Source organism: Spodoptera frugiperda, chromosome 29 (genome assembly GCF_023101765.2).
Source record: "Spodoptera frugiperda isolate SF20-4 chromosome 29, AGI-APGP_CSIRO_Sfru_2.0, whole genome shotgun sequence".
Taxonomy (NCBI): domain Eukaryota; kingdom Metazoa; phylum Arthropoda; class Insecta; order Lepidoptera; family Noctuidae; genus Spodoptera; species Spodoptera frugiperda.
The window spans coordinates 5,401,529-5,462,476 of NC_064240.1; the positions used below are offsets into that span (position 1 = coordinate 5,401,529).

General features: G+C 36.1%; 2 protein-coding genes across 2 annotated transcripts; both read right to left on the minus strand.

The window, feature by feature from the left end:
• Window positions 1-33,949: 33,949 nt before the first annotated feature.
• Window positions 33,950-44,147, minus strand: LOC118268451 (ras-related and estrogen-regulated growth inhibitor-like protein). The gene is made up of 6 exons (XM_035582955.2): window positions 43,803-44,147; window positions 37,280-37,336; window positions 36,770-36,846; window positions 35,108-35,289; window positions 34,707-34,893; window positions 33,950-34,414 (listed from the first exon to the last, which is right to left on the minus strand). Exons 1-6 carry the CDS (start codon window positions 43,864-43,866, stop codon window positions 34,346-34,348), a joined length of 636 nt encoding a protein of 211 aa, XP_035438848.1. The 5' UTR covers window positions 43,867-44,147; the 3' UTR covers window positions 33,950-34,345.
• A 10,996-nt stretch (window positions 44,148-55,143) lies between these two features.
• LOC118268612 (tRNA-specific adenosine deaminase 1) lies at window positions 55,144-57,264 on the minus strand. Its single transcript, XM_035583159.2, has 2 exons — window positions 56,137-57,264; window positions 55,144-55,507 (listed from the first exon to the last, which is right to left on the minus strand). The coding sequence occupies exons 1-2, from the start codon at window positions 57,066-57,068 to the stop codon at window positions 55,204-55,206; spliced, it is 1,236 nt and encodes a 411-aa protein (XP_035439052.2). The 5' UTR covers window positions 57,069-57,264; the 3' UTR covers window positions 55,144-55,203.
• Window positions 57,265-60,948: the final 3,684 nt, after the last annotated feature.

Consider the following 60,948-nt stretch of genomic DNA (forward strand, 5'->3'; position numbering starts at 1 on the left):
CGTGCATGATCAATACGAGATTCGATTCCGGCACTTACACCGACAAGACCATCAATTTCGGGACACCTTCGGACTTCGCAGAACTTTCGCCAGAAGCACGAACCGATCTGATATGTATCGGTAACGTGGTCATTAATATGGTGCAGCTGTCGCACTAGGACGTTGCAACATGTTACGTAGCAAGCAAGCTTATGATATTTTTGTCTTGTTCAATTAGCTAAGACAGACTGATGTGGTCATTGTCTGCTGAAACCGATACCGGTCAGCTGTTACTTATCTAGTAATTGTGTAACGTTTATTATGCTGAGATTTATTTCAACGAGTGTTCCTAAGTGCGATAAATTGCTGATGGGAACTTGCGCTGTGTGGCGCATAAAGTCATGCCTATTAGACACGACAGGTTAACTAGAAACTATAATTAGCGCTAGCATTGCATGGACTTTATATCTGTTATTCTGATGATAAAATAACGTTTCAGTTGGTTATTCGTCATAGTACTAATTGTTGCTTGTTTTGTTCTTTTTATTCGATAGTGTCAAAATTACTAATTAAAAACGTGTTTAATGTAAAGATTATAAATTAGTATGTTCACACGATAATTTAGAATTCTATAGCGTCTTCAATGACACGCCATATCAACAAATTAATTATAGCGGAACGGCAAATCCCTTTTCCACACGATAAGCATTTTGACAGAGCCATCACCCAATTGCTACAAAAATATATGAGGAAAAGATCGTAAGAGACTTTCTAAGGACTTTCTTCTCCTTAAACGTACGGAAAGGTCTATAGTATCTACATTTATGGAAGAAACACCATCAATCAGCCAAAATAAACATAATACCAGTTTTGAATACAAAATATTACTTTCTTAACCAATTTTTGCTGACAGCTGGTGTAATTAAGAGCAGAGTTTCGATTATAAATGACTTATTCCATCCGGATCAGCGTGATTAGATTTTTATGAAAGCGGTTGCTTAAAACATAATAACTTCCGAGCAAAAAAAAATCGCAAACTAACTTTTTTTTACAAATGGCATCTCTCCAATTTCCTTATATACGGGTGCTCATATCTTATTGACTAGATAGTTTAATATTATGTATTCTGTTTATAGGCTTGAGAATATAGCGAATAAGATATCCATACAATGTTGTAGGATAAATAAATAATAGATAAAAATATGAACGAGCAACATGAACAGCTTCTTGGAAGCTATTATAATAAATTATGTTAAACAAAAAGTGCTTCAGTGAGTGTTTGAACGCGTATTCCTCTAGATTGGTCTCGGCGGCGCAGGCGCCCTGCTGCGCCGGCTTCAAGTATATCGGCATCATTGCGCCATTACTGTCTTCCTTCAGCTACTGTAGATCAAACTCGTGCCCAGCCCGTCACATCCATACTTGTAACGGTCCCTGCAACTCTATACAATTTGAATAATGAGATAATAAAGGGACTACTCTAATAATATCACGCCTTTTGTTACCCGAATGAGTTTATTTAAACTTTAATTATACAACAACATCAACGTCACACACCATTTGTCCCCGAAGGGGTAGGCAGAGGTGTACATTATACAATGTACACAAATTTTTCACTATTTGTGTTACAATTCCCAGTAATAGGGAGTGAGCCTTATACTATTGCCATTTAATTAAACACATGCCCAATAATTGTGTCGTAAGGCTCATGTTGTCTGAAATCGATTTTAATTACATTAACACTGAAATATGTCCGAAATAGAAAAGTTCATTGAATCTTTACTCAACTCAGACTAAAAAAAGCAGTCAGTAACATCATCTAAAATTTAAATTATGAAACATTTGAGAATTTGAGAACTAGTGTCCGTTATCTTCTCTGTAAATTAGTTTCTGTTTTGATAATCGGATGCTCGGTGAACTTGAGTGACATATACATAAAATACGAACGTAAATGTATGCCACCAACTCATATTTTTCTCACATTTTTCATTACACATGAATCTTGACTGACAGTTGTCCCACATAACCTTGTGATTATCTCAAAATTACTCACAATTTTCCTTAAAAATTGGAATGAAATGAATGATTACCTCCCTTGAAACGCATCATGTTATTAAAAACTAGCTTATACTCTTTAATTTCCCATTAAAGGAACTGCTTTCTCTTAGGTATATGATAAATACTAAAAAAATAGGTTGATATATAAAGCGTATAAAGATGACAAACTTAACTCAAATTCAATTTTTTTTTTATTGCTTTCCTTAATGTGATTTGGTTGTAATACGATATATGGGTAATAATTAAGGACCTTGTCGGGCACGCAACTCAAGGACTAATGACTACTTAATAATAAATATTATTGTTAATTAGTGGAAGAAGGCCATGCAGTGGGACGATTATGGCTGAAATCTAATCTAATCTAATTAGTACATACTTATTTTCATAATCAAGACATATTTCTATTACAAACATTAACATTATTATTTTTACTTTTGCATTTATAACATTAGTTGGGATTACAGGTCATGCTGTTTAGAATTAAGATTACCTAATACCTTTTTTAACCCATTAATCTTTTCATCAAACAGGGTCAGCAAAAGTCAATTTAGCAAGCAACCTCGAAAATATCATTGTTCCATTAGGACATTTAGAGGTTATCTTTTGATAATTTGCATAAAAGGGTGAAATTTAATACGAATTGTTACTAGTAGTTTAATGGTATAGCCTTTTGTGAAATTTCGAGGCCACCGGTCATTACCATGTGTCTGTTTAGAGTAATAAAACCTCTGATTGACAGTTAGAGGTCGCTCTCATCAACTGAGTAAAAGTATAAGAATCAGGTTAAACGATACAAAAAAAAATTGGCAAATCATTTGTGTTGTGGTAGCCACCGACTCGCGACTGGTAGATCCATTAGTATTTGTAATTAAGCAAAATTTGCATTGTGTGCCCGTCACTGTACCTAGGTTCCTACTTTTAATTTCTACTTCTAATGAGCAGATATTTATTACGGATAGAAGTTTATTCCGCTTTGTATTTTGTGGAGTGTAATGTTATTAATTGATCTATAATGAAATGCAAAATTAATAATTAATTTTCTGCCTCTACTATGTAGGCTAAGCGCGACAGTTTGACAAGTTATCAAAATCAAGACCAAATGGATAACATTTCGATTAATATTGTACCAAATTCAAAATATTGTACAGGATTACTCATTGTAGGTATCTAAGCCTTTGTTTTACAAATATTTTGGTATTTGGACCATTATGTAAATACAATAAGTATTATTACTTAAAATTCTATCGTCATCGTGTTCTCTTTATCATCTTACCCAAGACACATAAAAGAATCTTTAAAACCGTTATATTCCACTCGTTTCAGATTATTCCAGAATTCGGTGACTTTACATAACCAATGCAAAAACAAAGAAGCACTTCAGTAAACTGTTTTCACACAAAAGGCGTCAAAATCATAATTTTTAACGTCCGCGTTTACACATCTCGATAGCAACTGAAACATAAAAAAACGTTCATGTTATTCAATATGAGCGTTCGCACCGGCCATTTTGTTATGTAGGTAACTGACATAAATTGTTAAATGTGTGATATTGACACGAAATATTAACTTTAGTCATGCTGCAAGTGATTTTGAGAATAATCACACACACGAAACACAGATTTGTTCATAAATTGTTACACCGTTAACTTAATACCTTGTGTTCGGTTAAAAGGCGAGAAATTTGTAATTTTTTTTTCGTTCGCTGCCAGTTACATCCATCATCTGTTGTTTTGGAGACCGTTAACGGGCCGTCGCAGCTTCAGCCTGAAGGTAAGGTCGAGAGTTAATAGATTTCATACTTCAAGTACGGCCCTTACTGTGACATCCTTCAAGTACTTAAGTATACGGTAGAAGCCAGAATTTGTGCCATAAGTGGGGCATTGAGATCGTTTGCATGTAAGCAAAAAAACGAAGACAGCTACAGTCGACCGGCAAACCGAGTGAAAGACGACTCAGTATAAAAATAATAAAATATTACCCAAATTGATTAATTATAGTCTAAGTAAAATTAATAACTTATTTTAATTTTGAATACTAAACAATTAAGAACGGAAGTAATCACTCTTGAAGAAATAATTATCGAATGAAAAGACTGTGACCGAATGCTTAGATTTATACGTATTTGAAACGCTGCGCTGTTTAGTTTGATGAAGCTAATCCTGTTACTGTATTTGTTAGAAGCTTTATTGGACAAAAGCAATCAACTAACCTATCACAATGGGAGCCAATATGTAGTTTACGAAAATAGACAGTGCAGATGAATGGAAACAGCCTTAATCACGCGCTAAATTATGTTTGGCTATTTGGCTCCTCATTGTTCGTCTGAGTAACATCTCAACAATGCATGCAAACTACAGATCTACGTAAACACAGTAAAACTGTAGCATAAACCCTGTTGGAACTAAGAAAGGAACATAAAATAGTTGTTGCTCGTATTATGCACGCCCCTACGATGATTCGCGAGGCAATAAATTTAATGCAGTGGACAGCAAAATTGTTGTTTTGACCGCACGACTTTGCAATGCTTTTATAAAAACTTTATGCTTTAATTTAATGGCCTATTGACAGAAAACGTTTTGTTTGTGTCATCATTAAAATTATGACTTGTTTTATATGGTGCTAATTGGTGCGTGGTTTTTATTCCTACAACCTTTTCCCTGGTACGTTTCGCTCTCACTGCTGAGTTTACGGTCACTGACAGTATTATAGCTCGTAGTCGACGGTGATGCAATAAATATCGTAATGTGGAGCGGCAATCCCACACTCGCGTCTTCTTTCCTAACACGGGCATCGCTGGGAGCAAAATAAAGCGGTCCCTGACGTTCGACGGGATGTCGTTTTACCAAAACGGGTAGCACTACTACATAAGGCGTTCACTCTTGTATTTTTTGCCTTACTACTTTCTTAAGATTTGTGCAGTGTAAAATCGATTCGGAGAAAAACTCGCATAGAAATAAACTTGACGGTTAGTAACAGTAGTAGTGCGTACAATGTTGCACTTTCTCGGTTTGTGATACTGCAGTGATAAAATCGCACAGTATAGGAATGTATGTCTCGCTGTATACAAATTTATCATTATGGAGCTAAGAATAGAGCTAAGAATCTCATGCATGATTTCATGGTGCATAGCGCAAAATTCTTCAGTGAAATTCCTAAAATGCAAACTTATCTTTTCGGCATTCCGTAGTTCCTTTACGGTACGAACATTTGTCAGGTAGGGTCGCGTCGAGACGCCATAAAAGACAACCGGTAGAATGTTCGCGAGTGTCTGTGCAAGCCGCAGCCGCAAGCCACCATGCACACCGTGTACCGCGGTACATGTACCACCGTCGTACTCAACAAACGCATTTATTATTCCGAGATAGACATGATATTCACTATCTCTACATACGAAGAAAAGCGAAACAAGTTTTGCCACTTATTTTCGTCTTTATTCTCTTCGTGCATCTATGCATCCGTGCATCTTTAAATTACCCAACAGCCTTCAAAATAGAAAGGAACGCCTTAACATTTACATATAACATGACCCCAGACTGCGGTTATTAAAACCTAGTTCAGTTCAATCCGATCCGAAGACCCCAAATCGTACAGTTAAATGGTTAACCGTTCAACTTAATGAGAGTTCAAATGTTTTATCTCAATAAAAGATTGAAGTAATAAAATGCAAAGAAACATTGGAAAAATTAAAGTGAATAGCTAATGTCTTAACGTACGGTACCATATTTGCATGTATTTATGACTTAATCGTATTTATATGCAATTCCAACTAATGGCGTTGGCGTCACACATCACGCGACATTTCTTTATTTACTTCTGCATTATAGAAAATAGTGTGTCTTTTGGAAACCGCTTCAATTTCCTTCAAGAAACTGATGACAGAAAATAAACATATTTTCTTCCTAAGATTACAACTACTGCACTGTCCATAGTTTCTTAGCTTTTCTCAACTTCTTGTACAATTTCATTTTCAAGACAGGTGGAGCGATGCAATGTAGGGCATCGTCAACAGGGACCTGACGCGGACAGGATCTTGGGAGCCAACAAGTGGGTGTCTTGATACAACTCGTGGGAGGCCATGATAACTTATTACTGACATTTCTCTATACATTAATGAGAAATGTTTCTACAACTTCTATAACAGGTACGGTTGTAATCAAAAAAAGATAAATCACATCACCTCGCCGAGACAAGTGACATAATTAGCAAAACAAACAATTTGCATTCCATTAAAAAAATCAGGCCGTGGCCGCACTAATATTTACACATCTGTTTCCTTTCAAATTTCGTAACGAGTGACGTAATAGGGAATTCCTTGAGTGGGTGTGACGTATGCGAGGCGACGAACCGAAGTCCGGCAACACTCCTGCGCTGCGCCAGCGCCCTGCAAATGTCAAGAGTGGAATTACGTAAACGGCCCAGTTACCTCTCTATACGACCTTTGCCGACACCTTTGAAAATTGACTCGTGTTTTAAGGAAATCTTGACACCCGTTACAGTTTGCTTCTTATTGGATGTCAGAGTTCACTATTGTTCTTGTAATAGAACAAGAATACATTCCGTTTCGTTTGTAGGTATTGCAACGTAACCGTCGACGTAATCCCTAAGTGAATTTGAACAAGCAGAAATTATGGCGAGCAAATAACTTGGCAGAAACAACAAGATTTTAGGCCAAAGGTTATTTAAAAGTGTAGTACGATTTAAGGTGGTTTTGGAATCGGAGCAAAAAGGAAGATGATGATATAAATTCTGGTATTTCGCAGTTAATTTTAGGCAAACTTCAATCTCAACCAAGTCAATATCCGGGTTCCGTTCTACCAATAATTAGGAAGTTGTTGAATGTCAGAGATTCAATAACACCGTATTTACCCAGGACCTCGTCCTTAATAATCAGTCAACATTGCGTACTTGGAAACGGTCACTAGATGTTTGTCGCAAAATTCTCTGCTCACCTCCGTCACGGTAAACGTCAAACACCTGCCAAACGTACATTCTCTTACACCAATCCAATTACTATTCATATAAAAATCGCAACGAAATAAATTAAACATGACGTTTTAATAAAACAAATCTAGTGATAGCAAACATACGGAGTTGGGGCGTGTCTAATGTTTACATAAAATAAATTAGAATGAACCGGTTTTATTAATTGGAGCGTAAGAACATTACCGTGTGTGAGTCTAATTTGTGCAGGGGTTACGTCACTGACAAGTGTAACTTTTGTAACCTGAGACCAGCTGTCCACTAACATTAGCTGTACGGACTTATCAATACAACATGGACATGTTCACACTTTTGCAACATGTGTTTTGACCTTTTTAATTGACAGACTGAAAAAAACGGAGCGACTCGTGCGCCGACTGATTGTGCGTTATGCAAGGAGGAAGTAATAAGGAAATGAACGGGAGTTGAACGGTCGAAACAATGGGAAAGTAAGAGGAATATGGGTTCTATTAATAAGTGCGTGTTTATGGGTGATGTTGAACTTAACATAAAGTTATAACTGCATACATAACATTATATTTTATTTATCTTTCATTCGTTGGAAGGATAACAAACATTATTAGGTACCAAGTATTGTTTAAATGAGATAATCGCGTCACAACCTCCAATAACCGCTGCAACTCCTGTAAGCCAGAATCTACAGTAGATACAACCATGAAAACACCGGAACACTGAAGTCTGGTACTAAGTATGTATTGTAAATAAATTCCTAATTTGACCCTTTATCGTACAAAAGATCCAGACTGCATTTTCCTACTAGAAGTAGTAACAAAATAACACTTTTCTCGGCCCCGAAACATTCAACAATTTGAAATTTTACTTATGTACCTATTCCTATCTACTTATACATGAAACGTATACTTCCTTGCATCCCTAACTCACTGAGTCATACAGGATATAACACTCGTAAACTTTGCCTCATTTAATCTTCACAAAGCTGAATAATAAATCAACCCAACTCAACGAAGATTTAAACCTTACATAGCTACAAGTTCTTTAGAATAAATGTAAGCAACATAACAATTGGTAAAACGGCTAACTAGCTTTACCCTGTGGTTTCACTCTCTAAAAGAGGCACTGCAAAAGTGTGAACATGTACCTAAACTTTTTTTTTTCACAGTATCCCAGCGAGATTACTATAAATACTGCCACGGCTTTATTATTGATTATAAGTTTTTTTTTTTCATACAAAAAATCTACGTAAGTATGTGTTTGTTATGAAAGAGCTATCTCTTTCATTGTCTCTGTCGCTTCGTTAATGAAAACAATTGATATCAATCATTTTCATCGACGAAGTGACGCATCGTGCGTTTTTGTGAACCACTTTATGCAGAGTAGAGTCAATGTTTATTATATTTCTTTACGTTGTCATATTGAATTAACTGGTCCGGGGTACCAAATATCTTCAATATTGTAATCTTCAAATATAACACTACCTCCCATTAAAGCCGTGGCAGATACATTTAGAACACCTTATATATGCAAAAGGTATTTTGACAAAAAGTTTCAAAAGAATTATAACTTAAACCATTATACACCAAAATCGTAAATCGAGTTAGTTACATCCATTTAAAAATAAAACTCGAGAACTAAATGATCAGATTTTCACGATATTTGCTTTGCTGGATTCGATACAGCTCCGATTAACAGAACTAAATTTAACATTAAAAGTATTTTCCCATACACTTTTACAAGTGTAACTTGAGGTCTAGAGTTCTAGAATTAATATACCTACTAGTATTATAAAAACAAATGTTTGTCTGTTTGTTTGCATTGAACTCTACAAAAGCTATTTAAACAATTCTTTTACCCTGCCATTTTTAAATGTTATTTTTCAGGAGTAACATAGGATACTTTTTTATCTGGATAATCCTATAAGTAATCGCAGACGACGTGATTAAAGTCGCAACCAGCCTATCTGGAACTCATTGGGGAAGCCTATGTTCAGCAATAGTCATCTTATAGCTGATATGATGATGATGATGAATCCTTCAGGGTTGAAGGCTAATCTAGAAAAATGTTTTACACCCTGGCGAAAACCTAGTTTTCGTATACTATTAGTGCAAATATGTAGGTGTAGGATACACCCACTTGTTCCTGCGTATGTTTTGTTCTATAAAAGGAACATGCCTTTACAGGACACTAGTCTAGACTGTTGTCATGTTTAAATATCTTTATTTATTTTAACTTATACGTAAACGACACTGGTTACCAGTTTCTGTCGAAATACATTATATCTTTATCGATAAGTTGATTGTGTTTCGCCGTGTAAGTGAGGTTACTAGAGACCCAATTTCTCTCCCTCTCTTCCCAAAACTCCTAATTCACAAATCTCTAAACTCCAAAAAACTGGCAATGATCTTGTTACTAGTCTGATGCTGTAGATGTCCATTGGCAGCGCTGATTGCTCAACACTAGGGAATCTTTACTCTTAGTACGAGTTTACTTTACGTTGAACGAAAACGAAACGGAGACGCGTTCGGCGTTCTGATTGGTTGGATTATTCGCGCTGGCCAATCAAAGCCCGAACGTGCTCTTAAACTAAGGATATTGTATACTTGTTTGCCACCATGGGATGGCCATAAAAAATAATTACTACAAATTATACTTATACAACATTCCTATGTATAGATTAACAAACTATGTACTGCTTACAATTTACAAACAATAACAGGTACAAAGTTATGTAGAACAATAAAACAATTCATCTAAACGAAACAATACAGCATTTCTAATTAAATAAAGTACAGTTAAAACAATTAATTGTATTATGTGAAACGTATTTACAATGTAAAGTGTTAATTGTTACTCGAGACTACTGTTATACTCGATTATTTCGATTATGTACAATTTATACTCGGATTAACTCTTTACGATTAATTTCTTATTGAACTGTACCGTTTGAAAGGCGTGAAAATATTTCGTTGTTTTATTTTGAGATAATTTTATGATGCACTCATTAAGAACCTGTTGATTATCGATATTTAAAAAAAATGGTTTATTTAATAGGGAGTATAGAATATGTACATAGGTAGGTGGTAAAATTGTATTGTAACACCTAACATCACTTGACTGCATGTGAAGTAAAGAATTGAAATAAATTATTTGGTTTGATTTTTTTATGGTAGAGGCCGGTAAACAAGACGGCGGATCACCTGATGGTAAGTAATCACCACCACCCATGGACAGCCGAAACACCAGAGGCGTTACATTACAAGTGCGTTGCTGGCGTTTTGGGAGTTAAGAATTTAAGGGTGGTTGAGAAATTCGGGATTGGAAAGATTAAGTAATGTTGAGGTGATTAATAGGTTAGGTACCTATTAATTTGCCAGAATTATAAGCATGTGATTACTTATAACAATTGTTATACCAGATGAAACTATTTGAGTAGGGCATTATGTAACTAAATTATTTTACCCTAATATCTATTTATCGGTTACCGAGATTATTACAACAAAATAATAGGCTAACGTAACGCGGTAAAAGTACACACCAACCAGCGAGCGAACAGCTTACTAACAGACAGATAAAATCGCCACACTTTTTATCATTAGACCTAGAAAATAGAGATTTCTACAAAACGAGGCAATGGCGCCAATAATCTATCAGTAAATAGGGGTGGTCGGCGCACCGGCGCGGGCGCAGCGCACTAAATCACGCGCTAATAACTACCAACAGTGATACGATCGAAGCTTTCAATAATAAACTTACCCAATTGTGCTTACCGCCTTTCATAGAAAGCTCTATGAAGTTCTTTACCGGTTCAGCAACAATGATATTTCCATTAGCTACTATTCTAAATTAAAATTATCTGGATCAAGATCATACGGTCAGATAGGAATGCATTTACAAACGTTAGTTCAGAAATTAGTTCGGCTGTTCAGGACATTTGTGGTGTACTAATTGTCTGATAATCTTTTAGTTTTTGGCGATATAGCAGTTTAATATTCTTTAATGTTTTTACAAAAATGGAAAGCGTGGGCGATAGATGGTGGATTAAAATGTTGCACGCCTTATTTGGTGATCGTAAATCTTTTGTTGCTGTAATGTAACGGATTATTTTGTCTGGTATGCATAAGGTTCGATTCGTGTTATATGTGATACAAGTAATGTAATGCGAATGAAACAATCAATTAGCCCAATTACAACCCCTTCCAATCCCCGATTCCCCGACCACCCTTAAATTCTTAACCCCCAAAAGCCGGTAACACGCTTGTAATGCCTCTGATGCGATGACGCCACGTCCATTGGTGGCGGCGATTGCTTACCATCAGGTGACCCATATGCTCGTTTACCGGCTTGTAACATTAAAAAACCAGAGCGCCGAACACGTTCTTGTTTAGATTTCGTTCAATGTAAAGCAAATTCGTACTAAGGGTAGTTTTTGAGTAAGTATCTTAGTATTGTCAGATATCATCTCAATCACAAACCTCATTTTCTCTTATATCTATCAAACTTTTCTTGGAATAAACTAGGTAATATAATATTTATCATAAATATCGATAATTTATTATTCTATTCCTATAGTAATTTGTAGGTGTATTACATTGTAAGTTGATCTAAAACAGAGATACGGTAACACAGTAACACTATGATAAAAACAGGCCAAGTGCGAACCGGACTGCGCTGCACGAATTATTCTGTACACGTTTGTTGTATAGAAAACCCATTTAAATTATTTAAATAACCTACTTAAAAAAAGGTGTCTCAGTTTGATCGGTATTTATGTAATGTATGTTTGTGTGCGATTATCTCGCGTTTGACTAAACCAAATTTGACGCGGTTTTCAACATAAGTAGTATGTTTCAGACTAAGAAGAAGGCTTTTGGTATATTACCCGGTTTTTAGCCTTCTTTAAGCTTCCAACTTTGAAGGTGGTTACCTTACGAAAAAAAGTTGTTGAAGTATAAATAATTTTATTTTTACCGGTACTGGTATCGAGTAAAAGAAAATTACGTTTTCTGTATGGGAGATTGCTTATATGGATATTGCTGTTGCAATGCAGTTGCTATGTTGTATTACGATTTAATCGTCTATGTCAAATGGATACCTGATATCAGGTGTCTGTCGAATGACAAACACACGGTCAGTGGAATTGGTAAAATGGCGTTTTGTCATCATTATTAAGATACGCAACCCTAAAAACAACATAGAAAATAGGTGTTTACGTTCTTTCATAAATTACAAGTCCAATTATGTTTATGTACGTGAAATTCATACTCACCACTTTTAATATAATTTATTAGGAAAGTCTACTTCGTGTTTAACACACTAATTACCAATAAACACCTAATTAGCCGGCTATAAATAATATAAACCTAAGATAATGTGTGGTTACACGAATGAACGAGAAAGCTTGATGTAAAGAAAGCTAAGGTTACTATTTTACACCTTAACACTTTTTAATTTTCACTATCTAGTCTCGTTTGGGGGCAAACCTATAGTTAAAGCAAATGAATATACTGGTAACATACATACTTGTAACTTAATAAATGTATCAAGTGGTGTGGACAGAGTAGACTAAACGATTCATACCACCACCCTTACTGTTCCCACCTGTGTCAGCTATCTCTGATAAAACTGAACCTTAATGATGTTAAGGCAAACTAGCTTCTGCCAGCGGCTTTGTCATCGGTCTCGTGAGATAAAAAGTAGCCTATGTGTTATTACTTTTCCATAAACTGAAGGGATCGGGATTTTCATCCCGATCCCTTCAGTTGTTTTGACATGATTAAGCAGCAAACATACATACAAAGCCACTCGCAAACTTTCGCATTTATAATATTAGTATATTCCTCTAATGTAGAGGTAACAGAGAACTACTATGAGCTAATGATGGCAAAAAAGTCACTATTTTCGACCGCAATAATTATTTTAAATACATAACTACAAATACATGTCAATATTAACTTCGACCTTTCCCACCAAATAACTGATGGACTAACACACTCATATCTGGATTGATCTTGATTTATTAATCATAGTATTATTTGTTAATACATTCTCACACTACAGCAATCGTTACAAACACATTATTGAGCTAGAGATTGATTTAAAGAACATGCAGTAACCTTCAGTAATCAAACATGTAATTATATTAATGTCTAAACAATTTTATTGTGTCAATGTCGCAAGACTCATTATTTTATTTTTAGTTGTAGTGAATAGTGAATTGTATTAAGTTTAATCATCAGCGTTTAACGTCATTAAACTTACAAATAATATTTTTTTTTACATTTGATGAGTCGACGTTTGGCCGCTATCTCGCCTCGTAAGTACTGATGCGGCCTATGAGCACGTCTGCCCATGGGCAACCTATTCATTCGGACTTTGAAAATACCCATGTTATACCCATCAGGAAACACATACTCTGGCATAGAATTCCACTCTAATCTAAGACTATCTAATCTCTTTCTCGCTAAATAATTTTATTAGCCTCTTAGGCCATGTTAACAAAGTGTTGAAGATACTTTTAATCAATGGAATTTGTGGATTGGGTCACATCACATCAATAGCCTATAAGTAGCCACTGTTGACCTGTTGTTTAAGCACTAACCACCACGCTTTGGATTGGATATCATCCCTGAATTAGGTGAACTTTATCCACACGGGGACAAGCCTTTTCAGTAAAGTGCGTTAAAATTTTCAAAGCACTTTCTACCTACTTCAAAAAAAAAAAATCAAACTCCTGCATGTCATTGATCAGAAGATTTATTAAAGCACAAAGCAACAATTTCAAGCCTAATGACTATATGACTGCCTTCACTCATTTGATGAAGTAACAAAAAAAAAGTTTCTTCGGTCCCATACGTCTATTCGACACATTACATAGATGCATTTAGCTGCACTTTCCAAATCGTTTATTAAAACGTACGTTAAATAAATGATAGGGGAATGAAGCTTGCTCACGCGCATCACACGTCACTGGCTCTACGATAAATCTTCTTTTGTTTAGTTCATGTAATATGTTATAAACAAACACGCAGGCGGCGATGAGACACGCTTGGTACCTCACTAGTTGATCCCTGTGGTGTTGCTTGGACTATTTTATGTGAACAAAGAAAAAATTAACACAAGTATATAAATGTTTTAAATAATCCATTAATGCATACGTATTCCCGTAAAATATATAAATAAACTAGCGGACCCGACAGACGTTGTCTTGTCTACACTAATTTGAAAATTTGTCGGATCCAATGTAAAACATTCCAAAATCAACAACTACTAATAAATTAAAAATTAATTAAAAAAGCATTCTCCAGCGGACAAAATTGTGAATCTAAACCATTCTCAGACCCCCTTGAACACACACAAAAAATTTCATCAAAATCGGTCCAGTCGTTTAAGAGAAGTTCAGTGACATACACACTTACAGAAGAATTATATATATAAAGATAGTAAGACAAATATTTCAAATTCTACTTAACACTAAAAGTCGACTTCTTCGACGTCGACTTCAAGGTACTAATTTCTTAGATCTTTAGTATTAAGGATATGCATGCCCCTATAACAGTAAACAAACACAGGATAATTATGATATTTTTATAACGTACAGACAAACAATGTATTCTTCAATATAGTGACAAATACTTCTTCCAGTTCTTTTTGTGTGCAATGAAAAGGAGGCGCCTAACATTATGATCATTAAGATGAACAATGTACACGCACGGCGATGTGTTTAATTATAATTTGTAATAAGCTGTGGCTTGTAGCTCTAAAGACTGATCGCTTTATAATTTTTGTTTTAAGATTAATTGTTGACCGGTTTCTTTAAACATACAATAGTTTTCTGGTACAGTTTTCCCTTTGAGTAAGATTTGTAATATGAATGTGAGTAAAATATAAAACATTTCCACTTTTCTATTTTCTTATTTTATATATTGGGCTTTTTTCTTAAAAGAAAACGTCAACCTCACGATAGAGCGCAAAATTCAGTACTTATATATATAGTAAACTGTAAATAGATAGGTCATGGGATTGGTAACTATATTTTTGAAAATAATAAAATATCAAGATTTCTTTTTTATTACTATTACATAAATATTCAGATGGATAAACTATCATATACTATCATCACTAGTGATGACAAGTTTTTAAGTTAAAATCCTGGATTAAATTCTAATTAAGTTTAATAATATTGATAAATAAATATTTTGACTTCGTGATCTTTTAGGTAGTAGTAGATAAGAAAACCTTAAGAATATTTTACGTAGAAATAGACTTAATAAAGGAAATAGGTACTTACTATAAGTTTCCATGTGACATAACATTCTATACTTAGACATTTTACTTAAATACTTAGAGAGATTATTGCAGTAATTAAATAAACTTAGCTGGACAGGTTGCTTATGTGAATGACATTATTAGTATGACCCAACCTGAACGTAATTTTATGTTTGTATATACCTATTACATACTAAGTAACCATTTAATTTAATACTAAGCTACTGGTCTACACAGTTTGCTAATTACCTAATCAAAAGTAAGTAAGTAGGTATCGCTACTATCTCTTTAATATCTCACGTCAACGTAGAATCGTTTAATTATTTTGGTTTGACTAAAGATGCGTTTTTTTTTCAAACATGTCCATCCTTTTTTATGGTATAAACGCGTAAACGAGCAGACGGATGACCTGATGTGAGCAATCGCCGCCACCAATGGGCACCTGCAACACCAGAGGCATTACAAGGTACTTTGCCCTTTTGGGGGTTAGGAATTTAAGAGATGTTAGGAAATTCCGTGTGTAATAGAAGGGGCAACGGTCTTTTCTTTACGTGGGCAAATAATCCAATGCCTTTTTCCGCCTTGGGCTAGCGAGAGAGTGTCAGACTCTTACTGACTAAAACCACTCCGTTCCTACTCCTGCTTTTCGAGCCGGAGCCCCGCTAGGCAGTATGCAGTTCCGGGTAAGTCTAGCAATGTCCTACGATTCTATGATTTTTCTATCTTAAGTCTAAAACCTAATGAGATAATTTTACGTACACCAAAAGAATAAGTTCCATCACATTTTAAATAACATCACCGCACACAAACAAAACATTCTAAACAAAATCTCTAGCATTTAATAAATAAAACTAACAAAAACGTTTGGATTACACAACGAAAAATTGATAAGGAGCAAAAGCGTTCACTCAAAACAATGGACAATCTTAATCATCGTTTACTTACCGTCACGATTCGCGAACCGAACCCGCCCATTTCACAACACAAAGATTAAATAATTAATAATTGCAGCCATTAGGAAGTAAAGGCCATATTAACCGGATTCACCGGTGGCTTACATAAAGCTGCTCAAGGAGCGATGGAGTACATTTTAGACGTGGACGCGTTAACGGACTGTCACGACCACTCGTCAACTTTTAACGAGTGATTTGTCGACGGTGAGCGTTGAGTAAGACCGTCGTTTTATTGTTGACTTTGATGCTTATATGTGCAGAAATATTTAAAATATTATTCATTCATTCTTTCTTTCACGTGTTATAATAATTGTTAAATACAATATGCACTTGCACGTTCATATTGTAGTTGCCTGCACTTTAGTCTCGTAACAGAGACTTCTTTTCATTTATTTTAGTGAGGCTTTTGTGTTCGTTATGAGAACATGGTGCAAGTTTAAAATATACTTAAAAAGATATGGCTTTCGCTCTTCGTGAAAACTTAGAAAAATAAAAGATAAAGTCTATACTACTGAATGATTGAAAACTTAGTACCTTCATCAGGCTATTTGTGATAAGGAACAGTAGTCAAAATGCATGATACACAATATTGAGTGATGAACAATTTTTTTTTACATTTGATTTGTCGACTTTTGGCCGCTATCTCGTCTGATGGTAAGTGATGATGTGGCCTACGATGGAGCACGTCTGCTCATAAGCAACCTATTCACTCGGGCTTTGAAGATACCTAGGTTATACCTATCAGGAAACACAGACTCCCGCAATCCGGCAAATAGATATTGTACCATACCAAAATCAAGACAAAAACACGCAACCTTTAACATTTAAATCTTAACATTACATTACAACCATCCACAAAACGCATTTAGCGCCACCATTTATGAATAACGGCGACGCGATAAAATCAGGAGACAATGCCGGCTAACTGTGAGCGATAAAACTATAATGATGCACTTAGCAAGCAATACATTTAGTACAACGGATAAATGTCATCATGGACAAAGCCATGCTCGTAATCCTTACGAACAGGAAGGTTAGACTATAAAACTTGAGCTAAGTGCCTAGACACAAGAAGAATAGGTAGGTAGGTACCCATTGTAATGTATAGAAGATAAGTGGTATAGAACGCCCAGGTACGTTGAGGGATGGGCAACAGCATTATCTAAATTTTTAGTAACTGCGATGTCCCTAGTCCCTACCACAAACAGGACTTATAAAATGAGCTTACTCACATAAACTATGTGAGAGAAGCTAAATAAAATCAAAATTTCTATTAATTTCGTGGGTTTTGTGGTAATTATTAATGTTACAATACACGTCACACCGTTTTATCCCCGAAAGGGTAGGCAGAGGTGCACATTACGGCACGTAATGCCGCTATACAACGTACACCCAGTTTTCACCATTTATGTTATAAGTCCCATGTAACAGTGCAGTGGGTGAGCCTATTGCCATACATTGAGCACAATTCCAGAGTCCGTGCGGACTGAGAAATTTTCGAAAAACCAAAGGAAGCCTAGTAATGCATTGGCCGAATCGAACCCGAGACCCCTTGTCCGGCAGTCACGTCCATTCGACCAACGAGGCAGTCACTATACAAAAATAAATAACCCAATCCAACGAAAACCTACTTTAACTAACCGAAATAAATTACAAATTCGATAACTCAAACCTTTTTTTAATGAATTAACTTTTTTACAAAATGAACAAAAATAACTACAAAATTTACTGCGTCTACCTTCGGTAAGGAATGTAAATGGTTACTAATTAACAACGTGTTCAATGTTCATAGTATCGAGACCAATAATAACATTATCTGCGAACAAACTTATCATCCTGACGCCTTGTTTACAAAAACCTGAGTCACTTCTCATTATCTGCGTATAAGGTTCCGTAGTAATTAATATTAAGCTTTTTTTGTATGATTCCTTACTTGTATTTATTTTCATCGTACAAAATGTTGCTTTATTTTTTTTATAACCTACCTATGATCTTTTATTTCCACTATAGCATCAAAGACGAAATGTTGTTCGATTAGGGAAAATAAGGAAGAAGCATTTATCCAGCAGTGGATGCCTTCTGGCTGATGATGAGAATGAGGATGAGGGTGATGATGATGATAATGATGATTATGGTGATGATGATTTATTTATTTATGTGTGTTTTCGTATTGGTTTTCGGTCGTCTGTGTTTTTTTTTTTTTTTTAAAAAAAAACGTTGCCCTACACTAGGATTTTCTCCTGTGTCGTGGGTGCGTTTACAAACATACAAGTTCACATGCACATGACACCCAGACCCGAAACAACAATTTGTGGATCGCACAAAGAGTTGCTCCGTGCGGGAATCGAACCCGCTACCCGTTGCGCGGCAGCCAGTTGCCCAGCCACCGCACCAACCGTGCAGTCAATTGTTCAGATCAGTTTAGAGATGTGTTCCTATCGATAATTTTAATTAAGTTGCCATACCTATAGGGCGAAGTGTAACACACGCTTCATCCACTTTGACTTTAATTTTCATTTATTTTTCAATAATATTTTATATTTTATCAAACTATAAGCTTATTTTCTTTAAAATCGACACGTAATTTTACTACTACGTTTTAAAGTAGGTAGGCAATTACTAACAGGCTAATTTTCCACGCAACTTCCCATTATTATACACGATAATTATAACAACCACTATAATAGGTAGATATTAAAAACAATATTTTGTCCATATTTTCCCAAGACCTGGTTCTTCAAGTCAGTAATGTAACGTATAAGTGCTCGCAATTATCACTAATAGGGACTGAGCTGAATCACGAGCTGCAATAACGTTAATAATATTAGTTTTAAGAAAAGTGTGTAGTGTAATAGTTGGTAGTGCACCTAATAGCTCCGTAATACTAACAATTTGCAACAACCAATGTACAGCGCCTATTGGTTCCAGACACACACCGTACTGTAACTAGAATAGGAAAATTGAATAAGAATAATGACTATGTCTGTTGTTCTTTGAAAAGTCAGGGATATTGTGCTTCTTCTCTGTGTTCTTACCATTCAACTAATGACGTAGTTCAAAACTAGTCACATTGTACCTCTTTTTTTTAATGGGACAAGCCCGCCACATCATCCCATACTGCTGCAATTCGTGTAAGCTAGGATCTTAGATACAACTTGAATGCACCGGAACACTGAAGTCCGAAGTGTCTCAAGGACATAAATGAGAAAAAAGAACACGATAGTTTCCACTTCCCTCGGTAATATTTAACGCAGGAGACAGAATAACTGAAGCATAAAGGTACAAAAATATATTGCACAACTAGTAGAACCCCGTCAAGTACCACGGAACAATGTATTAATATATGAAGTATATATGAACATTAGGTACGTACATTGTTCCTAATGTTCATATATACTACTCAAGGTTCCGTGATTCTTTTCTACGGAACCCGAAAATAATTACAGCACTATCACCGCACAAAGAAAAAGTTTGTGATAGCCGCCATTTATCTGTTTGACAAATCGCCGCAGACATGTGTACCTTTGCACCGCTGTTTCTTATCTAAACTCACACATTATTTACCATTAATTACTAATCGAAAACTTACCAATAAACATTTTTATAAATTGTGGAAAACGGTCTCCGTTTCTCTCTTCCAATATTTCACCGTAACATCATTTACCTACTCGTCTCATATTTATTATATCGCGTAATTAGAAGAAAGTTTATAATCCCACTTAGTTTAATATGTCGTACTAATTAGCCAAGGAAGCTCTCTACCTATGTACAGTACCTACGTATATAAATAATTATTAGAAAGTTACAACCGGCTTGTGCAATACCGCCCTTAGATCGCCACGAATCCTGCGCCCCATCATTAACGAACTTTCACCAAGGAAATGCAATTTTCTAGAAAACGGTAGCGCGAAGACCATTGCAGTTTCTGTTTTTACCCGTCCGTGAGTCGCCGCGGGCTCTGTTACAGCATAATACTGCTTAACTAGGCTTTGAGAAACGACCCACTTCCACGGGAATGTAGGTGTATCACAGACTTTATTCGCATACTACGTCAAAAATGCGAAATTCTCGCATTCCTTCATGTACATTAACATAATATCGCATCGTATAATCTGCATGCATGCCGATACATCAATTTGCATAATAAACAGTGCCATAGAAGATGCACAGATATTCCACATTCCGCACCCAGCCTGTCCTTCACCTTTCGCCAAAGGAAAGGAACACGAACCCTGGCATCTCAAACAATAGTCTAAGTTATACTTGCAAAACTTTCCGCGATACTGCGCTCACGTTGTGACACTGCTTTTTGTGATTTCTTATCTAGAATCCCAGTGAAATATTGTTCACGGAATAGTTCCACGTCAGTTTCGTCACTGGCGCCTCGTCAAAGGTTATCATGCACGTAAATGGGATGATCTGTTTTAGCATGACGTGTTCTCTTACCTACATACCAGTGCATGTATGAGCCAGTGTGTTCTTTAAATAAACACAGCATTGCTATTGTAAGGACATGTCATAACTTACATTATTAATTCACACAATGAAAGGCTTGAGAAGAAAAGCTGCAACAAGTTCGTGTATCAATCTTGATCCGTTTATAATGCCTCTAGTCAACGCCTCGCACGTCTGTAATTATATAAAAACGTCGAGGGATTAAACTCGGAGCAGCGTAGGCCGACCACGCGTCCGTATGCAGGTAAGTGTCCATTCACACTGGCCGTAAAACTCTTTATGTTACTAAGCTTTACAATCACGAATGTCAATAATCATGAAAATGCTATACAAAATCTTATTCCGTCGGTTTATAACTTTCCGAAGCAGTTGTGTTATTTCAAGTGCTAAAGCTTCAACGGTACAACTCCGTCAGTGTGAACGACTCTTAACACGCACGGCTACGAACACATGAGAATAATGTATGCAAATCTTAATCTACCTTTTGTAAAACATTAATAATATTTTAATCTAATATTGCAACAACAGCTTTCTTTTAACAACTTTCATTCGCACTATTAAAATTCTGAGAATAATTTAGTTATAAGAGAGCAGTGGGCCGTAACTATTGAGTAATCTATTATATCTATGGCCATAAATAATAAAATAGCAAATGGCAATATTTGTTTGTTATAAGAGTTATAACATTGAGCGAAATCTTTAATTGCTTTTCGATCAGTTTGTTTATATAATCGATATAGACGCGATAAATTATATTTGGACGTTCACCGGCTATTTTATTTTTTACTCATATTAATAACTAAAACTGTTCTGATCATCGTTTATCTATTTATTGCTTTCCTGATACTCTATTATTCTCTATAGACTGATTTAAGATATGGCGAATTATCTATACTTCATCATTTTCATAAATAATAGATATATATCTCAAATTCTGTAGTCATTAGATTTGTCTGTTCTGTCGCGTGGGAATTACCTGTTCTCTTTATTTATAAGTACCATTTCTATAAACATTATATAGCAACCACGATAGAAACCAGTGAGTTCAGGTAAATATTTGATTAGCTACATTAGTTCTGTTTACGCCTCTATGGAATTCAGATCATTCAGTATTTCATTAAGGCCATGGACTAATTTTATGCGAAACATTTGAAAAAACAAATGAATCGTATTTCCGAAACGAAGGTAAAAACTGTTAAACAACAATTAAAATAAGACGAAGGTGAAATCTCATGAAACATTAGATCAAAATTAGTGAAATTTTGTTTTCTTATTTACTCTTCGCGTTACATTGAGAAATTCAGTTCAATGTCAGCGGGTAATAAAACTAGAACCTATTATTATAGGTAAATGGATATTCCATCTGTACACTTCACTACACTATGTTTCTTTTTTAGGAAATTCCGTTATGAAAGTTTTTACGATACTTTCAAGGATCTGTTTTTCACAAATGTTTATTAAGCCATTGAGACTCCTAATCAACAGAGAAATGAATAGTGTATAATTAACCGACTTCAAAAAAAAGGAGAAGTCCTTCTTGGTGGCTCCTGACTTTGCTCCTCGAGTCGGTCAACGTAATTATTGGATATCTAGATCTTCAAGAGCTCCTGATAAGACTCCTGCTGGACAGCGGTCTTCTACATCAGATGGTGGATTTTTCAATAATACCACTAAATTTCAGATCCTGGTGTAACCTTGGCATTTGAGTAATAAATTGACCTATTTATTTCACGTTCTATGTGAAATTTCGTATCAAAGCGAATTTCAAATTGTATCTAAACATAAATGTACGCTGACTTAGCAAGTTCTGAAATGTAGAATATTTTTCAAAGCATAATGAGCGGGTCTGGTGTCGAGGACCACCTCTCGGCCACAGCGGGGAGTCATCAACCAGAACTCAGTGAAATCAATAACGTAATGAGTAAATTGCGCAACAAAACGCAGCTATTCATCGATAGACCATTCTGATGAAGATTCACGAAAACAATACTCTATTTGGCATGGTAGATGCGCTCGTAAGTGTCGTAGGATGAGCTACAGGTATGATGTTAACGCTAGATTTTGACGGCAACATAGTCCAAATTAAAATGGTAGCGTTTTCTGTCAACGTTAGTCGGGAGTATCAAAAAAAAAAGAACTGACTGATCGAATAATCAGTATTTTTTCTGAGGATCAGAGGATAAGATCGTCTAATATCTCCTCTCCCCTTAGGTCAAACGAGAAGGAGTGTCAGACTTGCTTCGAGACGGAGCCCCGGCAACCTGTAAGAAGACCATCCACAGTAGTCTCACCAAGCTAGTAAAGGAAACATGTATTACTTTACTTTAAAAAAACACAGTAATAGGTGACAATATCACTAGCACAATCATGTCTCCACCTTGAAAAGCTACACTCTCATTAACAAGCATTCACACAAAAATAATACCACATCCAACAATACTAGTTTCAAGCATCATCGATATCAATCACTGCACACGATCAAGACAATAAACATAATAAACTCAAGGTTGAAACAAGAAAATATAGAAAATATTAATAGCAAGACAAATTGCAAAGTCTCATTCAAAGCGCTCTCGCAACCACTGATGTATAGGCATACACAGGTGTAATTTAACCATAATGTCATATATGATACGGGACCACCATAACTTGACCCACAACATCAAAGAAAAACTAAACAATAGTAAAGTAGATCCGTAACAAGAAGATACTGCGAAGTTCCAAGCTACACTGGGCACTGTCAGACACTCACCTTGACTTAAAAGTACAAGTTCTATTGCATATAAGTACCTTCAATTGAATCGATGTTTGCAAAACATTGTAGTTTACACGTACTATGTAACATTTAACGGCTATTAGTGCTATTATGTTTAATTTAATAACGTAATCAATACTCATGTAGTAATGATCGTTGATTGACTTTTATGGATGGACATCGTTGATAAAAGCCTTTCGTAGTTTCGTTGTTGAGGCAATGCTATTGAACCTACCCATAGAAAAGCGTGACGCATAAGATGTGATATCTATGTATCTCGTGTTCTGTACACGAGCGTTTCTACGTAATGTTTGGTACAGTATAATTTTGTATGACTGAGAGAGAAGAAGAAACCAAGTTGCAACCCTTGCTGGAAAGCAGTACCCTTAGTATGAGTTTACTTTATGTTTATTCGGGGCTCTGATTAGTTGGTTTATTCGAGCCGGCCAATTAGAGCGCCGAACGCACTCTCGTTTCGATTACTTTAAACATAAAGCAAACTCATACTAAGGGTACAGTTGCCGCAGCCAATGAGACGTCTGTAACACCAGATACATTTTTGGTTTTTGCGTAAATGTTTTTCTGAACAACCATATATTTTTCTCTCTATTTCTCTTCACAAGTGCTTGTAACTACTTTAAAACAATTTGGAAGCAATCTCTAATAAGCATCTTTAAAAATTTTGACATCGAAGACCAAAATCGATAAAATAGCTATAATAATAAAATTAAATAGATCTTCCATTCAAGTATTCTGAAATAACGTGATCCATAAATCCGATTAAGATATGGTAGAAAACGGTAATAAACAACGTATTTAATAAAGGAAGTAAAACAGAGCTGCAGGTTGAAATTATGTTGGTTTTCTTTTTGTTAGTTTCTTCTAGCATCAAACGGTTTACACGGCAGGAATCCCGGGCTGATGTGTATCGGATGACCAAAGCACCAAACTACCCGGGATGGTTATCGCGGGATCTTATCCCGGAGTTACGAGCGATCCCGCGCCTACAGCGATCGGACTTCGGGAAGGGCTAAGCACGACAGGTGTCCGAACTAAACTTTTTTTTTTCACTTTTTAATCACGCCGCCGCGTGAAACGAAATCGGTGCATAAAAAACTTTGTTGGTGTCGATGTAAATTGATACTCTGATAATAAAGTGTTAGTTTCTAATAGATGTAATAAAAGGGGCTTAAGAAGTAGTCGGTCAAGTTTTATTATTTTTTGGAAAGTCTATTCATGATACTTGTTTATGAACACCGCTTTACTGCTGTTTCGAGCCTTTTCTAAATATAAGTACGTTTTTTATAGTGCAAATAGGCTACAGTACATGAAAAGACTGTTGATGAAGCGAAAAAGCAAAAGCACGTCAACATTCTTAAAAAAAAATCTTGAAGAGATCGGTAGTATGTACTTCAATGTAGATAGCACTTAATATTAAAGAAAAAAAGGCATAAGAAACGAGAAACTATGCCAATTGCCAACCCTGCATGAACACTTGACCAGGACCTTTCGAAATAACGGAAAGCGAACGAACAACTTATTTATAATGCATAAACATTGAGATGCAATTGTGAAAGGATAATCAACAATGTTAACTGTTCTATTCATATAATGACAATAGGTGGTAATTATAATTTCACTTATTCAAATAAAGTCTGCAACTATGACCAATCGCCGCGCCGACAAGTTTCTGCACTCATATTGCGTTCATTTCGCTGGCTGTTTAAAATAAAATTGTGGAATGAATAAAACGAATTACGGACTTACGTTTTCACACAATGACGCATAGTGGCCCGCAGACAAAAATCCTACTAATATTATAGGTATGTAAATACGAAATTTTGACGAATATTTGCTAGATACTTAATCACGGGATGTGCCGTTACAGGCGTTGCACCGTGGGGGCTCCGGAGCAGGTCTATTTAGAGGACTCGATGCCCCTTACAGGTGCTGGCCACCAGGATGGTTTCAGTGAGGTAAAAATCCCACACTCCCTATTCTTTTATCCCCAAAAAGCTATGCGAGGGTTCCCCCCGTCATCAGAAAAAAATGTTATTAATCACGCAAAAATTACTAAACGAAACTGAATGAAATTTGGCAATACTAGTTTCAGTAGAAACTAGTATTGCTAATGTACAATTATGTTACCAAAGTATTTAAACTTGCTCACTAGTTTTCACCAACAAACTAACAAAATTTCGCGTTTATTACTATGTAGTAGTAAGTACTAAGCAGTATGAGTTACATGTTGGCACACCTCTAAAATGAGACTTTTTACAGCCTGTCCTTCTACCGATAAATTGAATCGACATCTTAATTGCAGTAAGCTGTTTACATAGTACCTAATCATATAAATCATGTTCTAATAACGTAGCAATCAAGTCTGATATCTTTATTAGATCTATACTAAACTAATGTCTATCATAAAATCGATCATAGTACACTTAGACATTATACCAACCAGTCGGTCTGCGGAATTTTAATCAATTGCTGCTTAATTTGGGCTTAAACCTGATGTGAATGTGGGTGGTTCGAGCTTTATTAAATCACGTAATAGTTATTAAGATATTATTACAGTAACATGATCTGATTGGATAATGATGGCCTGACTCGCCAATTACGTCCAGGCTATTTTTTTTTTACAAAACAAAATCTAGCTGAGTATATTTTTTCTCCTCTGTCCGCCTCGTATTTAAGATAATTTGGAAATCGTTTACGATCAAGTAATAAGGTCTTAAAAGTTTATAGCACATATTTGTAATTGTTATTACTGTAGATTAAGTCTCTCGATCATTATCTCCAGTTTAAAACTTCTTTAACCCCATAGGCTACGTTCATACTGCGTCAGTCAGGCAAACAAAGGTTTTCGTTTTCTTGACGCACCTAATACCTATGATCAATCACAGTAAAATCACTCAGACTCAGGTCGAAACAGAATGAAATTGCTATTATTTTCACTCGCCCATATAGTAACCGTCAATTTTTATTATAAAATGTGTTGAACAACATTCCAGCACCTTGTAATGAGCGGATGTCGGGAATCGATAGCAAAATTGTGGGCATATTTTATAATTTAATCACTATCACATCACAATTTTTTACCCTATCCGTTAAATGTCAAGGTTCAATTTCTATTGGTGTCGAGAATACTTTATTGTACATAGAAGAAACTGTAAGGTACAATGTTGCTTTGAAAGTGGCCTTTATAAACTTCGGAATAGGTGCTGCATTTACATCTTGTGCAAGGGAGACTCGCAATAAATATAGGTAATAGAAGCCGGCGCCAGTCGTTTTGAGCGTGTGCGTGATAACATCACAGCTCTAGGCGTCAACACCACACGGCTGTTTAAGAAATCACTAATATGTTGACTTCAACTATATTGATATGCGGAACATTTCTGCGAAGATCGAAAACCATTTATCTACAACAAAACGTCAAGGAGATCAAAGCTGTAAATATTATAACGAATCTAGTACATTACAAAATTTGGACAACTAGAAATTAATTCAGAATTATGTAAGAATTTAGGACGATAAATACATTTCCGTTGATCAAAATATTTTATGACTAACAGTCCATAAATACACGAGCGACCCAGATCAACAAAATAAATCTATTAACAAATAAACACAATGAATTGGTCTTTTATGTCAGTTTCGTTTAGTCCTGCTGCGGATGAAGACCAAAATAGATGGAGACGCCGTAGTAACTGCGCTTAAAGAATATGTTTTTCCCTCGTATATGTGTGTTCAGTCTCAAGGAGAAACAAGAGTGGCGTTCCGTGTAGCGCAAGTGAGTAATCAGCCCTTTGTTTGGTCTCAGACAACACAAGGATGCGCCAACAAAATTAAAACATACCCAGTGTGTACACAACGGAGAGTTTGTCCTACGCAAACCGTGTGAAGCACTGACCTCAATTTTTCAGTGGAATCGCTTTTGATTAACAGCTGATAAACTTCCTTATTGCAAGCTAATTATGGATTTTAGTGACAGAAAACACTGAGTAATGAATGTTAAAATCTGGTGAGAATTTTGTTATTTATCGACGATTTATAAGGTAGATACATCGATCAGGGTAATTAAAGGTCTGTATGTTATAAAATTGCAAGTTTGCGACATTTGTGAGAATTATGCGTCCGACAGCTTTATTATTTGTAATCAATTGTAGATGAATACGAATGTTGTTAGCGCAAGTCCGACATTGTCCTCGAGGCTTTCCCGCTTGAACTCATTATTACTCCCCATAATTCTTGGCGTCTCGTCTGGATCCGGTTTATATTGTTTGATACTTTTCACTGTTTATAGGCGATTTATAGTTTCCTACAGATAATGAACGGTTGAAGGCACTGCGTACATACTTTGCTGCAATTTGCACGATGTTAGCGCCATTAAAGCTCGCCTTTTCAATATCAATCTGGTTCACTTAGAAGTCTTCCTATCTGGATTCCAAGAATTGCTTCAATTTTATGTTCGCAGTCAATAACTTGGTAAAATAACTTCAGAGAACAATTTTAGTTTATATTTATATCCAGAAGCGCTTTTATGCTTTGCTATCTTTTACGTATTGTTTCTTTTTATGGAATTGAAATGATATTCACATTCTGAAGTTACATTCTTCTCTTTAAAAGTTATAATTACAAACAAATCTATACACGGTTTAATTTATTTTAATATGACATCTATATAATTAATGGCTTCATGAATTCAGTGCGGCGATCTGTATAACGAAGGCGCGATAGATTGAGTCACAGTACCAGTTGAGTCATGATTCAGATGTACAAGTAACGTGTTACATGCATTGAGTGACATTATCGAGCGGCCCGTCTGCTGTTGTACACGAGCGTAATAGCCGATCCTCTGGTACACGCATAATGAATACTTCACATTGATGTCATACTTGTAGAGGTGTTGCCATATCACGTGTTGGTTGAATTATCAAATCATTTACAAGACACAGTTGTTTTGTTGAGACAATGGCTTGTAGTTCAGTTATGTTGTCCTGTAAAATAAGGGGCTTGGTAACTAACCTTGAAATAGTTTTCTAAGCATCTCAATGTATTTTTTAATGGCATAAGCCGATAAACAAGCAGGCGTATCACCAGATGGTAAGCCATCGTTGCTGCTCATTTGGACACCCCAAACACCAGAGGCGTTCCAAATGCGTTGCCGACCTTTTGGGTGTCAGGAATATAAGGGTTTTTGGGGAATCGGGGATTGGGAAAGGGGATAATTGGGCCTCCGGTAACCTCACTCACACAACGAAACACAAAACAAGCGTTGTTTCACGTCAGTTTTCTGTGAGGCCGTGGTATCCCTCCGGTCGAGCCGGCCCAATTATGCCGAAGCATGGCTCTCCCACTTAAACATATGTGAAATTCTTGAACTAATCTTTTCTTCGCTGTTCAAATCGTTCAATATTTGAAAGCCATCTCTTAAATAAATTGTATCTACTATCAAGTGAAAAGGTAAACATGTAACTAATCCAGTAGCTACAGCCTTACCGATACATTACACGCACAAAAATAACATGTTTGCACTACAAATCTCACTTTCAAATCACGCAGTCATAACTGTGCTGTCAGATGTACGGTAGCGGATCAGCGTCATTAGCCACGACCACGAAGCTTGATTTACGCAATATGTGCTTTACAAATTAGCCGTTTAGTGTTATCTGCAAACCCGCTTCGAGCGGTAGACGTGCTGTATTTATTTGTACTCATAAAACTTGCCTGGAAGCGATATACGCTCATCTATAACTGTTAACAATGTTTTTTGTTTTTGGGTAGTTCATAATGAGGTACCAAGCAAATAAAGTCTTGATGAATTCGTCTAGCGTATCACACTCAAGTCCAATAACAGGATTACTGTTAAAAAAACAAATCTCTATCTACTAGTTTTAGAGAACGGTCTCTATTCCATGATCTACTTGCAAAACTAAAAAATAAACATCCTTTTTAAATAGTATCTATCTTCTAATCTCCACATCACAATGCATGTAGCTACGAACATACATTTTGTTAGTCACGCTCTTAACATTTCCAGTGTACATGACTCTTTGGGAATTATTTCACTTTCTCCGATGAATCCGATAGGTCCTAACGACGACTTCTCATTCGTCAACTGTTAGACAGGTGCCTCATTGATTATCAGCATTAGACTCCATTAAGTGTTTAACTCGATACCATTCGCTTACCGGTTTTAAGCTGCACAATTATTCAATTTAATCTTACGTTTTATTTTTACCCGTGTTACGACATCTGTGCAATATTTATTAACGTTACCTGTTATGTTATGTGTGTGGGAATTTTAGTTGATAATATTTTGTTGGACAAAGGTCTCTAATATTTTATTGCTCATAGATTTCCGGTGTGACAAACATTTTGTATTATGTTCGTACGTGAATGAGTGCCCAGAGGCTAATAGTTCCAGGGACTACGCAACTTATGTTGAATCGTATCTTTTTTATACATCCCATAATCTTGGCAGTTAGATTTTTCAAGGTCTACTCATCTTTCATTGTTATCTTCACTATTCGTCTACTTATTTTTGTCATCCATACCATGTGTATATGATCTCTGTAATTATGTAGGTATTCTGTAATTTTACTTTATTATTGTTTATATTCCCATTGTTTTACTCTTTGTTACCTCTTTGATTGAGAAAATTCAAGTCTAGCAAGAGTCTGGATCGGGCATAGCGCGGTTTCTATAATAATTCCTAGTTTGAATTTAATCCAGTGTTTGATGATATTTTACTGTGTTGCTATATGATATCAAAATTTGATTATGATGGTTTTCGGCTTACTAACGTAATTTTATTATTTAACGAGGAACTCGCAACACCTTCATGAATATAGGCTCTAGCATAGCTTGAAACTAGTCGACTTCCTCGTCAAGTAATTACGTGAGTAAGCTGAAAATTATAACAACTAATTTAGATTTTTAACAGTTTGGTTTTAGTTACACGGTCCAGTAATGATTTCTCCAATTTCTGCCAAAAAATTGTCTGTTTACCTGACAAAATTCCAATAAAAGAACAACAACAACAAAAATTCACGACTAAAGTATTTTTCTTGATTTTGTTGAAAATATCAACTCAAAAGGCTCAAAGTGCTCAAACATTATAAATATTCAAATTGTTGGTTAAACACTGAATGACAATGATAATCTGTTCTGAGTATTTTCCAGTGCATCAAGTGTATTACATGTTGAAGTTGCAAACACAAACATTACACAAGGACAAGTCGCGGTCACTGCGGCTGCAGACACACTCGACATCGTAAACTTTACTCTCTTCAATCAAGGCCCTTATGAGGGAAAAATAATACAAGATCACATAATATCTTCATAATAATCTTTTAAACGTAGTCTTATGGTGCTTTTTCACTAGAGATGTACTGTGGTACATTGCTGTGGATGCGTTTAGCTTCTATCAATCGTATTCATTGGTTCACATAACTTAGCACTGGTAGAAATGGATTCAGCTATGTAATGTATTCATTTTTTTATATGGAAAGATGCGTGCTATGGACGGCTTCACTTCTATCGATACTAGGTAGTTGGCTCTATTGAGATAAAAGACGTGCCTATTGACAAATATTGTCCAATTTTCTTTGGGAATTACCTAAAAAAGCAGAAAGGTTTGTATCAAGACCGCGTAGTTTGTTACATTGGGCCTGGACTGTCATTAAATTATCTAACAATTTTCAAAAGTGCCTGTTGATCGGATCAAACGTTGAACGAATGTACTAATGAATAGAAATATAAATACTATGTCAACAAACATATTATGTCAATTATAATATGTATAATGTTTCACGTAAACCACAAAGAATATCTACATATTATGTCATTCTAAACACATTGTATGAATGTCATGTACATCATTGTTTCATGTCTTATTGTTGATTGTGATTTCCACAACACGTGATGTCCACGTTCTATCTTCATCTCTAGCCTTATTCAGTAAAGTAAATCAAAGATCATCTTGTTGGCAGGGCTATCTATCATTAGATCCGAATCACGTACCAGTCCGATCCTCAGTCATGCATAAATCTCAATGACCGATTCCATCCGAGACAAACACGAGCAATTAGACGAAACTAGTAATCGTTTAATCTAAAGCGGGAGATGAAAGTGGCTGATAGTTTATCTACTGGATCAGGAATCTCGATACACGGACACCACGACTTACCTACTACATGTCATATTCTTGTCACTGCGGTGCTGCATCTTATACGTCGTGAATGATATCGTTTCTGTACTTATTTCATTTCATCATTACGCTCAATTAAATACGCTTCGGGTCCTCGGATTAGATTAGAATGATGAACATGTACGGTAAATATTAATAGATCAGCTTTCTGGAACAGGTTATCTACAGTGGTCTGTACGTCACTGGCTGTCCGCTCGGGGCGTGCTATCATAGCATCGTGTACATCATCGCAATTTTACACAGTATCCTGCCTGATTACATCTAAAGCTTTCACCCAACTCGTCGATTGCTGATTCATTAAATTCTTTAATTGACGTTAAATATCACGATGATTGCGAGAGGTCATTCGTTCTTGACCTCTTCTCTGTGAATTAGTGACAATGCTCTATCGCTATTGTGGATTTAATACTTTCTTTATTGAGTGGTTATTGATTATAATATCTATTATTACGACTCCCATTCACAGATTTGATTAAGTTCTCTTCTTTAAAATCCACTAATTTCATATTCTTTGCTGATTTCATAAACTGTTTGTGAATCAATTTTGGAATACATATTTTTATAAAGGACGTCAAACAAGATTTTCTTGTATGTAAGTATGGTATAAAATGTAGTTCCGTTGCACCTGCATACAGTGCACAGCGCTGCATAGGAATCTACGATAGGGCAGATAGCGATCGCTACCCTCGGCGCGACCGCTCCGCTGTGGCAAGCGGAACGTTGGCGCCACTAATGCGATCAAGGGATCCGATTTATTAGTCATATCTCTGCATCGACCGATACACCTGTACGTGGCCGATTTAATGCCACAGCGGAACAACTAAGGGAACATTTATTGCCCATTGCGTAACCGTAATGCTTACCTAGTACTAGTCGCTTGCATAATCATTCGTTCCTAAACCGTTTACTTAGTAAATTGTATCGTATTTATTTATTGACGTGCTCTTGAACTTGATCGCGCTATCAGCAGTTGTAGATCGGTCCGATAATTTTCAGTAGTGATCTGTCGGATACTGTTTGTTTAACATCTGTGGATTTCGATGCGTAATTTCTCCGGGACCTTGAATTTGCTGGTTGCTTTCACATGTAGCGGACTTGTAACGTCACATTCGTCTTTGCGATAGGTTTTATCGGTAGATCGGACGTGGTGCGGGAGTGCTCCGACATGCAAGGTCGAGTCGTGGCGAAACTCTCTCCGGCCATTGACTACCCTGCCCGATCAATATACGTTGGACGGCAAGCCTTGTCCGATGCAGAGCGATGTGACACTCAGACACTTCGCCAGTGAAAACAGAAACTCATTAGAGCTTTTAACGACATGTATAGGAGGTGCAACATATTGCGATCAATTTGACGCTATCGCAGTATTATGATCTAAGAAAGCGTCTGACGTCCGTAGTCATTCGCTTTCCAACGTTGAAGAATATATCAAGGCAATCAGGATCGATGCTACAACACTACAACGTGTAGTGTTCCGGCAATAGCACTGTCTGTGAAATATCTGTTCGGGGCACTCCGGTACAACCTGCTTTGTAAGATGTACGGACTGTATTGAGGACTAAATATATCAAAAACCTTTACTGTAATTTATTGATTATTCTACATTAAATAAAGCTTAACAAATTATAAATATCTATAGGAGTAATCTTTGACCCGAGGTCGCCCCAAAAGAAGGCGTAGTAAAAAATGCTCTTAAAATGTTTAGTGGCCTGACTGTGATTCACTAGACACACGCACAGCTTCGTTCTGCAGTGAAGACCTCACAGCAAATAATGATGAGTTTAGACCTTTTTTCGGACATTCTTACATATCTCTCTAGATTTCCTTGGAATCGTAACCAGTATTTTAAAGTAGGTACATACAGACTTTAAGTAACATACTTCCTACTGGAATGAATTTATTAAATTACTAATTTTATGGTCATAACATAATCTGCTAGTTACTTAATCCGTCCGCATCGGCACGAATGGGCCGGCTCGACTGGAGTGTTACTACGGCCTCACAGAAAACTGAGGGCAAAAAACGCTTGCGTTGTGTGAGTGAGGTTACTGGATGCCCAATTACCCCCTTCCCAATCTTCCCAATCCCCGAGTCCCCAACAACCCTTAAATTCCTAACCCTCAAAAGGCCGGCAACGCATTTGTAACGCCTCTGGTGTTTCGAGTATCCATGGGCGACGGCGATTGTGACCACGTGGTCTGCTCGTGAACCGGCTTATACCCATAAAAAAAATCCAAATGTCGATCAATAGATTCCGATTGGACCTATATTATGAGGATCAAGGTTTAAGGTAGATTAAAACAATTCAGATTTATCATATTATAAAAATGTATTATTATAATGAGATAACTGTAGACCTTTATACAGGCACAAAAACTTTATCCGCCTTAAGATTATTATTTACAACATTTATATATTTAAAAATTTTAATTCTAGTGCGAGGTGTATTACCTTATTATTTTATTTACATTTTTAATATCAATTATATTTACATAAGAAGTTTCTTCACTGTGAAAAATATGGCTTCTGACAATTTATATAGATCATCATTCTTGATTACATCCAAACATCCATTTTTATTATTGAGACTCACAATCACAAATGAAGTAGACATAACATGGGTACCTTACATTACATTAAAATTAAATTAAAATTAATTATTTACAAACCAGTCTGAAAGTGAATTAAGAATAAATTACATTTACGTTAAATGCTCAACGATGGCCTTTTCTTTCTGACACTTTTGCTGTTTTTCCCAAATATCGTACCGATTACCTGCGAACAAAAATATTATTGTTATAATTAAGTCGTTAAGTTATACATTTCCGTTTTAAAAATAGTTTACAAATAAAAAAATATTTTAAGAAACATTATATTTATAGCAATTTCAATCTTAGTAGAAAAAAGTCAAAGATTGCCAAAAATGTTTGTTTATGATATCGTTTCACGAACACCTACTATAAACATTTGTTTATTTTTGCCAAATGTATGGAATATCATACAGATATTTTTATTGCTTTATGATATTGACATTTCTATCACGACTTTAAGTCATTTGATGACTTACTTTAGAGACGGAGTAGGCAGCGAGCTTTCGCCTGGGGGCGGGCAACAAGAGCGCCAGCGCGCGCGCCTCCCGCAGCAGCGCGTGGAACGCGAGCGCTGCGCCCGCGCACGACTCCGCCGCCGACACCTCGTAGAACTGACAGCCGAATCTCAGCGACAGTTCTTGACCCTCCTCTGCATGGACCTCCCTATTTATATAGAAATATATCTATAATCATTATTTATTACAATCAGCAAGAGAACTTCTGATGACTAAAAACAATCATTCTTTTTTCTAATCTGATAAAAGTACTGTCCTATTGTCTGCAACTCAGTCTCAATAGTCAAGTAAAAGTATATTACAGCTTAAAATATCTGTGATAATTATTCAGTAAATGACAAAGAAAGTCTTTAAAAAAGTACCTGGCGTGTTCGAGGTCACGTTTGTTCCCTAAGAGGGTGACGGCAGCGCAGCCGGGCAGTCTCGTGCGCTCCAGTAAGGAAAGCAGTTCAGCTGCAGCTAAGAAGGACCGGCGCTCACACACTGAGTACACGACAGCAAACGCATCGCCCCATCTCACATGTTCAGCTAAACAGCCACGGATCTAAGGACAAATGCATACATTAATGACCCGAAATTACTTTTTACAGGGAAAGTGATAGTTGATGGCACTTAATGGTCCTAAAGGCTCTCCTAGTAGACTTCAAACGATAAGCAGGGTTCTAAGCGATTCTCTTATAATATAGTCCAAACTTCAATGCGCATTCCGAATGATGTCATCAGCACGCATCGCATGTGGACATTGCCGATGATGCGTACGATACAAATCAGTGGATGCAGTTGTATGAGTTACTACACAAGACAAACTAAAATCCGTTGCGTACGGTGCGTGTGACGCGTACGATGCGGGCCTGTGGACGCGTACATTAAGGTGACATTATTTTTAGAGGGTTTTGGTTTAATTGCTATGATAGAGTAAAATCAAGATCAAGGGATCGGGAGAACAAATAATATTCACTTCCATTTCCAATTTGTAAGACTCTTAAGATACTACACGCGTCAGGTGATAGTCAAACATGCACCTAGAATTTGTTGATTGAATCTCGACCTATTACATCATCTGCTGCTTTAACAAATTTAAGATTCTTATATTCTATGCCAAACGTGAACTACATAGTTTGTTTACATACTGTACTAGCTGTTAAAAATCTATTAAATTTTTTCTTTGTCTCCTAAGCTAACAAAATAAACTCTTCCGTCTAAACAATAAAAATATTAAAATAATTATATAAAACAATAATGAAATAAGAAATTATCGTCCACAATTCCTATTTCAATTTATTTTTAACAGCAATGCCCCTATATGTGTATATCATAATAAAATGTAAATGGTATTTAAAACGCCATTTCGCTCGATAAATCGCAATGCAAATTGAATGTTCACCTCGAGCCCGAGAATCTGGAATAGCTAAAATTGTAAATAAAGTCAGTGAACTTAACTTATAATTGTAAATAAAGTCGCGAGCCACAACTGGTACTCGGAATCTCGTATCTCGGCCACTCGCTGCACCGAATAATATCACCGGTTGCACAATAATACAAAGCATCCAATCTATTCAGTTCTTTTAGTTCCGTTATCGATGCGTTTAATAAACATCTTCGTTGTTTAGGAAACAGAACTGGTTTAAGAATCACTGCGCACCCATACAGCAACAATAAAAGCATAACAATTACGTAACACGAATTCCCCTGTGTATTCTATCGTGGCGTAGGTTCGAACGTAGGATTTCGCCCGCAGCCACACCGATGCAGCAACGGCAACGATCGCATCTGATAAGCCGATACAAGCCACATAAACTTCGTCTAATTAAATTGTACTGCGGCCATCAGCCGCTACCAGCACAGCCCACAGCAGATTAACATCTCCATTGTTTAATGGTAAATTAAGTTTGTCCGTCTATCTCTTCGTTTGCTATTCGAGCTTCGAGTTTTAATCTTATCAGAGACGTCGAGCCTTTTGTTCACGGTGACTGATATCTTAGTGTTAACGCTAAAAGCAACATTGTTGCAGACTCGTTACTTACCGCGCAATTAGATGTATCTAGTATTTCAACTTCTGAAACGGCACCGTCGAAAGCCACTCTGTGTTGATAAAGGAAATCTGAAACAAGAGAACAAGGTATAGAAGTGTACGTAGCGATCGCTTTTGTACTGATATCTCTGTCGTCGGCGATAGCGACAGCATTTACTATGACATCGAGTGCTGAAAGCTATTTCCTTAATATTTTAATTCAACTCTCGAGAATTACGGCATGGCGCCGACTGACGCAAACACGTCGCTTTAAGGTCGGAAGGAAGCAGACATTTTAATTTAAATACATAATACAATCCACTTCAGTAATAAGTGACAGATATGATTGAAGCTTTTGTAAATTAACCAAGTATTGACGTCACTTAAATGCCAGTTGGATAGTTTATTGAATTTGCCAACAACATAATACGCACGTGTACAATTATTTTTAAAAGGCAGTGATCAAACGAGATAAACACTTTTTATTATGATAATAATGATTCATCGAGTGAACTTTACTAACCTCCTGTCGAGCTATATTCTCCGATGTACCGCTTTGTTAGATAACGCACGACCACCGCTGCAACAAAAAGAGAACCAAATGAATAACATTGTAAGAAGCACGCCTTCATCGAAGACATATTGTAAATAGGCGAACAATTAAGAGGTCGTCACTCCCAACTTTCTAGAAGCGAGTGGATCAAATACTGATTAGTCCTTTCACTCCTGGAATTTCCATCAAAGGGTTGTACACAATACAAACAGTTATCAACAACAATGACCAAGCAAGTTGCGTGAATAGCGTCGGTTGTAAGCTACCGACGAAATGAAGTGTGGAGAATCCTGCAGCCCATCAAAAGGAACTAGTGGCGCTATTCAACAAGCTGATTGCTTGTCCGATGCGGCCGTCGGACGTGAGATTACGTTCGTACTTAACCCTTTCAAGTGTACTGCATTTTGTCATTTGGATGATGAAAACGAGTAATTTGAATAAGGTGTAGCTTAAGACATGACAAATAGGTTTAATATAATCAACCTTGATTTGATTATGTTGGTCATTTAATGGTCACGGTCTAGCCATAACAAAGCTAGAAGCTATTAACTACAAATTCTCAATTCATTCGTAGGTAATGTCTATTAAAGTTGAAATATTGTTTTATGTTTTAACTGTATTAGATAATTTATTTATACACGAAATCAGTATTGCAGTATCTCGTTATGATTCGCCAAATTATAGGTACTTTTAGTTAGGTAAAATTAATTGAGCTCATAACCAAGCCAGTTTACAAAAATAACTGTGAACCAACAGAAGATAGACTAAACAATAAGAAACATTAGCATGAAGCAGAATACAAACTGCATATCAGTGTAGTTCTAGATAGACATCTGTTGTCGTAACAAATGCTAATTAACATTCCATTACAAGAATCGTTTACGACATCAACGTATGGATAATACTCCCGAATGAGATATCGTTACTATTTGTGTCAGAATCTTGACCCAAGGCTGTTACACAAGAGTCCACAATGCTTTTATGCAACTGCTGCACGTTGTCGCATGACAATGGACTTGGAATGCATTCCGTACGCATTCTGTCGCAGACGGTTAAGGCTAGGATAGGAAATCTATTACCTTACAATACTGTGCCATTCCCGGCTTGACGACGTAACTATAAGGAACCGATTGTGTTGTTACTTTAAAGGAAGCGAGTAAGCTAAGATTCTCTGATTTAATTAATTTTCGATTTTCATGGAATTCGTCGTATTTATCTACTTCGTTGTTAGTAATCTTGTAAGTTTTTGGTTTATAACTTCTCGATGTTTACTTCAAGAGGCTTGTTATGATGTCTTCAGATCACTTACAAAAAAAAGCATGGAAGAGTCTAACAAAAGAAAACTAAGCCCCGAAGCTCCCAGCGTCCGCGTATGATGACATTTATAATTGAGAAAGAAGATCGATATCTCCGATATTTGATTGACGACCAGCAGCCGATAAAACATCGTCACGTCAATAAAGCAATGCAATAAAGCCTTTTCAAGCGTTGATAAAAATTACAACACGCCACAATATATCGTAGTTTATGAAACACGCTCGAAATTCCTCACTCTCATTTTTTCCTTTCGATTTTTTTTCCCTGTGTGCACAGAGTATTAAATGCATTACTTTCTCTGCGATCCGATTACGTACATAATCGTCGAGTGATAAAGTTTCATCGATCCACTTTTAACTGAAATATGCGGAATTCAATTAAAATTCAGTTTTTTATTGTTTGGTGCGTACAAAGTTTGGTATAGGTTTTTATTGGTTTAGGTTCTTGGCATTTTACCAAAATTTTTTGCGTTGCATTTTAGTGCGTGAATAAAGTTGGCTAAATCGCACTGTGTTGTGCAGTGTGTTGCTTAGAAATTGGATGTTTTTGTGAATCTTTTTTTTACGTTTTACTAGTTCAATAAATATTTATAATAGGGTGCAATCTTTTAAAATTATCATTACTCAATAATTTTTGATATTCAAAATCTGGGATTTTTTTTTGGAGTTTGGAGGACACTGAAAGACATTGCTCGTTAAGCTATTACGGACAATTCGAATTAATTAATATTATTAACGCGTTGGTGGTCACGGTGCACGACGTTAGCCAATAGAAAACTGTTGAAGGTAAATCCTCCGATTTATTTAAAAAAGCGTACATTTTCAAAAGTACGCTCAATATTCCATTACAAAAATAGAATGACCACTACAATCAACTACCAAAAACAATAACTCACAAACCGATCACTTACATAAATTTCGAAACAATTTACCATCAATTTGTAAGTAATAAATTAACCGAGCTTATTGTGGATGTGGACGATCAAGAAATGATTAACGAATCTTCGCTGACGAGATTCCAATAAAAAATTACATCAAATTATGACCATCGGGCATATAAGACAAATTGATGTGATCAAACAACACGGCACCACGTGGGTTGATAGATCGTGTGTTATCTACAAGAACAATGGATGTGGCTATCGACAGGAATCTTTAGGGTAATTAATAGATTATTGAAGACATCGATCATGTGTCGACTGACCATCACAGTTCAATAGCAACCATTATTACTTTGACTCGGTCTTGATACCGGTCTGACTTAGTGCCATGACAATAATTGTGACATCAATGTAGTGTTGTGGTGCAATACTGTGTACGTGTTAGAGGACTGTTACTAGGTGTTCTAGAATGTATGACAAATTGATCTCTAAACAGTCGTAAGGTTAATGCAGCTATGACTGAAAATTGGGATCATCGTATAGAAACACCATATACATATACTCGTGTGTTACCTCAGATACCATAAATGTATCGAAGCATATACCCATGATCGAATTCGGAGCCTTTTTTTTTAATGACGGGGGAAACCTTTAAAAGGCGCCTAGCTTTTTGGGGATAAAAGATTAGGGAGTATGGGATTTTTACCTCACTAAAACCACCCCGGTGGCCACCCTCAACACCTGTAAGGGGCACCAAGTCCTCTTAATAGACCTGCTCCGGAGCCCCCACGAACTCAGAGCCTGTTGTAGAGTAACATATTTGTGCATTCATATTAAATGTGACGTTTATTACTCCAGTCACTTTCGTCCCTAATTAGTTATTCTTATTAGTCAAACGAGTTGGTGACGAATAGGATGGTTACTCGTACAAATTAAGTTTTTTATATTTCATCATCTTCGTAGTCCTAGAGTTAATCAACCATTACATTTTATTTAAGCCGTCTTTTAATATTATGTCTTACAAAGTCATGTCAAAGAAATTATGTAAAGTTTCAATCATACAGACACATTACAAGTGAATATGTCAGAATCCGCGAGGTAAGGATGTCGATGGGGCTTCGATACCTCATCGCTGGCGTTGCACTCATTCATCATGCCGTGAGAAGGTCGTCGCACGGACCTCTCAGCGCGCACCGCTACGCTGACACATCCGACCATATTATTAAAGCTTATACCACAAGAACGGTTGTTAACATCCCATTTTGGCACTTCGGCGACAAAAAGGCCCTTTACAAAAGTAATCACTCATAACGTTAAAAAATGTGACTCCTTTCCAAAATTAAAGTTCGTTGCTCTCCCAACATACACAATCCATTTCAGACCGAAAAAATGAACGCCTGTTGACATGCAGCACTCCACACTCGACTTGTTAATTGAAATATTTTATTGACCCAACATAATTAATATTTTTAGTGTTTCGTCTTTAACTGTCGGATAACCACAGGGTGCGGAGAGACTTATCATATTTTCGAAAGAAGCATTAAACGTGACCCAGATATCTGGAAGGATATTAAGTGCAGGGCAGCGGCGGCTTCGCAGTAACGGAATTCACTATAATGTGAAAATAAACGGCCCGGTAAAGAATGAACATGGTGAATAATGTCAGTAGTAAAAGGTTTAATGAGTAGATAATGCTCCTGAGGGCATTTAACGACTACGTGAACAGCGTATCCGTGACAGACAAGCGCCACTCCCACGGGGCCGTTCGTGGACAGGATCTACATTGAAACAATTTCGCATGTCGGCCCGGCTCGCTCCCGTCTGTAATGAATTGCAAACGCATGCGTCTCGGAGCGGTCGCAGCCGGTCCGTCAGCCGTCAGCCGGCCGACAATTAGGGCGGTGCAATTACAACCAGTCGGTGGCGAGTCGGCCGGTGGGTCAGCGGCGCGATTTCCCGACGGCGGCGACGCCTGGCGCCACCAGACGACGTTGTGTAACTCTTAAACGTCCGATCAGCCATTAACGCTGCCGTCGAGGTCGTTGCTCTACACATGTATATCACACGCCAATAACCATATTTGTAAAGCATTACTGATCTGCCATCATCGTGAATCACTGGCAATTGAGTAAACCGAGATCAGAAGCAGGTTATGTAGCACATTTCTAACATCGACGACCGTAAACGGACGTTATCGTAATTGATTGTTTAACTTAGCTTACTTTACAAGTCATAGTAGTTAAAAATAACGGTGAGTAAAACAGCTTGTTTCATTATTTTCCGATTTAAGTTCAAGTTCAAATATAAACGTGTCACTGCACGTGCGGTGCATTCTTCTTCTTCTTCTGCAGTGCAACAAACAAAGAAATTACAGGCCTTAGAACAAACGAAAGGATGAACAACTCAGTAATTTTTAAGGTTCCGTTTTTAAAAGTTACGCTTTAAAAATATTTTGAGGCAAAATCTTTTTACTGTATAAAAAAACAAGACAAAAACTGCAATAGATGAAAAAATAATAGAAACAACAGCAATAAAATAAAAACAAAGCATTTATCGAAGCAATATTTGCAAGGCGCTTAAACGATCAGGCAGATTGTGGAGACTAAGTATCTAGCAAATACCTAATCAAGCGGTCTTACACAAGTATGCATAGTATACAGGTATATATAACAATACATTAATCAAATACACAGCTCATATCACAATAAATATTGACATAGAAGCATTCCATTAAATACTTTGATGTGATAAGTGAACAATTAAATATGTTGCTCTATCATAGTTTAACATATCTGATACGATTAGAATTGTAAATATTCTAGCAGTCTAGATGTATTATACTTATAAAGAAAGTATTTATGACATTGATAGTGCACTTGAAAATGTATAAAGTGACTCGTGCGAGTGTTTCTATTTATCCTATCACGTTAACATTTACTACGATTTGTATATTATATACCTATATGTGATAGTGAAGAAAAAAAAATCGTGAGGAAACCTGGACTTTTAATTTATAATTATTATAAGTTTGAGATCACCAACCCGTATTGAGCCAGCGTGGTGATTAATGCACGGAGAAGATTTGAATCTTCTCCGTGCGAAAAGACTTTAGTCAGCAGTGGCCACTAATAGGCTGTTGATGATGATGTTTTGTGTTAGTTATAATTATATGAACTAGTGGTCGCCTAGTGGCCGAAATTCGACCATATACAATTTAATTTACAATACCACTTAACGTACGTTGAAGGATAATTTTTATTTAATTCAAACTCTTTTATAAAACTCTTTTCATATGAGACGTGAGAATATCATCGCAATGTCTATCGATTCTGACGTTTTGTCAAATACGATCAGATACTATGCATGTGTGTGTAATGTTTTATTTATTGATTTAATGTACTTTATAAGCATTATTTTTGAAAAATATTAGCGCTATGCACTTCTCCTACACATAAACTATAAGTGTACCAAATTTTATGCTCCTACGTCCGCGCAATTATCGTAAAAAGTGGTCCAAAGTTTTTGCATCACGTATTAATATATAGATCATTAAACTTTAAATCTTATCACACGCTTTCAAATCTCCAAAAAAAGTAAAACACGCTTATTTAAACAACCTTTTCCTTTAAAAAAATCTCACAACATTAAAAAACGTTTTTAACGTACACATTTTAAAATTTAATGTTTAATAATCAACTGATAAAATGTAAACCGCGTGTCTTTAAAAACATGGTCGGTTTAAAATAACGCTATTATGTCCTGCAATTCACAATTCCCGTTATTCGTTCCCCTGATGTAATAATAACCACACAAAAACTCCTTTTAGATGGTTGAAATTACAGGTTCCGCACCTCAAATTTGCACTCCGTCGACTTTAATAACATATACCTTATTTTATTACTGTTAATGATAACAAAATAAAATTAAATGCAAAATGAAATCTTGAATTTTTTAAATGAAATCTGTATTTTTGTTTGTGTGCGTGGACCTTGTGTGATAAGCACTAATTGCCATTTTTATTATTATTGTCTCTTAAAATAAAACGTTCTTATTGATTTTTGTTCTTTTCAGCGTCAAATTCGCACTTTTGGCTACTTAAAATACTTTTTTAAGTCGGTATGTGACATTATTAACTTGAATAAAATATTTTACACATTAACCTCCGCAGCAGTTGCATTAAAAAATAATTAATACTTGTTAAATTGTAGATCTGAAGTTGGCTAACATAATTATGACAAAATGCATAATTTTCGCTAAAAATCATAAAATGCAGAAGTTGATGAATACTTTACTGACCAGACTTGCCGCTCCGCGGGCTCCCTAGCACCACCACCCTTATACGATTCACAGTCATCTTCATTTGGATAGAGTTAATATTTCACTGTTTTTCTACAAAAAATATTTAACCAGACATTATGGCAGCAGTGTCCAGCAACCACTTCAGTTTATGATCACAGTTTATATCACGGTACTCGTCGATATCGCACGAATCGATGTGAGTTATCGTAAATATGATCGAGAAATATATTTCACAGAGCTGCTCACGGCCGTAAGCTCGACCGAATGCCGCGAAGTTTCCCGCGCGACTGCCGGCGTCTCTAGCCGATGCTCGGATCAAAAGCGCGTGCGCAGCCTCCGTTTCAACCTCCGAACTAGCCGAGTATGTATACGACGGAATTCGCACTTCATCCATACATCCTACCTGATTAAATATTCATAATGTTGGCCTGCCGCCAATATTGGCCATGTTTCGGATATCGAAGAGGACAGTCCATCAATATTTTGACACCCATCTGAAGCGCTGCGTTGGCCAGAAAAAACTTTAGTCAAAATTCTCAATTAGACCTATTTCTGAATAAGGAAAAGTGGCAGAAAATTGTACAGCTCAGCTACAATCCGGAATACGTAAGTCGACGACATGTCAAGGTGAGAGCGATGCAGACGTTCAGTGCAATAAATTCGTTCGTGCTGAGACATAATTGGATCCGCCCCGCCCACGTTCCAGCTACCCAGCTTCCTTTGTGTTACATAGGTATTCCACTTATAGCTTAGAAATAGTACGAGAAAACTACTCATAATAAATCCAGTAGGAATGTAGAGCAAGTGAATCTTGAGCAACGATCCTTGCGTGAGCGGTCTTCATTAAAATAGGCGTTTTAGTTCAGTCAGTTTATACTTCAATGGCACAAATATTCTAAACCTATTATTATTTAATCAGGCTATCTGCCAAATATTACAGCTTTCTAGATCAAACACTACGAGAAAAGAAGGTGAAAATATCCAGACATATAAAATTTGTTTATTTTGAGACCTGTTTTCTTTAGAAACTTTGATTGTCTGATGCACAGTTCCGTAAAGATTAAGATAATAAATATGAAACTGAATTGTTATATCCTGTAGTAAGTACATACCTACTAACGACCATGGACGAAGCGTATACATAATTGTAATTTCTACGCCTAGAGCTGCTTCTAGTATATTTACGTTTATGGACTATACGATCTCGCGTACATACGTGTAGGTAGGTATAAAAGTAAAACCCAATGAATTACTTGTCAGTCTTCATTAGCGATCTCACAATATGTAAGTATACTTTCGAAAATAGAAGAAAATGCATTTGCATAGAAGTTAGATGGCTCCGTGGATTTCTCTACTCATTAAGGAAGGTTGTGACGAAGAAAAAAAAAGTGCAGCGTGTCGACTTAACGCAAATTGATCGTTACCGAGCAGCTTCCTCAAACATGCCACCTTGCCGTATTTATGCAATCGGCGTCATTTAGCTAGGTATAAGCCAACTCTTTAATTTAGATACATACTAAGATAGCATCATAAGTGCGCAGTTTAGCACCCGACCATCACATAATTTATGGATATTTCATACATAAAATAGCTTAGGAACGAGCAGAAGATTCATGATAGACGCATATTTAAGGATTCATATCATCGTTCTACATCGTAAATCGATTACACGGTACACCGGTATATCTAGATTACTAAAGCAAGAAAATTATTGCCTTTGTTAAACATACTGAATACGCTTAGCAATGCCAACAGTTTGGTCGGTTAAACAGCAACAAAGGCACGCAGACGCACTGCGCACGGGCGGATCATAACTTTGATTAATTTGATACAAGAGTATCGCCACGCTGCAACCCGCTACTCTCGTTATTATTTCCAATATTCAATTAAGCTCGGTCTAATTAAATTACTTATCAACTGCTTGGGTAACGATATTAAGTATTTATTTATTTAGTCGTGAGCTGGACATTTCGCAAGGCGACTCGCGTGTCAAAACTAGTTTGTTAATGGGCTCAACAATGGCAACACTGTTCTGTTCACACTTGCCTATTAAACGATTCATATCTCTACATCTTTTAACCTCTTTAGAGCGGTGTACAAAGTTACAAAACAATTATCTACTGACACGGAGTTTCGATGAAAAATCTAACGCCATATTTCTCAGGATTGCTAAACTCTATCGAAAAGAGGGTTTAATTGACTTTAATGTGTTGTTATATAACGCAACGATGAATGACTCTAATCCCAGTGGACGAAGGTTCATAGTTCGAGCCATCAATCAGCTATGACGCTATTGTATCTAGAGTATTACGGTAACGTATCAACTTATGGCTATTCTGATACAAAAAACTCAGAAGGTACGCAAATATGACGAATCAGTTACTAGGATTTTTTGTCTGTTTAATTTTTAGACCAAAGACAGCAATATGATGAATTACTCTGCATTGTTTTTTATGGAACAGGTGGCAAACGAGCAGGATAATCTCCTGATGGTAGGTGATCAGCGCCGCCCATGGACACCCTCAACACCAGAGGAGTCACAGGTATATGCTTACTATAATTCAGTTCTGATACACTCCATGTTTAACTTCATCGTCCAAATCGACTGTTAAGTAGTTCATGTTATTCCAAGAACAAACAAAAATAACGATAAATAAACAATTGTATTGATCACAATCAGACCAAAAACTGGTCCGAGGAACACAAGGGAACCGTTATAAAAGTCCTTTGGTATGTATCACAAAGTTGATAATACAAAGTTCACACGCCAGACGGTCCAACACGGCCATTAAATAAAATCCAATATGTACCAAGACCCTCAGATGGGGTCATCAGATTGGCACACAACACTTTGTATTTCGGCCCTCCAGAACCACTAATTAAAAAATGACTTAAGCACACGATGATTTCAAAATTTACAGTTTTATCCGCAAAGAAGAGTAAAAAATAAACTGATTAATATGGCTATATAGAGTGGCTATTCATTTTACAGTCGTTATTCTTGTGAGAATCATTAAATGAAGAACACGCTGTTGTTTTTTTGGTACCTACCTAAAGGTATATTTTTTTAGAATGAACTTGATTTATTGACAGGAACTACACCAAAATTACTGTCAGCAATTCTGAGGCCCGGACCGAGCCCGTAATAATTCATTTCACTACAGGACGATATATTTGACTTTCGACAAAAATCTCTTCATAAAGTAACTTTACAGCTTGCGTGAACGGTCCAATTAATTTTATTAATAGTTTCTACATGAACCGCATTCTTGTTGTCGCATTATACCCAACAGAATTATTAAGGACATCAATAAATTCAAATATATCGCCTCCAGAGTTTTGAAACCGTCATTTTCTCAAGTTAACGACAGCTGCCGACCGAATTCGCCAAAATACGCTTAATTTCGTTATCGACGTGTTCAGTTATGTAAAGCGCATATGTGTGTAATGTAATGATATGGATGATTTTATTGTTATGTTCGTTTGTTTCTCGATAAAGACATTTAAAAGAGTTGGTACGTCGACATCTTGTGTCGTGGTCCAACGCGGGCCGCCACGTGCTCGCGGCGCGCAGCGGGTCGCACTCCACATGTCCACACTTCGCGGATTTCACCGTCCACGCTCGCTGATTATGTAATATTGTCAATATAATAATAAATATTAAAGTAACATCGGTTGCTCCACACATTATCGTACACAAAGAAATAAGTGTGTCATTAATAAATAATCCGCTGTCTCGTGTCTAAGATAAAATTCCTACGCAATTCGCGAGAGTTACGAGAATTGTGTTGTCGTCTAGAATATGTGTACTGAGTAATCAGTGTGGTATTTCACACTGAGATTAAATTCTGCATTCCTGCGACGACAATGAAATTTTTCCCTAATGACATCAATTCTGAATGGAGATTAGCTAGTGGAGGATATTGCTAAATCGATGGCCATGACCTGTATTAGAAATACCGGGCGAACATGTGTGTGTAGAAATGTAGCAGACAGTCGGGCTGGAGAAACAATTAACAGAGTAGTAGTGCTATTTACGTCTTCTTTTTACAAATTATAATGACTGTGATTATAAAGTATCTAGTACTCGTGTAACAAAATCCAGGTACCTAAATGATTAATGTTTTTTTAATGAGAATGCAATGATATAAAAACATAAATCATTTCAAATTAAATCACTTTAATGCATCCATAGTGTATAGTGTAGTCTACAATTTTAATACAGGAATATGTCAGGTATATTTATACATATTGTATTTCATTTACAAAATCTAGTGTAGAGTAGCTATAGAAATTTAATGTGTTATGTTATCCAAAGCTAAAATACCAATAGAGTTGAACGGCCCAGCTTTACAAGCCATAAAATCTAGTAATTTGACAAGATTGACGCCAGCCCGTCTGATCTGATTAACTCAGTACAAAAACAAGTATGTTCGTCTATCATCAAAATGATTACAGTGTTCAATTCAAGCTCGTTTATTGCGTATAATTTAGACTGCAATTACTGTTGATTGAAATACAGTACTGATACCATAATATTCTACTAGGCTTTTGCTAAGTGCTCTTTAAAAATAATATAACCTTTAGCTTTAAGTAATCCTTTCCGTGAAGTCTTGGTTTAAATATAGTCTCCGCTGCGCTATCCAGTTTAATTATTTTTTTATAACTAATAATAGTATCTGGTTGATAACTTCCCAGTACCTAGAATACTCGTACGTAGATGTTTGAAAGAGTTTTCTTTCAACTTATTACCTATGTGAGCAATTTATTAAAGTAGCAAGACCCTAATGAAAACCCAATTATGTATGTTAATCCACAGTAAACATAAGGCGCCATTCTGTAGCTAAAGTACATAAATATTTATCTACAAGATGACATCATAAAATGTAGGTCAAAGAAGAGTTATGTGATTGGTATGGCACCAACAAAACAGTAAGTACCAACATTAAACCCGACGAAACACAAATCTCGCCATTTGGAATAAAAAAAATAAAAGAAGTACGGACTTCACCAGACTTCACCTTGTAGAGTTTTCTCCACACCGCAGCCGACAGCAATTCATAAAGATAAAGTATTGAAATGCGATTAACAGTTAACGTAATGCCTTTTGACGATGTAAAAACTTAAGAGTATTTTCAATAATAAAACATTATTTACGCTACAATAAATCCGTACGTCTTCAAAGTCCGATAAATGGATTACCGAGAGGTTAATGTGAAACGTTTCTTTATAGGTGATACATTAAGTTGGTAAAAGGCTATCTTGGCTGTATCTTGTTAGGTAAATAAATACCTTTAACCTAAAACCGTCAACGTGGGCACGGAACCGCCTGGATACTGATGGCCCGTGGATATATTGTCATGCTCTTTAACAATTTCACTAGCCAATGAACCGTTTAAAGCTATAGAAGTCCTTAGACTACACGACAACAGCATTGTAACTGTTTATCTTAAGATGGACAGAGCGCGATTGCATCCTTCCTTACAAGTCTATTAAATGAGAACTTTTTACACCGCCCGCCTCTTACTCGTAACTGTACTCCGTAATGAATATTTTTTTCTTATCAAAAAATGTATATTATTATGACATGTTTTGTAAAAATTTATATTCCTCGTCAGTGAAATACTGGGAAGTACCAATCTTATTATTATAAGGCCGGATTTTCAATTTTCAAAAATGGCCCTGTCCATCTTATGTTGCCGTCTCTGGTTTTCATAGTCCGATTGATAGACAGCACGCTTTCAAACCAATAAGTTTTAAAGTAAAGATCTAACATTTCGATTGTTATGACCAAACAGAAATTATTAAGTTGATGGCAGGTTTCCTTGGAATATGGACGTAACAATTTGTTGTGGATAAACAATAAGTCGTGAGGAGACACTCCCTCGGCCCTCCGCCTCCCGATAGCGGGATCCGCGACGAGTAGGTATCTAATTTATAACCTAACTGTGATCTTTATAATATTCGACAACCTATATCAGCTATAGATACAAATACAACACATGAATAAAACTCTAAAAATAGCAACAAGCAACGTCACGCCTTTTGTCCCCGAAGGGGTAGGCAGAAGTGCTCATTACGACAAGTAATGCCGCTATACAATGTACACCCAATTTTCACCATTTGTGTTAGATGTGCCATGTAATAGGGGGTGAGCATATTGCCATATTCACACAATTCTAGACTCCGTGCTACCACTGAGAAATTTTCCGAAAAGCCCAAAACAGTCCAGTAATACTTTGCTCGACCCGGGAATCGAACCCCTTGTACGGCAGTCGCACTTGCGGCCACTCGTCCAACGAGGCAGTCATACACACAACATACGTCACTCTAAAAATACAGGTATAGGTAATACAAAACGCGACAAAGTTTCAATGAAAAAATGCAATCTACCCTGTTGTTTGTATCGGTAACGGTGTTGCAAAATATATTTGCAACATTATTCTTAGTAAGTAATTTGTAGATTTAAATTAATCAACGCCCTAATCTAATTACTGCTATTGTGAATTAAATACGAACATTTTTGCAACCTTGACACCACTAAATGACTAAACATTGCGTCAACTGGTCATGGAACAAATCTAGCCTCTGAAACCAATTCTTATTACATGCCTATTCAAATTTTCTAAGGTTAAATTTAGCTAGTTACTTTCCTTGGAATGCAACAATAGGTAACGCTGTCTTAGGGAAGTCCCATTTTTGAACCAATTGTTATATCGTCATGAAAAATTTTGTGCTCAATAAATATTTTTAAATTCCAATCTCTTTGAGTTTGATAATAACTATCGTAAATTAATGGAGAATAGCTATGACAGTTTTCAGACGCAGCGCGACGCAGATGCGGCTACATCGCGCAGTCGACTTGCATATGCGCACGCTGCTCATGATGAAGAGTCCCTCTGTAACTCGAAACTCGTAGAGCTTTTCTCCATTAATTTATGTGACTAAACCATGATTTTAGTTAACTCTTTGAATTCATCTTAAGACCACGTAAGTACCTACCTCAAAAAGTTGAATAACTTGGAAAATTCAACTCAATACTTGTGAAGTGGGCGTCTTAACTTCCAGTACACTGCGACATCTTATACCCAGTGACAACAAAGTGTACCTATAAATACGGGCAAACAAAATAAAGCACCTGTAAGTCTGTAAAGCCTGAGGACGATCAGAGCACGCTCACCTGCCGTGATTTATGCACTAAGCGCGCCATTGTCCTGTCGCGGCCGGCTAGCGGAAACTTATGAACTATCTAACATTCTAACCTCAAATGTCTTATGAAGTCCAGTCTACATGTGCTCACAATTATTTATTTATTTATCAGGAATTCATATCTTTATTGGACGGTGCAGCGCTATTTGCTATTGTCACATGCAATTTTGATTAGCTTCACGATAATGTTTTGCAGGTTATGTCTTTTAGTATATCGAGGTAAGTTTTTGTATTCTAAGGAATCTCTTATAGGATAGATATAGGTGGTCAACTATTAGACCTCACACGTATCTTCATATGTACGTGTGAGGTCTGTACACCTAATAAGGTATCCGCGTAATAATTTGTGTAACCACTTTGCGGGTGCATTCAAATAAAATTCTTTAGATCACATATACCTTTTTTTATTGACGGTGCGAAACCTTCAAAAGTCGCTAGCTTTTTGGGAAAAATATATTTACCTAACTGATCGTTTCATATATATGATTAATACTGTAAGTAATAGAATACATTACAGTATGAGCTGCTGATAACGTGAACCCTTTATTACAAATAGAAAACAACAAATTTTAAAACAAACTTTTTCAGACCGAAATTGAATGGTTGCATTTTTTTTAAGTCTTAAATAAAAGCATACCTAGGTACCTAATGAAATGATGGCAAAATAGTTTAGATTAAACCAACTCGTAATCGTAGCATTGCAAAAATATTAAAGTACAGCATAAAGAGAAATGCAAATAATTTTTAATTGCCTTCCGGTAGAAAGTGGGTGAACCTGAACACGGAACGGGCCGGACGAATCAGTTCGATTCTTGTCGAAATAATGACAAAGCGGCGACGCCCGGTGTCGGATTCTCGCCGGACCGTGACAACTCGAATCTGGAAGCCAAACTGGCTGATTAACATTAATTCCTTTGACTTCGATGTAAACTCTTTTCTTTTCAATTACTTTCCGCTTCTTGTTTTTTTATATCAATCATTTTGAAGGGTTTATGTTAATAAAATTAATCTTTAGACTTTCAGAAATCGGTAGTAAGGTAAGTAACTAATGTGACATAGTATTGGATAGTGGATAACAGGACAGGGGTAATGTTCTAGGAAGGCTGCTTAAACATTAGGTAATTACAGAATTTACATACCTCTGTACCTAACTTTAGTTTTCTACTTTAGAGTCCTGTACAGTTTGCTAATTGCTATCCAATCAACGAGCAAGCAACGTTACGCCTTTTATCCCCGAAGGGGTAAGTAGTAAGTAAGTTCACATTACGGAACGTAATGCCGCTGCATATGTATATGTACACCCACTTTTCACCATTGTGTTATAAGTCCCATGTTATAGGGGGTGAGCCTATTGCCATATACTGGGCACAATTCCAGGCTCTGTGCTTCTGAGAAATTTTCGAAAAACCGAAAAAGCCCAGTAATACTTTGCCCGATCCGGGAATCGAACCCAAGACCTCTTGTCCGACAGTCGCATTTGCGACCACTCGACCAACGAGGCATAATTGCTATCCACTTATTACAAACATTTTCAAAACAAAAACCAACGATTACTTAAAAGCAAATAATGGCCCTATCTGCCTCGTTCGTAACAGCCGCGCTTACGACCACTAAATCAGCAAGGCAATCCCACTGTACCCACATACTAAATCACTGGAAGTAATTAAGTTAGTGAACAGTGAACGTAATGAATCACATTCACACACTTTAAAATGAAAACGTGTAATGTTATTACAAAACACGATTTTAACGTGCACATGTTACTTCATTCGGCCCGAAAATACTAAACAGAGTCATTTGTCTCTGTAATAATCCACAATCAATAACTAATAATCTGTTCCGCGTATGTGGGCGGTACCTGACATGCACCCATTTGTTTTACTTAAACGTTAATGCTCTTATGCATCGGTGGCGCAGGCGCATCCACTCACGTTTGAACTTCGAATGATTGTTTAACGGTGATCCTTTCCGGGATTTTTATCTGAGTTTAGTATGTGGGTGGCTATATCGTTGGGTGGTTTATAAATAAAATTGACCTGGGCTGTCTCATAAGGTCAAGCAGTAGATGCGTCTGTTTAAATTCCACGAGGATTTAGTTCTAAATACGTTAGGATAGTTCTAAATAACATAGTTTATAACGCTACTATTTTTAGAAGAACTAAAGCTATGGAATTATTTATCTGTTTACCCATAGGTTATAAGAGCGTGAGGTAAGAACAGTTTCACTCAAAACCATCCAGAATGTAGTAAGGCAGAAAACTGTTGATTCATTTCACCGAGTTAAGTAAGTATATTTTACAAATGTTCTTAGCTAAAATCTGTGTCGTTACTCCGTAAATTCTAATCGGCAACGCCATTAATCATATTTACTCAATAATTAAAGTTTACACTAATTTATTTATTAGACAGCTGCGCTCATCTGTAGCCACATTAGTGCAATTAAGTTTAAATGTCATATGCATCTGATTTCATAACAAATAACGGTAAAGTAGGAACTACAGTAGGTTGGAATAAGTAGGTTAGTACCCGAATTTCGTCACTTGATATATTTTGATATACACGGCAATTAATAAACGTCAAGCACATAGAGATAATGAAGCTCCGTAGTGGGATGAGGCGTACACAGGTACCTACGCCTCGTGCCGTACGCACGACCGTATCGTTTTAGTGTGTTATTGTTGTAGGCCCCTGCCTTATTGTACTTGTTCGGGCTATGTATGAGTCGTGGATCGCCACACTAATTACTACCGGCACGAATGGGCCGGCTCGACCGGAGTGATACCACGGCCTCACAAAAAACCGACGTGAAACAACGCTTGCGTTGTATGAGTGAGGTTACCGGAGGCCCAATTACCCCCTTCCCAATCTTCCCAATCCCCGAATTCCCAACAACCCTCAAATTCCTAACCCTCAAAAGGCCGGCAACGCACTTGTAACGCCTCTGGTGTTTCAAGTGTCCATGAGCGACAACGATTGCTTACCATCAGGGGAACCGTTTAGTTTGTTTACCGGCTCATTCCATAAAAAAAATAACTTTTTATGGTATCTTATTTGGTCTTGCAAAATGAAATTTCATTACTACTCTTTCAACTTTCATACGGGATGTTTAAGTACACATAAAAAATAATGTAGATTTGACTAAAAATCACGCCTACTGGCTGTGCAACGTCGCCGCGTCTGCGCACGCTACTCATGATGAAGAGTCTCTGTGTGACTCGAAACCAGTAGAGCTTTTCTCCATTATTTTCGTGAGTACCTAACCCGTGATTTTTAGTTAATTTGGTATGTCTCACGATTCACGATAATTATTATAAAAATAATGCAAATTTGCTCGCAAATTATGTGTCAATATTTCTTCCTGACCTCACACGATCACAAACCGCTTATTTCGAAGGCACACAGTCAACCGATCAGTCGATAGTGCGATTACGAAGACAGATAATCCTAAATGTGTCTCATAGATAGTGGCTCTGTCAAAACGCTACTCGTTTACTCTTAATCTCGCAATAACTATATTACGTACGTAGTGGTAGCTGTAATCTGTATTATTTTGTAACACTTTAACTTCTAACTGTCCACATTAATTATGGCGATTGGCGATACCTTTCGTTGAAATGTTATTCATAACTTATGTCACCAAATAGCATAAAATATTTTTATCGCACGCCTAATTGATATATGGCTTACTTAATCGGTGAAGGCGACACCTAAAAGCTAGTGCTGATATTAGATCATATTGTCTACTTGTATTCGTAATAGACGTATGGAAATTTCGCAATTGCTTTTATAAAATCAAATTTTGTTTTCATTATCGTTACAATAGCAATATGGTAATTGGAAGGATGATATAGAAGTATAACCTGGGCTTTTTCGATTTTTCGAAAATTTCTCAGTTGTAGCACGAAGTCTGGAATTGTGGACAGTACCTATATAGCAATACAATAGGCTCGACCCCTATTACAATACATGGGACTTGTAACACGAATATTGAAAAGCGGGTGTATATTGTACAGTGGTATTACGCGCCGTAATGTGCAACCTCTGCCTACGCCAACGGGAATAAAAGGCGTAATGTTACCGATCATATATAAATGTAAAAAGAAAATCAGAAAATGAAACAAAATCGTGATACACATAAATACATCAATATATTCCATTTAATAATTGTAAATACAAATAAGTATTTGGTTCAATTAATATTAATACAAAAGTCCCACATGTCAGGTTTCACAGTCCATGTCTTAAAAAACTTTTCCTTAATATCTAACCATTTTTCGTAATAAATAATTGATTTTCTCTTCATTTTATTATATGGAATGGTTTCAATTTTGTCTTGGCTACATATCCTTTGTTTTAGATCTTCATTAGTATTTAGTATATGTAGGAATTTCTTGTACAGATTATATTTACTGATGCATAGACTGCAAGCAGGTGATGTTGCTTTCTTTACTGTGACTCCCAATTTTCTTCCTTGCACTGCTACTTCCGGCCGTCTGCAATATTTAATGTAAGTTAACTTAATGTGACAATTATCAATGTTATGTTACTTTTTAATTTATGTACTGCATACATTCGAAATAAAGTTTGAAATTGCACTGGACTGGAAATTACAACCATTTCAAATGAGCATGGCATTTAATGGAACACAAAGGAGGAGGCCTTTGTTCAGTAGATGTTTTATGTTGATGATGATGATGGCAATTAATGGTCATTCCTTCTCTATGTGAGATGAGGCCTGAGAGAATATACTGCAAAATAATTTACTAACTTATAACAATAAACCAGTTACAGGCTAATAAGGTGAGTATAGACTACAACATTTACTTGTAACAGAACAACGAGCCACTCTATGCTATGTTCTAGTGTATTCTCCTTTTATGAACTAAATGCTTTGGAAACTGAGCTTTTGTCCATTCGTAACAATGTTACATTACACAGAAATGCTCAAGAAAATGTTATGGTTTATACTCACCCATAGTAGTGCACTTATGATGATTTCCTCAGTAATAATTTGCAATATCTAACATGTAACATATTATTAAACAGCAAATTCAACAAAAATTTAAAAAAAATATTCAAACAAATTACCAAAATTAAATAGTTAATATAACAATTTACTTACTGGCTAAACGATTTTGTCCAAACAATACTCCCAGGGGCTGGTTTAATATTAACATCTGAGCTTACATTTGTAAAGACAGAACTGCTTTGATAAAATTTGGGAATCACATCTAGAGTTAGGGAAGACTCTGACCGACTTAGGAGCGCTCTCTGTAGGGATTGACTTGAGAATGGTACTCCACCACCAAATATAAAGTGCTTAATGTATATTGGTTCGCATAGCATACTTAGTAAGCTCCCCTGAACACCTAGGTGTATCCATTTAGCTATTTTATCACTGCACGAGACTGACAAGGTTCTATCGCCTCTCCCCGGTTTTGTCCTCACTTGACCTAAGACAAGCTGGATTTTAGCTCCCGGCTCCTTCAAATCCTGTTCACACTGAGGCAAACATTTCGCTCCTGTTTTATTAATATAGTCTTCAACTTTCTGTCTTTTAAATTCTATCTCGCTAACATCATCAAGTGCTCCTCGTTTCTGATTGGTCAACACATCGCCATAATGTTCTCCGTCACCGTTTTGTGATATTATTGACGCGTCCCCACAAGGTAGCTGTGATGAATAGAATATGTACTGTATATTATCCTTTAGTTTTAACTGACTATTCTCTTTGTTGAAAATGCTTTGTTTGTCTTTTAAAGCTTTATCAATATTTTCGTACAGGTACAATAAAAAGCCTCGTCGTGCGAATATTTCAGCGTGACTATCGTTGAGTATACTGCCATTGGGAGTCATTTTTGATGCTCCTACACATTTTGAGCCAGTACCCAATGACACTACTTCAATCTTTTCCGTAGCAGTGTTGTATTCTATAAAACATGAAAGCACTGTCCATTCTTTGTCGATGGGTTTGCCATTCTTTGGTAAGCTGTCGTACAAAGTAAAACAATTCTGCACTATTTTCTCAATAACACTTTCTTTGAGGTTATCCATTGTTTACCGGCAACAAATTATAATTGTTCTTTTTTACACATTGTTTAACGTAAGTTTCTGGACACTGAAAGTGATATAATGGAAATGTTTTTTCCTTTTAATAATACATTTAATACACTAACAATATAAATATTAAGCACAGTGTAATAAATACCACAGCGTCTATGTAAACAAATCGAAACTGACAAATGACAGTGGATCAGCTGTCAAGTGTCATTGAATATTACATTTGACATTTAGTTACGGCATACACTTCTATTTACGCAGTACGCGATAATCTAGCACTTAAGGTCCAAGTTTTGAGTAAAATAATTATGAAAACATTGAAACATTAATCGAATATGACTATATTTTAATTAATAAATGTCAAACATACATTCAAATAAAAATGTGTTATTTAAAGTAAACCCTTAATAACATTGGAAATTAATTTAAACCAACATATCCTCGATTGCTTCTATAAAAAGAAAAAAAACATTTGCATAAATGGAACGAATTACAGCGTTCCATATCTTAAACCAACAATGTTAACTTATCTAGCATCAAAATCATACTAAAACTCCTTTGTATGAATTGAACGTAAAAATGTAAATGAAATCAGGTAAAATATGTATATCTTTAGGTAAATAAAATTATGTAGGTGACATCGCCACAGATTCACAAATCCAAAAAATTACAAATTAAATCTGTGACTACGTCATCTATCTATGTACTTATCTACACATTTAGGCAAACAGTATAAGAAGTATACGGGAAGATTTAGGTATATCTACAATCGATACCGAGTTAATTCTAAGACTTGGATTGAATAGTCGCTAAATGCAGGTAGCTTCCAACCTTCCATTCTGTAAGTCATTGGGGGAGGTCTATGTTCAGCCGTGGATGTCAAGTTGTGGCAGATATCATCATAACAAGATTTAAATCGACTAAAGCTTATCAACTTCAACTTGTCTCCAGTAGTCATCCTTGGAATTTTAAGATAACATCGACAACTGCCCATCTATATCGGGATAAAGATCACTACGCTGGCGAATGCATTCTTTGGGTACTTTTAATACATTACATAGTTAGATACCTACCTATCTAAGTAGAAACGTAGGTACAATCACACAATAGGAAAGTAGGTAGGTACTCAGATAAGTATCGAGTATCTACGGTCACCACGGCTATGCACATAATTATTACGACTACCCCAAACTGATCTTTTTTTATGGATTATCATCTTATTCAGCTTATAATAAAGTCTAAAATCCGTTAATAATTTATGAAGCCAATCCATAACTTCTACATGGATAGGTCCCATCAATCACGTAGGTACCTACCTAGCGGACTGATGCGATCGATGTCACTCAGTTAACGGGATGAGGAATACGAAAACGGGACAATGATACAAGTACCAAGGAATACTGAGATATATTTTGTTAGGAAGGTAGGTACTTTCACATATTTAGAAGAGTAGGCACGAAGCTTATGTCACCGGAAAATAACAAGATCCGTAAGATTATAAATTTACTAGGAAGTTTATAAACTTTCGTAGGATTCTAAATGGGAGATAAATTGTAATATTTTACGTCCACATTTATATTTATAGCGTTTTCACTAATCAAAAAGCTGTGATTTTTAGTTAATTTAGTATGTCTCACTAAAGTTAATAGGGTAAACTTGCCCAATTCGTACCACTTAAGGAGAACCTCAAAAATTTTGGAAATGAACAATGATACACAGTTATTTATATTAAGTAATTATAATTTCACTAATGTTCTATTAGTATTTCAACAAAAAATAACATAAATCTTGTAAACTTCTGAGAAATAAACAATAGATTTCACTGCTATCAAACTTAAAAAATGTACGATTTAAGACCATTCATCTTAAATCGATACTCGTATATTCCGCAATAAAAAAATCGTACTTTGATAATCCTATACATTGGTTTACAGTCTTAGAAAATCACAATCTTAATAATCTTCTCCTCTTTTTCTTAATCTTAATGTACTTCCGGATTAATTCTTATTAATACAGCGGATGGTCTTTGCCAAATCCTGAGAAGATAGTCATCGCAATAATAACATTTTGTTTTTTTAGTTGTTCCTGCACATAGCTCATGTACCCATAGTTTCACAATTACTGCATTTAACTAAATATTTATAATCTTTTACGTCTTAAGATGAACATATTTTGCAATACCAACTGTCATTTTCAATCTTGTTCTTGTTTCTTTTTCTTGTTTCCTTTTTGCTAGGTGTTAATCGTTTTCTTTAAATTTAGCTTCTTTGATATGGTCTTCTTCTTGGTTTCTTAGACTATTTTTATTAAAAAAACGAGCTAAGTAACTGTTGATGATGTTCATGTTGCCCGTAAAATAGTAACAAAAATAATTAGAAACAATTAAATTAAATTGAAAAAAACTAAACCAAGTAGTTAATATTCACTGTGAAATTAAAACTATTGTTTTCCTAAACTCGTACCGGTACGTTTTAAGAAGTTGCTGCGAGATTAATGGTAAATAGGCACAAGTATCAAATTAATTTCAAATTATGCCGCAAAAAAAACTGTCAACGCATACCACAAGCCGGCTTTACTATCAGCCGTTTCTGAAATATATTCACAAATATACGCATAAATATATAATAAACAGCTAAACAACTTATGAACGGTATACTTGGAAGACAGTTCTTGTTAAGTATGCGTAAAAGCATTACGATCAAAAAGTAAGAAAAAACTTACCGGTCTTGTTCAATATTTTAGTCGGGAGCAATGTAACAGGTGTTTATTTGTCACATGGCAATATGGCGAGGACTATTATTGACATTATTATGCTACCAGCTCTCGTGCTCTGTAACTATTACTGAAAAATAAATCCGAGATATAGACGAGGTACGATTTAGGCGCAGGTACGAATTAAGCAAGTTTACCCTATAAATAAATCTATGAAATGTTTAAAATTTAGACCTTAGTAGGTGTTTAGACTAGAGCTCCTGCTTATCCAATATTTATTATGTGAATGTGAATAAATAAATTAATTAAACAAACGTATAGTAGGTACCTAGGTACCTATACCTACCAAACGAATACCAAGCTCGATTTTAGCTGTCCATCATAAAAATAAATGCATATTATTTTAAACGATGATAAAATCGAACAGTCACGAATTAGTTAGGCCACCTCACTAAATCCTTCTATCAGCGACACAATAGTTATTTCGAATTTTAAACCGTGAGAAATATCTATCCTTGAGCACAAAAAATTGTACAAAACAATATAGGTATCAAAGTTTCCTAGCATCGATATTTATAATAAGTTGCCGGAGACGGATATCAAAGTTCCTAGTGTTCATTATATTGACCATTAGTGGGCGGTGATGGAAGAGGGTAGTTTCTCATTCCACGCCTCATTATAAACGCGAGATGAATGACGCGCCCGATCTCGGTACCAATTTGAATATCAAAGCACTCCCCCCGCACTAGATTAAACTGCTATCAAAATATCCCAATAATATGATGACTTTCAATAAACACTTCCATTCTTAAACGAACGATAAAATCGATATCGTTCCGCAATAAAAAAAACGCTTTGCATAATATTCATACAGGATGTTTACAGAAAGAAAGGAGGTCATAATTTTTATTGAAAAACTACGATATATAATTTTTGCGTTTGGAAAGTGAGTGGAGCATTTTCATGTATAGGTAAAAGTTGTTGGAAAGATGAATGACATTTTTAGTTAACTAAAGAAAGTAATGTGTTATTAAAACAACCTGTATATGCACAAATTGTTGTTACATTCAGAACGTTTTAATACAGATTATACAGAAGTTATTAATGTCAAGACGATGACCAGAAGTACACAAAGGAAACAAAACACATTATACGTGAAGGT

Bases quoted from the DNA above. Each gene is read 5' to 3' on its own strand.
- LOC118268451 (XM_035582955.2), bottom strand. From the start codon at position 43,866: ATGAAGATGACTGTGAATCGTATAAGGGTGGTGGTGCTAGGGAGCCCG. The intron at 35,290-36,769 runs GTAAGTAACGAG...ATTTGTCCTTAG, and splicing joins TAGATACATCTAATTGCGCG to ATCCGTGGCTGTTTAGCTGA. The intron at 34,894-35,107 runs GTACTTTTTTAA...CTATATAAATAG, and splicing joins CGTGACCTCGAACACGCCAG to GGAGGTCCATGCAGAGGAGG.
- LOC118268612 (XM_035583159.2), bottom strand. From the start codon at position 57,068: ATGGATAACCTCAAAGAAAGTGTTATTGAGAAAATAGTGCAGAATTGT. The intron at 55,508-56,136 runs GTAAGTAAATTG...TAAATATTGCAG, and splicing joins TGGACAAAATCGTTTAGCCA to ACGGCCGGAAGTAGCAGTGC.